This window comes from Ranitomeya imitator, chromosome 1 (genome assembly GCF_032444005.1).
Source record: "Ranitomeya imitator isolate aRanImi1 chromosome 1, aRanImi1.pri, whole genome shotgun sequence".
In the NCBI taxonomy this organism is placed as follows: domain Eukaryota; kingdom Metazoa; phylum Chordata; class Amphibia; order Anura; family Dendrobatidae; genus Ranitomeya; species Ranitomeya imitator.
In genome coordinates this window covers 1,067,822,448-1,067,894,536 of record NC_091282.1, presented here as the reverse complement: position 1 = coordinate 1,067,894,536, position 72,089 = coordinate 1,067,822,448, and the positions used below count along the sequence as shown (strand labels likewise).

Sequence of the window (72,089 nt, the reverse complement as noted above, 5' to 3'; positions counted from 1 at the left end):
TTGTGAATTCCGCTCTTTGGCTCCCTCCTGTGGTTTTGAGTGGTATGGCTGCTTCTTGGAGTTAGCTTCAGCAGCTGTTTTCACTGATCGTCTTTCTGGCTCAGCTATATTAGTCTGGCCTTATCCCTCATTCAATGCAAGTTGTCAATTGTTCCTGCCTGGAGTCATTGCTCTTAGGACTTTCCTGACACTCTACCAGTTCATCAAAGCTAAGTCCTTGCTTGTCCTTTTGCGGTTCTCTTGTTGTGGACTTTGTTGTTCAGCACTTTCTTTGTTTTTGTTCATTTGTCCAGCTTTTCAGTATGGATCTATTCAGCTAAGCTGGAAGCTCTGGGCAGCAGAGTTTGCCCTCCACACCTTTAGTCAGGTGTGGAGATTTTTGCATTTCTCTGCGGTGGACTTTTTCTAGTTTTTATCACTGACCGCACAGCGTTCTGTCCTGTACTATTTTCTATCTAGCTAGAAGTGGCCTCCTGTGCTAAATCTTGTTTCATACTACGTATGTCATTTCCTTCTCCTCTCACAGTCATTATTTGTGGGGGGCTAATCTATCCTTTGGGGATTTTCTCTGAGGCAAGATTGTTTTCCTGCTTCTATCTTTAGGGGTAGTTAGCTCTTAGGCTGTGACGAGATGCCTAGGCAGAGTTAGGAGCATTCCACGGCTACTTCTAGTGTTGTGTTGAGCTTAGGGACTGCGGTCAGTATAGTTGCCACCTGCTCAGAGCTAGACGCATGTCGCTCCTTAATCACCAGATCATAACAGTACAACTGGCCCCAAATGAGCTGAATGCCTCTCAAAAGAAGGAAGAGAAAAAGAGTTCTGAGCCATTTTTTTTCCTTTAGTTTGTTTTGTCTTTTTCCTTCCTCTTGATCTCTGGGTGATTCGGGATATGGATGCAGGCATGGATGTTCAGGGTTTGTTTTCTCGTGTGGATCAGCTTGCTGCAAGAGTGCAGAGTATTCAAGATTATGTGGTTCAGACTCCGGCCTTAGAGCCTAGAATTCCTACTCCGGATTTGTTTTACGGGGATAGATCTAAGTTTTTGAACTTTAAAAATAACTGCAAATTGTTTTTTGCTCTGAAACCCCGTTCCTCTGGTGACCCCATTCAGCAAGTAAAGATAGTTATTTCTCTGCTGCGTGGCGATCCTCAGGACTGGGCATTCTCACTTGAGTCAGGGAATCCGGCATTGCTTAATGTAGATGCATTTTTTCAATCGCTCGGATTATTGTATGATGAACCTATCTCTATAGAGCATGCTGAGAAAACACTGTTGGCCCTGTGTCAGGGTCAGGAAGCGGCAGAATTATACTGCCAGAAATTTAGAAAATGGTCTGTGCTCACTAAATGGAATGAGGACGCTCTGGCAGCAATTTTCAGAAAGGGTCTTTCTGAAGCCCTTAAAGATGTTATGGTGGGGTTTCCCACGCCTGTTGGTTTCAGCGAATCTATGTCTCTGGCCATTCAGATTGATCGGCGCCTGCGCGAACGCAAAGTGGTGCACGATATGGCAGTGTCCTCTGAGCAAAGTCCTGAGCCCATGCAATGTGATAGGATTTTGACTAGAGCGGAACAGAGGGGATACAGACGTCAGAATGGGCTGTGTTTTTACTGTGGTGATTCTGCTCATACTATTTCTGATTGCCCTAAGCGTATTAAGAGGGTCGCTAGATCTGTTACCATTAGTACTGTGCAGCCTAAGTTTCTCCTGTCTGTGACCCTGATTTACTCATTGTCATCTTTTTCTGTCATGGCATTTGTGGATTCAGGCGCTGCTCTGAACTTAATGGACTTAGAATTCGCTAGGCGCTGTGGTTTTTCTTTGCAGCCTTTGCAGAGTCCCATACCCTTGAGGGGTATTGATGCTACACCATTGGCCAAGAATAAACCTCAGTACTGGACGCAGATGACTATGTACACGGCTCCTGCACATCAGGAAGATTGCCGTTTTCTGGTGTTGCATAATTTACATGATGTTGTTGTACTGGGTTTTCCATGGTTACAAGTACATAATCCAGTGCTGGATTGGAAATCTATGTCTGTGACTAGTTGGGGTTGTCAAGGGGTACATAGTGACGTTCCTTTGATGTCAATTTCCTCTTCCCCCTCTTCTGATGTTCCTGAATTTTTGTTAGATTTCCAGGATGTATTCGATGAGCCCAAGTCCAGTTCCCTTCCTCCACATAGGGACTGTGATTGTGCTATTGACTTGTTTCCTGGCTGTAAGTTCCCTAAGGGCCGACTTTTCAACCTGTCTGTGCCAGAGCATGCCGCCATGCGGAGCTATGTTAAGGAGTCTTTAGAGAAGGGGCATATTCGGCCGTCTTCGTCACCATTGGGAGCGGGATTCTTTTTTGTTGCCAAGAAGGATGGCTCCTTAAGACCCTGTATTGATTATCGCCTTCTTAATAAGATCACGGTCAAATTCCAATACCCTTTACCTTTGCTCTCTGATTTGTTTGCTAGGATTAAGGGGGCTAGTTGGTTTACCAAGATTGACCTTCGAGGGGCATATAATCTTGTTCGTATTAAACAGGGTGACGAATGGAAGACTGCATTTAATACGCCCGAAGGCCATTTTGAATACCTTGTGATGCCATTTGGGTTCTCTAATGCTCCATCTGTGTTCCAGTCTTTCATGCATGATATTTTCCGCAATTATCTTGACAAATTCTTGATTGTGTATTTGGATGATATTTTGATTTTTTCCAATGATTGGGAGTCTCATGTGAAGCAGGTCAGGATGGTATTCCAGATCCTTCGTGATAATGCTCTATTTGTGAAGGGGTCTAAGTGCCTATTTGGAGTTCAGAAGGTCTCTTTTTTGGGGTTTATTTTTTCTCCTTCGTCTATAGAAATGGATCCTGTTAATGTCCAAGCCATTCATGACTGGATTCAACCCACATCTGTGAAGAGCCTTCAGAAATTTTTGGGCTTTGCTAATTTTTATCGCCGTTTCATTGCCAACTTCTCTAGTGTGGTTAAACCCCTGACCGATTTGACGAAGAAAGGCGCTGATGTGACTAATTGTTCCTCTGAGGCTGTTGAGGCCTTTCAGGAGCTTAAACGCCGATTTACTTCTGCCCCTGTGTTGCGTCAACCGGATGTTTCTCTTCCTTTTCAGGTTGAGGTTGACGCTTCTGAGATTGGGGCAGGGGCCGTTTTGTCACAGAGGAATTATGATGGTTCCTTGATGAAGCCATGTGCCTTCTTTTCCCGAAAGTTTTCTCCTGCAGAACGCAATTATGATGTCGGCAATCGGGAGTTGTTGGCTATGAAGTGGGCATTTGAGGAGTGGCGACATTGGCTTGAGGGAGCCAAGCACCGCATTGTGGTCTTGACCGATCATAAGAATTTGATTTACCTTGAGTCGGCCAAGCGGCTGAACCCTAGACAGGCTCGGTGGTCCCTGTTTTTCTCCCGTTTTGATTTTGTGGTCTCATATCTTCCAGGATCTAAGAATGTTAAGGCGGATGCCCTCTCTAGGAATTTTTTGCCAGATTCTCCTGGAGTCCTTGAGCCGGTTGGCATTCTTAAGGAAGGGGTGATTCTTTCTGCCATCTCCCCTGATTTGCGGCGGGTGCTTCAGGAATTTCAGGCTGATAGGCCTGACCGCTGTCCTGTGGGGAAGCTGTTTGTTCCTGATAGATGGACGAGTAAGGTGATTTCTGAGGTCCATTGTTCAGTGTTGGCTGGTCATCCTGGGATTTTTGGTACCAGAGATTTGGTTGCTAGGTCCTTTTGGTGGCCTTCCTTGTCGCGCGATGTCCGTGCTTTTGTGCAGTCCTGTGGGACTTGCGCCCAAGCCACGCCTTGCTGTTCCCGCGCTAGTGGGTTGCTTTTGCCTTTGCCCGTCCCGGAGAGGCCTTGGACGCATATTTCCATGGATTTTATTTCGGATCTTCCTGTGTCCCAGAGGATGTCTGTTATCTGGGTGGTTTGTGACCGGTTCTCTAAAATTGTCCATTTGGTACCTTTGCCTAAATTGCCTTCCTCCTCTGATTTGGTTCCATTGTTTTTTCAGCATGTGGTTCATTTGCATGGCATTCCGGAGAATATTGTGTCTGACAGAGGTTCCCAGTTTGTTTCCAGGTTTTGGCGGGCCTTTTGTGCTAGGATGGGTATTGATTTGTCTTTTTCTTCGGAGTTCCATCCTCAGACCAATGGCCAAACTGAGCGAACTAATCAGACCTTGGAAACCTATTTGAGATGCTTTATGTCTGCTGATCAGGATGATTGGGTGACTTTCTTGCCGTTGGCCGAGTTTGCCCTTAATAATCGGGCCAGTTCGGCTACTTTGGTTTCGCCTTTCTTTTATAATTTTGGTTTCCATCCTTGTTTTTCTTCAGGGCAGGTTGAGCCTTCTGATAGTCCTGGTGTTGATTCTGTGATGGACAGGTTACAGCAGATTTGGCCTCATGTGGTAGACAATTTGACGTTGTCCCAGGAAAAGGCTCAGCGTTTTGCTAACTGCCGTCGGTGTGTTGGTCCTCGGCTTCGTGTGGGGGATTTGGTTTGGTTGTCCTCTCATCATGTTCCTATGAAGGTTTCTTCCCCTAAGTTCAAGCCTCGGTTTATTGGTCCTTATAAGATTTCTGAGATTATCAATCCTGTGTCTTTTCGTTTGGCCCTTCCAGCCTCTTTTGCCATCCACAATGTTTTTCATAGATCTTTGTTGCGGAGATATGTGGTGCCCGTTGTTCCATCTGTTGATCCTCCTGCCCCGGTGTTGGTTGAGGGGGAGTTGGAATATGTGGTTGAGAAAATTTTGGATTCTCGTTTTTCGAGGCGGAAGCTTCAGTATCTTGTCAAGTGGAAGGGTTATGGCCAGGAGAATAATTCTTGGGTTGTTGCCTCCGATGTTCATGCCGCCGATTTGGTTCGTGCTTTTCATTTGGCTCATCCTGATTGGCCTGGGGGCTCTGGTGAGGGTTCGGTGACCCCTCCTTAAGGGGGGGGGGGGTACTGTTGTGAATTCCGCTCTTTGGCTCCCTCCTGTGGTTTTGAGTGGTATGGCTGCTTCTTGGATTTAGCTTCAGCAGTAGTTTTCACTGATCGTCTTTCTGGCTCGGCTATATTAGTCTGGCATTATCCCTCATTCAATGCCAGTTGTCAATTGTTCCTGCCTGGAGTCATTGCTCTTAGGACTTTCCTGACACTCTACCAGTTCATCAAAGCTAAGTCCTTGCTTGTCCTTTTGCGGTTCTCTTGTTGTGGACTTTGTTGTTCAGCACTTTCTTTGTTTTTGTTCATTTGTCCAGCTTTTCAGTATGGATCTATTCAGCTAAGCTGGAAGCTCTGGGCAGCAGAGTTTGCCCTCCACACCTTTAGTCAGGTGTGGAGATTTTTGCATTTCTCTGCAGTGGACTTTTTCTAGTTTTTATTACTGACCGCACAGCATTCTGTCCTGTACTATTTTCTACCTAGCTAGAAGTGGCCTCCTGTGCTAAATCTTGTTTCATACTACGTATGTCATTTCCTTCTCCTCTCACAGTCATTATTTGTGGGGGGCTAATCTATCCTTTGGGGATTTTCTCTGAGGCAAGATAGTTTTCCTGCTTCTATCTTTAGGGGTAGTTAGCTCTTAGGCTGTGACGAGATGCCTAGGCAGAGTTAGGAGCATTCCACGGCTACTTCTAGTGTTGTGTTGAGCTTAGGGACTGCGGTCAGTATAGTTGCCACCTGCTCAGAGCTAGACGCATGTCGCTCCTTAATCACCAGATCATAACACAAGGGCTAAAGGATCCTGCACACCTAAGTATCCCAGTCAGAATTGTAATTATCCGATACACCTGGCCAGGACTGCAAGTCAGAGACAACTGCATTTCCACCAACAACCACTGGAGGGAACCCAAGAGCAGAATTCACAACACAGTTAAGAGCAAGTACCCATTACCCCTTTTTGATAGGCTACGGGGAGCAAGGGTATTTACAAAATTAGATCTGCGGGGTGCCTACAACCTGATTCGCATCCGTGAGGGGGATGAATGGAAGACGGCTTTTAACACCAGGGATGGGCACTATGAATATCTGGTGATGCCCTTCGGGCTCTGTAATGCCCCAGCCGTTTTCCAAGACTTTGTGAACAACATCTTCTGGGATTTGCTCACCACCTCGGTCGTAGTCTATCTGGATGATATTCTCATCTACTCTCCAGATATTGACTCCTATTGGACAGATGTTCGCAAAGTCTTCGACCTCTTACGGGCAAACTCCCTCTACGCCAAGTTGGAGAAGTGTGTGTTTGAGCAGGAGTCCTTGCCTTTCCTTGGTTATATCATCTCTGCCCAGGGTTTGGCTATGGATCCTGCCAAGCTGCAGGCTGTGATGGACTGGCAGGAACCCCATTCTCTTAAAGCGGTGCAGCGCTTTATGGGGTTCATTAATTACTATCGCCAGTTCATTCCACACTTCTCAACTTTGGTGGCTCCTTTGGTTGCCCTCACCAAGAAGGGAGCAAATCCCAAGTTGTGGTCAGAGGAGGTCTCCAAAGCCTTTCTCTCGATTAAGTCACACTTCGCTAGCGATCCCATCCTACATCGCCCCGATGTAGATAAGCCATTTATTATGGAGGTGGATGCCTCATCCGTTGGTGCTGGAGCAGTCCTTTCCCAAAAGGATGCTGAAGGTCGGAAGTATCCTTGCTTCTTCTTCTCCAAGACCTTCACACCAGCGGAGAGGAATTATTCCATCGGGGACAGGGAGTTGCTAGCCATGAAGTCGGCTTTTTCTGAGTGGAGACATCTCTTGGAGGGAGCTCGCTTTCCCTTCCAAGTGTTCACTGACCAGAAGAACTTGGTATACATACAGACGGCCCAGCGGCTGAATTCTCGCCAGGCTAGATGGTCCCTGTTCTTCTCCCGATTCCATTTTACTCTCCATTTTCTCTCCGGGGAGAAGAACATTCGTGCCGACGCTCCTCATCTGAGGAGGAGGAAGAGGAGCCTTGGCTTATTGTCCCTTCAGAGAGCCTGAGAACTGTGGCTCCGGTTTCGCTAGAGTCCGTTCCTCCGGGCAAGACTTTCGTACCAGCGAATTTGCGACCAGAGGTTCTCTCTTGGGCCCACTCGTCCAGAGTGGGTGGACATTTTGGGACCAAGAGGACATCTGAGCTTTTGGCAAGGACGTACTGGTGGCCACATATGGCCCGTGACATCGGGGACTATATTCGGGCGTGTGTCTCCTGCACCCAGAATCGGTCTCCTCGGCAACGGCCTGCTGGGTTACTTTACCCCATGCCAGTGGCAGACAGGCCCTGGGAGATGGTCGGGATGGACTTCGTGGTGAGCTTACCCAAGTCTCGTAGCTGCACCAATTATCTGGGTAGTCACCGACCATTTCTCTAAGATGGTGCATTTGGTGCCGCTTCCACGGTTACCTTCTGCACGGGCCTTATCGGTGTTGTTCATAAAACATATTTTCTGCTTACATGGAATGCCTGATAAAATTGTCAGCGACCGGGGTCCCCAGTTTGCGTCTCGGTTTTGGAGAGAGCTCTGCCGTTTACTCAGCATAGAGCTGAATCTCTCCTCTGCATATCATCCCGAGACGAATGGGTTGGTAGAGAGAACCAACCAGACTATGGTGACATACTTGCGACATTTTGTCTCTGCTAGGCAGGATGACTGGGCATCTTTGCTACCTTGGGCGGAATTTGCATTGAACAACGCCGTAGCCGATTCCACTGGTCAGACTCCTTTTCTCCTTAATTACGGCCAGCATCCGCGTGTCCCTGTGCCCATGCCCGTGTCATCCACCGATTCTAGGGTGGCAGACTTGGCGGTGGAGGCACGCGACATCTGGGACCGCACTCAGGATGCCATCCGGGCCTCCAAGGAGAGAATGAGGGTTTCGGCTGATACACACAGGCGCCCCGTTCCGACCTTTGCTCCTGGCGACTTAGTGTGGCTCACCGCCCGTAACATCAGGCTGCGAGTTGAGTCCACTAGGTTTGCGCCTCGCTACATTGGCCCGTTCAAGGTTCTGGAACAGGTCAACCCTGTGGTCTACCGTTTGGCTATTCCTCCACGCCTTGGTATCACCGATACTTTTCACGTTTCCTTCTTAAAGCCCGTTCAGTTGTCCCAGTTTTCTGAGTCATCTGCCGGGACGTCGGGTTCTTCCACGGATGAGTTTGAGGTGAATGCTATCATGGGGTGCAAGGTGGTACGTGGCAAGAAATTTTATCTGGTGGACTGGAATGGTCACGGCCCAGAGGATAGAACCTGGGAGCCTGTGGAGCACATTCGGGCTCCGCTGCTCATTGCAGCTTTTGAGCATAGTGAGGCTCGAGGAGGGGGGGCCCTAGGAGGGGTAATGTTAGGAGTCAAGTTTCCTCTGCCGCACAGGGGGAATCTCGATCTGTGTCTGCTGCGGTCTCCCATTCTGCATCGGCCGCAGTGGATCCTGCTCAGCGAAGACGTCGCTCCCAGCGTCTCGCTGAGACTGGTACGGTGCAAAGGGTTACTACTGCCTCTCCAGGCTCAGCTATTGTACCCTGCACTGATCTGCAGCGAGCAGGCTTTTCTGGGTCTAAGTCCTGCTTTGCACACACTGAGCATGCCCAGGGCAAGGTCTCTCAGTGGAGATCTAGGGTCACATGCTCAGGAAGGTCCTGAAGGTGCTAGGACTAAATCCTGCTTTGCTCACACTGAGCATGCCCAGGGCAAGATCTCTCAATGGAGATCCGGGGTCACATGCTCAGGTGCTGCTGCAAATCCATTGGTCCTTCTTTGAAGGGTCCTGAACGTGCTGCAGCTATATAAGCTTCACATGACCGCACGGCCATGCGCTAGTATACAACTGTTATCGTGTGTGTGTTGATGAGTGCAAGTCGTTCCTTAAAAAACCCATCCCTTGTGTATGACTGTTCGCGTAAGGTGTATGGCTGAAATCTAGCGCCCGGCTGAACTCACAGCTTTAACACACGAAGCAGCGTCTACTGCTGTGACCGCCAGTGCAGCGCCGTGCGCTAATAGAGCGCTTACCTTTCCCAAGTCTGGGTGGTTAGTGGCGTCCGCTAGTGTTGCACAGCATGCACTTCTGTGCATAATAGTTACCGCTGATACCCCAATTGTGGTGTCGATCGCAAGAGGTCCACACTAACTCTAATCCTGTGTCCTGGGATAGAGTTCTGTGGTTCCTTGCTTGCGCTCTCTGTGCGGTACTGCGACCCTGTGACTTAACAGGGATCGCTTCCTTCACACAGAGTGAAGTTAACCCGTGTGTGAAATCTCATTGTACCACCATATAGTGCCACCATTCACTTAGCAGCAGGTTCTTTCCTGCACGGTGGATCCCGGGTGGCGAACGCACCAATCTTACCTAATAAATATATTCGGTGCGTTCCGCCAACCCTAACACACTGTGTGGCCATTATACAGTATTGAGCATCATGTGTGGCCATTATACAGTATTGAGCATCTTGTGTTGCCATTATACAGTATGGAGCATCATATGTGGCCATTATACAGTATGGAGCACTGTGTGGCCATATTTTTTTCTGTTTATAGGTATTGTTTATGAAACAGTGTGATCAGCAGTGCTAAATGGGCTACCTGTTCCTGTTTCCATTCTGCCATATGTTGCTCCCATCTCTCATCATCTCTCTCCGGCTGTACTGCCCGAGTGCGGCTGTGCTGAGTGCGGCTTTGCTGAGTGTGGCTGTGCCGAGTGCAGCTGTGCTGAGTGCGTGTGGCTGTACTGTGTGAGTGTGGCTGTACTGTGTGAGTGCGGGTGAGTGTGGCTGTACTGCGTGAGTGTGGCTGTACTTACTGCCTGAGTGCGGAGCTGGCTATAATGGATACATCACCCCTGCAGCCAGCACAGCGAGGGCTGACTCCGCCCACTCGTGCCACTGGTCACATGCTGGTGATATCATCAAAGGTCCTGGAGCTCTGCTGGGCTCTACCTCTACCCTGACCGGAGCTGCAGAGCACGGAGCCCCCATGGCCGCTATATTATGGGGGATACACGGGTGTGTGGAGCCCCCATGGCCGGTATATTGGGGGGGATAAGTAAGTTTGGCTGCGTCACTCTGGTCCAGACCTCGCAGGCGTGGTGCGTCACGCTTGCGCAGTCTATAAAGGATTTGGACAGAGTGACGCTCCCACCGTTATAGATATATTATATATACACTGCTCAAAAAAATAAAGGGAACACTAAAATCCCACATTCTAGATATCGCTAAATGAAATATTCCAGTTGTAAATCTTTATTCATTACATAGTGGAATGTGATGAGAATAATAAAACCTAAAAATTATCAACGTAAATCACAACTAATATCCCACGGAGGTCTGGAGTTGGAATGATGCTCAAAATCAAAGTGGAAAATGAAGTTACAGGCTGATCCAACTTCAGTGGAAATGCCTCAAGACATGGAAATGATGCTCAGTAGTGTGTGGCCTCCACATGCCTGTATGATCTCCCTACAACGCCTGGGCATGATCCTGATGAGGCAGCAGATGGTCTTCTAAGGGATCTCCTCCCAGACCTGGACTAAAGCATCCGCCAAATCCTGGACAGTCTGTGGTGCAACGTGACACTGGTGGACGGTGTGAGACATGATGTCCCAGATGTGTTCAATCGGATTCAGGTCTGGGGAATGGGCGGGCCAGTCCATGGATTCAATGCCTTCATCTTGCAGGAACTGCTGACACACTCCAGCCACATGAGGTCTGGCATTGTCCTGCATTAGGAGGAAGCCAGGGCCAACCGCACAAGCATATGGTCTCACAAGGGGTCTGAGGATCTCATCTCGGTACTTAATGGCAGTCAGGCTACCTCTGACAAGCACATGGAGAGCTGTGTGGCCCTCCAATCAAATGCCATCCCACACCATTACTGTCCAACTGCCAAACCGGTCATGCTGAAGGATGTTGCAGGCAGATCGCTCTCCACGGTGCCTCCAGACTCTGTCACGTCTGTTAAATGTGCTCAGTGTGAACCTGCTTTCATCTGTGAAGAGCACAGGGCACCAGTTGCGAATTTGCCAATCCTGGTGTTCGGTGGCAAATGCCAAGCATCCTGCAGGGTGTTGGGCTGTGAGCACACCCCCATCTGTGGATGTCTGGCACTCAGACCATCCTCATGGAGTCGGTTTCTAACCGTTTGTGCAGACACATGCACATTTGTGGCCTGCTGTAGGTCATTTTGCGGGGCGCTGGCAGTGTTCCTCCTGTTCCTCCTTGCACAAAGGCTGAGGTAGTGGTGCTGTTGCTGGGTTTTTGCCCTCCTACGGCCCCCTCCTCATCTTCTGGTGTACTGACCCATCTCTTGGTAGCGCCTCCAGCCTCTGGACACTACGCTGACAGACACAGCAAACCTTCTTGCCACAGTTCGCATTGATGTGCCTTCCTGGATGAGCTGCACTACCTGAGACACTTGTGTGGTTTGTAGAGTCCGTCTCATGCTACCACGAGTGTGAAAGCACAACCAACATTCAAAAGTGACTAAAACATCAGCCAGAAAGCATTGGTACTGAGATGTGGTCTGTGGTCCCCACCTGCAGAAACACTCCATTATTGAGTGTCTTGATAATTGACGACAATTTCCATCTGTTGTCTATTCCATTTGCACAACAGCATGTGAAATTGATTGTCAAACAGTGTTGCTTCCTAAGTGGACAGTTTGATTTCACAGAAGTTTGCTTTACTTGGAGTTATATTGTGTTGTTTAAGTGTTCACTTTATTTTTTTGAGCCGTGTACATATATAACAAATTACACCTGAGGACAGGTATTTCCTGAAAAAAAGACAACCGTGTTACGATTTTTTTCTAATTGTCATCAGGTTTTCATCCATGTGCCATCTGTGTCCATTTTTTGCAACCAAGTGCAATCTTTTTTTCATGCAACTGCATTAAACATGTACATGATCAAATAAAATCTATTGGTAAAAATTGACTGTGTTCGGGATTCGCTTTTTCTCTTTCACCTATAAACTTGAATAGATGAGTCTCATCCGAGTAGTAGTGTATGCTGCAATTATTTTCTCACAGACGGTCGGACTGAGAGAAAAATCAATCATCTGTACAGCCCTACTGAGTAACATGGGTCAGTGCAGTCTGATTAAAAATTAGATAGAAATGTCCGATTTATATTCATCTGCATGAACCCTTAGTCTGAATCCATACAATAATGGGAAAATTGAGCGATGTGCCAACCTTGTGGGCATGTTTTCTTGGCTCATCCTGGGTGCTCTAATACCTGTGGGTTGGCAATTAGACAGAAGCTCTGAGCTAAGCATTGTAGCGAAGTTTATGCCTTCAGGACAGCTGTTGACTTTAGGACAGTTTAAAGTAAATGTGTCATCAGAAAATGATCCAATGTTTAAATCAGGTTTTTGTGTTAGATGTATTTTAAAAAAAAATTGTCAATATTTTTTTTCACATGTCAAAACCTGTACTAAAAATGAAAAACAGAAACCTCGCAATTTTTACACTGGCCACTGAGGCTTTTTTAACTTTAAAGCGAACCTGTCATTAGGATTTTGCTAAGTAAACTACAGACAGTGTCAGATTGATGTTGTTATATTGATTAACCCTCTAAGCCCCAGAGCTTTTTTCGGTTTTACGTTTTAGTTTTTCGCTTCCCTCTTTCCCAGAGCCATAAGTTTTTTAATTTTTCCGTCAATATGGCCATGTGAGGGCTTATTTTTTGCGGGACAAGTTGTACTTTTGAACGACACCATTGGTTTTTCCATGTCGTGTACTAGAAAACAGGAAAAAATTCCAAGTGCGGTGAAATTGCAAAAATAAGTGCAATCCCACACTTGTTTGTTTGTTTGGCTTTTTTACTAGGTTTACTAAATGCTAAAACTGACCTACCATTATGATTCTCCAGGTCATTACGAGTTCATAGAACCAAACATGTCTAGGTTCTTTTTTATCTAAGTGGTGAAAAAAAATTCCAAACTTTGTTTAAAAAAAAATTGAGCTATTTTCTGATACCCGTAGCATCTCCATTTGTCATGATCTCTGGTTGGGTGAGGGCTTATTTTTCGTGTGGCGAGCTGACATTTTTAACGTAACTCTGGCCTGCATTTGACTTTTTTTCTCGCTTCGCAATTTAGCGATCAGGTTAATCCTTTTTTTATATTGATAGATCGGGCGATTCTGAATGCGGTGATACCAAATATGGGTATGTTTCATTTTTTGTATTGGTTTATTTTGAATGGGACGATAAGGGATGATTTGAACATATATATATATATAACCACGGGAAGGGCAGCATCCAAAAAGGAAAACCACCTATGCCAAAACATGGTATCCATCCACAGACAGCTGTTTCGGGGTATCGGATACCATGTTTTCCTTTTTGGATGCTGCCCTTCCCGTGGTTGTTCCTTCCCGGTGAAAGACCTGGCTATTTATTGCTTGCGTTGAGAAACACGTGATGGTGTCTCCGCGGCTTTTCTACATGCATTTGCATATTTCCCATAAGGGATGGGGGCAGTGTTCTGGATCACTGCCTTGAGAAACACGTGATGGTGTCTCCGTGGTGTTGGATGTTTTGATCTTCCCGAGGTCATTCATCCTCATGCTTACAATACTGTATAATGGCCCCACATGATGCTCCATACTGTATAATGGCCACACAGTGCTCCATACTGTATAATGGCCACACAGTGCTCCATACTGTATAATGGCCACACAGTGCCCCATACTGGATAATGGCCACACATGATACTCCATACTGTATAATGGCTACACAGTGCTCCATACTGTATAATGGGCACACATGATGCTCAATACTGTATAATGGCCACACAGTGCTCCATACTGTATAATGGCCACACAGTGCTCCATACTGTATAATGGCTACACAGTGCTCCATACTGTATAATGGGCACACATGATGCTCAATACTGTATAATGGCCACAGTGCTCCATACTGTTTAATGGCCACACATGATGTTCAATAATGTATAATGGCCCCACATGATGCTCCATACTGTATAATGGCTACACAGTGCTCCATACTGTAAAATGGCTACACAGTGCTCCATACTGTATAATGGTCACACACGATGCTCAATACTGTATAATGGCCACACAGTGCTCCATACTGTATAATGGCCACACAGTGCTCCATACTGGATAATGGCCACACAGTGCTCCATCCTGTATAATGGCCACACAGTGATCCTGTATAATGGCCCCACATGATGCTCCATAGTGTATAATGGCTACACAGTGCTCCATACTGTATAATAGGCACACATGATGCACAATACTGTATTATGGCCACACAGTGCTCCATACTGTATAATGGCCATAGAGAGCTCCATACTGTATAATAGCCACACAGTGCTCCATACTGTATAATAGCCACACATGATGTTCAATACTGTATAATGGCCCCACATGATGCTCCATATTGTATAATGGCCACACAGTGCTCCATACTGTATAATGGGCACACATGATGCTCAATACTGTATAATGGCCACACAGTGCTCCATACTGTAGAATGGCCACACATGATGCTCAATACTGTATAATGGCCACACAGTGCTCCATACTGTATAATGGTCACACAGTGCTCTATACTGTTTAATGGCCACACAGTGCTCCATACCGTATAATGGCCCCACATGATGTTCCATACTGTATAATGGGCACACATGATGCTTCATACTGTACAATGGCCACACAGTGCTCCATACTGTATAATGGCCACACAGTGCTCCATACTGGATAATGGCCACACAGTGCTCCATCCTGTATAATGGCCACACAGTGATCCTGTATAATGGACCCACATGATGCTCCATAGTGTATAATGGCTACACAGTGCTCCATACTATATAATGGGCACACATAATGCCCAATACTGTATTATGGCCACACAGTGCTCCATACTGTATAATGGCTCCACATTATGCTCAATACTATATAATGGCCACACAGTGCTCCATACTGTATAATGATCACACAGTGCTCCATATGGTATAATGGCCACACAGTGCTCCATACAGTATAATGGCCACATAGTGCTCCATACTGTATAATTGCCACACAGTGCTGCATACTGTATAATGGGCACATGATGTTCAATACTGTATAATGGCCCCACATGATGCTCCATACTGTATAATGGCCACACAGTGCTGCATACTGTATAATGGGCACATTTGATGCTCAATACTGTATAATGGCCACACAGTGCTCCATACTGTAGAATGGCCACACATGATGCTCAATACTGTATAATGGCCACACAGTGCTCCATACTGTTTATTGGCCACACAGTGCTAAAAACTGTATAATGGCCCCACATGATGTTCCAAACAGTGTAATGGCCACACAGTGCTCCATACTGTATAATGGCCACACATGATGCTCAACACTGGAGTCTGTGCGGGAATGCGGAGAACATCCTCAAAGTCAAGACAGTCCCACAGAATGAGGGACGGTTGGGAGCTATATACAGTGGGGCAAAAAAGTATTTAGTCAGTCAGCAATAGTGCAAGTTCCACCACTTAAAAAGATGAGAGGCGTCTGTAATTTACATCATAGGTAGACCTCAACTATGGGAGACAAACTGAGAAAAAAAAATCCAGAAAATCACATTGTCTGTTTTTTTAACATTTTATTTGCATATTATGGTGGAAAATAAGTATTTGGTCAGAAACAAAATTTCATCTCAATACTTTGTAATATATCCTTTGTTGGCAATGACAAAGGTCAAATGTTTTCTGTAAGTCTTCACAAGGTTGCCACACACTGTTGTTGGTATGTTGGCCCATTCCTCCATGCAGATCTCCTCTAGAGCAGTGATGTTTTTGGCTTTTCGCTTGGCAACACGGACTTTCAACTCCCTCCAAAGGTTTTCTATAGGGTTGAGATCTGGAGACTGGCTAGGCCACTCCAGGACCTTGAAATGCTTCTTACGAAGCCACTCCTTCGTTGCCCTGGCGGTGTGCTTTGGATCATTGTCATGTTGAAAGAACCAGCCACGTTTCATCTTCAATGCCCTTGCTGATGGAAGGAGGTTTGCACTCAAAATCTCACGATACATGGCCCCATTCATTCTTTCATGTACCCGGATCAGTCGTCCTGGCCCCTTTGCAGAGAAACAGCCCCAAAGCATGATGTTTCCACCACCATGCTTTACAGTAGGTATGGTGTTTGATGGATGCAACTCAGTATTCTTTTTCCTCCAAACACGACAAGTTGTTTCTACCAAACAGTTCCAGTTTGGTTTCATCAGACCATAGGACATTCTCCCAAAACTCCTCTGGATCATCCAAATGCTCTCTAGCAAACTTCAGACGGGCCCGGACATGTACTGGCTTAAGCAGTGGGACACGTCTGGCACTGCAGGATCTGAGTCCATGGTGGCGTAGTGTGTTACTTATGGTAGGCCTTGTTACATTGGTCCCAGCTCTCTGCAGTTCATTCACTAGGTTCCCCCGCGTGGTTCTGGGATTTTTGCTCACCGTTCTTGTGATCATTATGACCCCACGGGGTGGGATTTCGCGTGGAGCCCCAGATCGAGGGAGATTATCAGTGGTCTTGTATGTCTTCCATTTTCTAATTATTGCTCCCACTGTTGATTTCTTCACTCCAAGCTGGTTGGCTATTGCAGATTCAGTCTTCCCAGCCTGGTGCAGGGCTACAATTTTGTTTCTGGTGTCCTTTGACAGCTCTTTGGTCTTCACCATAGTGGAGTTTGGAGTCAGACTGTTTGAGGGTGTGCACAGGTGTCTTTTTATACTGATAACAAGTTTAAACAGGTGCCATTACTACAGGTAATGAGTGGAGGAAAGAGGAGACTCTTAAAGAAGAAGTTACAGGTCTGTGAGAGCCAGAAATCTTGATTGTTTGTTTCTGACCAAATACTTATTTTCCACCATATGCAAAAAAAATGATAAAAAAACAGACAATGTGATTTTCTGGATTTTTTTTTCTCAGTTTGTCTCCCATAGTTGAGGTCTACCTATGATGTAAATTACAGACGCCTCTCATCTTTTTAAGTGGTGGAACTTGCACTATTGCTGACTGACTAAATACTTTTTTGCCCCACTGTATATATATATATATATATATATATATATACAGTTGAAACTAGAAGTTTACATATATAAAAAGACACATCTGCAGGTTTTTCTCAATGTCTGACATGAAATCAGAATAAACCTATCCTGTTTTAGGTCAATTAGTATTACCATAATCTAATATATAAAGCTGAATGTGTGTGTGTATGTATGTATGTATGTATGTCCGGGATTGGCATCTGCACCGTCGCAGCTACAGCCACAAAATTTTGCAGACACACGTCTGGACCCCGAGAGCGTCATAGGCTATGTTGTGAGGTGAAATTTTAACCCCGCGCGTTCCAATTCACCAAACAATTTTGCCCCTATCTACATAATGGGGAAAAAAGTGAAAGGAAAAGTGTTGGAGGCGTCGCAGCTACAGCCACAAAATTTTGCACAGTCACACGTCTGGACCCTGAGAGCATCATAGGCTATGTTGTGAGGTGAAATTTTAACCCCGCGCTTTCCAATTCACCAAACAATTTTGCCCCTATCTACATAATGGGGAAAAAGTGAAAGGAAAAGTGTTGGAGGCGTTGCAGCTACAGCCACAAAATTTTGCACAGTCACACGTCTGGATCCCGAGAGCGTCATACGCTATGTTGTGAGGTGAAATTTTAACCCCGCGCTTTCCAATTCACCAAACAATTTTGCCCCTATCTACATAATGGGGAAAAGTGAAAGGAAAAGTGTTGGAGGCAAATTGACAGCTGCCAGATGTGAACAAGGGGGACTTAAAGAGTGAGCGATGGCGCCAAAGAGTATTTACCGTACAGTTACTAAGGTGGGGCCCTGACATGGGATACTCACCACACACGGGGATATGAACACATACACAAAATGCGCCACAAACTACCACGTGCTTGAACACATATACTGCCCTCAGGACACATTTCACCACACATACACCAACCTTGCCACATAAAAGTCGAAGCACAAAACTCGCCACGCGCAAAACTCGCCACGCGCAAAACTCGCCACATGCAAAAACTAGGCTCACGCAAAACTCGCCACAAGTGCAAAACTCACCTCATGGAAAACTCGCCACATGCAAAACTTGCACACGCAGAAAAATTGCCACATGCACAAAAGTTGCAACACATGCAAAAGTTGCCTCACACAAAACTTGCACATACTCAAAAGGCATCACACATAAAACTCGCCATGCGCAAAACTCACCATGCGCAAAACTTGCTGCACACAACTTGCTACACTAACCTGTCACATGCAACTTGACACACAAAAAGTTGCTACACGCATGTTGCCACACACAACTCATCTCACAAAAGTCGCTACATGCATGTCGCCACACGCAACTCAACACACACAACTTGACAAACAAAACTCGCCCTAAAACACACACAAGTCTGGTATTATCCTTCAAAAATAAAAATCTGATTAATAAGCAGACAAACTACAAGAGCAACAAATGTACCATATAGGAAATACGGCAGCTGTCAGACACACGACCTGTCTATTATATGTATGTGTGAGCTAATATATACTGCCAGGGGGAGGGCTTCCTGTTGGCTGGGGATTTTTCAGGCTGCCAATTTAGCTTACAAATACTGAGGTAAAAATACTGAGCAAATAACGTGTGAATGAGGTCTAATACAGGAGGAGATGACACACAGGTATATACTATATACAGGGGAGATGACACACAGATATATACTATATACAAGAGAGATGACACACAGGTATATACTATATAGAGGAGGAGATGACATACAGGTACATATTATATACAGGAGGAGATGACATACAGGTATATACTATATACAGGAGGAGATGACACACAGGTATATACTATATACAGGAGCAGATGACCTACAGGTATATACTATATACAGGAGGAGATGACATACAGGTATATACTATATACAGGAGGAGATGACACACAGATATATACTATATACAGGGGAGATGACACACAGGTATATACTATATATAGAAGGAGATGACATACAGGTATATACTATATACAGGGGAGATGACACACAGCAGATATATACTATATACAGGGGAGATGACATACAGGTATATACTATATACAGGAGATGACATACAGGTGTATACTATATATAAGGGAGATGACAAACATGTATATACTGAGGTGAAAATGAGTGGTGTGAGGTGAAAATGAAAAGGTGTGAGTGCAAAATGAGAGGAGTGAGGGAAAATAGTGGAGTGATCGGAAAATGACAGATGTGAGGTCGAAATGACAAGTGTGAGGAGTGAGGGAGAAAATGAGAGGTGTGAGGGAGAAAATGAGAGATGTGAGGGGGAAAATGAAAGATGTGATTGGGAAAATGAGAGGTGTGATGGGAAAATAAGAGAAGTGAGGTGCTATAACTAACCACAGATATTTATTATGCCCAGGCAACGCCGGGCTCTTCAGCTAGTTATTAATATTTGCCAAATGCCAGAATGAGAGACAATGTTTTAAAGCATTTTTATTACTTACTACAAAGTCAAACGTTTACATACATTTCATTAGTATTTGGCACCATTGCCCTTTAATGACTTAGGTGAAACATTTGGGATATCCTTCCACAAGCTTCTCACAATAGTTGGTCGGAATTTCGGCCCATTCGTCCTGACAAAACTGGTGTAACTGATCCAGGTTTGTATGCCGCAATGCTCGCACCTGCCTTTCCAGCTTTGACCATAAATTTTCAATTGGATTGAGATCAGGGCTTTGTGATGGCCACTCCAAACATTGACTTTGTTATCCTTAAGCCACTTTGCTACTATTTTGGCAGTATGCTTCGAGTCATTGTCCATTTGGAAGACCCATTTCTGCCCAACCTTTAACCTCCTGGCTGATGTCTTGAGATGTTGCTTCAGTATTGCCACATAATCTTCTTTTCTCATGATTCCATCTATTTTTTGAAGTGTACCAGTCCCTCCGCAGCAAAACAACCCCACAACATGATGCTGCCACCCCGTGTTTCACAGTTGGGATGGTGTTCTTGGCTTCCAAGCTTCTCACTTTTTCTTCAAACGTATCGACGATCATTATGCAAAAAATGTTCAGTTTTGGTTCCATCAGACCACAGGACATGTCTCCAAAAATTAAGGTCTTTGTTCCTGTGAGCATTTGCAAACATTAATCTGGCTTGTATATGTTTCTTTTGGAGTAACGGCTTCTTTCTGGCAGAGTGGCCAGGGTATGGTAGGGTGGTAGGGTATGTGGTAGGGTATGTGCACACGTCAGGATTTCTTGCAGAAATTTTCCTGACAAAAACTGGACATTTCTGCCAGAAATCCGCATGCGTTTTTACCGCGACTTTGACGAGTTTTTGGTGCGTTTTTTCCCAAATGCATAGATTTGCGGGAAAAACGCATAAAATCCGCAAAAATAATGAACATGCTCATTTTTTTACCGCGATGCGTTTTTTTCGCGGAAAAAAAACGCATCCATGTGCCCAAAACATGCAGAATGCATTCTAAATGATAGAATGCATAATGTATGCGTTTTTAATGAGTTTTTAGGGTATGTTCACACGTTCAGGATTTCCATCCTTTTTTTTTCAGGACTGTTTTTTTAAAAAACTGCAGCTCTTGGCAGAAAACGCAGGTCCTTTTTTTGGTCCTTTTTTGTCCTTTTTTGATGCGTTTTTTGATCCTTTTTTTTATGCAGTTTTCTAACCCTAACCCTACCCCTACCCCTAACCCTACCCCTAACCCTAACCCTACCCCTACCCTTATTCTAACCTTAGTGAAAAAAAAAAAAAAAAAATTCTTAATTTTTTTATTGTCCCTACCAATGGGGGTGACAAAGTGGGGGGGTGTCATTTACTATTTTTTATTTTGATCACTGAGATAGGTTATATCTCAGTGATCAAAATGCACTTTGGAGCGAATCGGCCTGGCTGATGTCTTGAGATGTTGCTTCAGTATTGCCACATAATCTTCTTTTCTCATGATTCCATCTATTTTTTGAAGTGTACCAGTCCCTCCGCAGCAAAACAATCCCACAACATGATGCTGCCACCCCGTGTTTCACAGTTGGGATGGTGTTCTTGGCTTCCAAGCTTCTCACTTTTTCTTCAAACGTATCGACGATCATTATGCAAAAAATGTTCAGTTTTGGTTCCATCAGACCACAGGACATGTCTCCAAAAATTAAGGTCTTTGTTCCTGTGAGCATTTGCAAACATTAATCTGGCTTGTATATGTTTCTTTTGGAGTAACGGCTTCTTTCTGGCAGAGTGGCCAGGGTATGGTAGGGTGGTAGGGTATGTGGTAGGGTATGTGCACACGTCAGGATTTCTTGCAGAAATTTTCCTGACAAAAACTGGACATTTCTGCCAGAAATCCGCATGCGTTTTTACCGCGACTTTGACGAGTTTTTGGTGCGTTTTTTCCCAAATGCATAGATTTGCGGGAAAAACGCATAAAATCCGCAAAAATAATGAACATGCTCATTTTTTTACCGCGATGCGTTTTTTTCGCGGAAAAAAAACGCATCCATGTGCCCAAAACATGCAGAATGCATTCTAAATGATAGAATGCATAATGTATGCGTTTTTAATGAGTTTTTAGGGTATGTTCACACGTTCAGGATTTCCATCCTTTTTTTTTCAGGACTGTTTTTTTAAAAAACTGCAGCTCTTGGCAGAAAACGCAGGTCCTTTTTTTGGTCCTTTTTTGATGCGTTTTTTGATGCGTTTTTTGATCCTTTTTTTTATGCAGTTTTCTAACCCTAACCCTAACCCTACCCCTACCCCGCCCCGTGGCAGCACGGTGGCGCAGTGGTTAGCACTACAGCCTTGCAGCGCTGGGGTCCTGGGTTCCAATCCCACCCAGGACAACATCTGCAAAGAGTTTGTATGTTCTCTCCGTGTTTGCGTGGGTTTCCTCCGGGCACTCCGGTTTCCTCCCACATTCCAAAGACATACTGATAGGAATTCTAGATTGTGAGCCCAATCGGGGACAGTGATGATAATGTGTGCAAAACTGTAAAGCGCTGCGGAATATGTTAGCGCTATATAAAAATAAAGATTATTAAAAATAAAGATTATTACCCCTAACCCTAACCCTAACCCTACCCCTATTCTAACCTTAGTGAAAAAAAAAAAAAAAAAATTCTTAATTTTTTTATTGTCCCTACCAATGGGGGTGACAAAGTGGGGGGGGTGTCATTTACTATTTTTTTATTTTGATCACTGAGATAGGTTATATCTCAGTGATCAAAATGCACTTTGGAGCGAATCTGCCGGCCGGCAGATTCGGCGGGCGCACTGCGCATGCGCCCGCCATTTTGCAAGATGGCGGCGCCCAGAGAGAAGACGGCCGGACGGACACCGGGACGCCGGGTAAGTATAAGGGGGGGAGATTAGGGCACGGGGGGGCATCGGAGCACTGGGGGGGGGCATCGGAGCACGGGGGGGGGCATCGGAGCACGGGGGGCGGGATCGGAGCACGGGGGGGCAGCCACACTCCGCCCACGCACTTCCGCCTGCTCCCCCGCACTTCCTGCTGCAGCGGTTCTGCACATCAAATCGCAGTAAAACCCGCAGATATATTTTTGATCTGCGGGTTTTACTGCGGTTTTGACCTCACAATGGAGGTCTATGGGTGCAGAACCGCTGCGGTTCAGGAAAAAGAAGTGACATGCTCCTTCTTTTTTGCCGCAGCTATTCTGCGCGGCTTTTTAAACGAAATTCCGGATCATGTGCACAGCAGTGACTGTTTTCCATAGGGTTACATTGTTATGTACCCTGCATGGAAAACAGCTGCGGAACCGCAGCGGCAAAACCGCTGCGGTTCCGCAGTAAAAAACGCACTGTGTGAACATGGCCTTATAGCGTTTTTAGCGCGAAAAAAATCGTGAAAAAACCTGTATGTGTGCACATAGCCTAAAGCCCATGCTGATACAGTACTTATTTCACTGTGGATATTGACACAATCTTATCTCTGGGACACAGAACCCGTCTCCTTCCTGAGCGGTATGATGGCTGGACATTCCCATCTTGTTTGTGCATGCGTATAATTGTTTGCACAGATGAACGAGGCACCTTCAGGTATCTTGAAACTGTACCCAAGGATGAGATAGACTTGTGCAAATCCACAATTCTCTTCCAGATATCTTGGCTGATTTGTTGGGACTTTCCCATCAATCTACACAAAGAAGCAGTGTTTCAGATGTGCATTAAAATACATCCACAGGTGTTTCTCTAATTAACGCAGATGTTGCCAAAAGAAGCTTGCCAACAAAGCTTGCCAACATTATTCTGGCATTTGGCAAATATTATTAATTATGGTAATCCTAATTTCCCTAAAACAAGAAAGGTTTATTCCGATTTCATGTCAGATATTGAGAAAACATCCATTGACATTATGTCAACTAAGCGACAGTCAATCACTGAGCTCTTCGCCTCTGAGTGCCGAGTTCCATCTGCACGGGCAGAGTTGCTGAGCTCAGGTATTGGCTGCCAAGCTGTTATTTTGATGTCAGGGCTATACACCAGGAGCAGCAGCAGAGACTCTGCGCTAGACCTGTGGAGGGCGAGTAAAGCACAGTTTGTTTTTTAGTTTCTTATAACAAACTGCACACACGGACTGGGGTTTTCTGAAAGGGGACAACTCTTTTAATTTTGTGCTGCCACTCCAGGATCACTTTTGTAATTTTCATACAGATCCAATCTCTACACTCCACAGGGCAGGTGTCTTTAATAAAGGCATAAATCAGTGTATGTCATCAATCAACTGTAAATTAAAGAGTTATTCCTCATAAACATTTATGACATTCTCAGAATATGCCATCAGGCCACAGTCACATGAGCGTAGATTCTTCCGAGAATACTGGATGGATTATGTAAATGACACTCAGATCAAACGCTGATTACAGTTTGTGGCTCTGTGTACACGATGCGGATTTTGCTGCGGATCCGCAGCAGTTCCCCATGAGTTTACAGTACAATGTAAACCTATGGGAAACCGAAAACGCTGTGCCCATGCTGCGGAAAAAACCACACGGAAAGGCAGCAGTTTACATTCCGCAGCATGTCAATTCTTTCTGTGGAATCCGCAGCGGTTTTACACCTGCTCCATAATAGAAAACCGCAGGTGTAAAAAACCGCAATGAAATCCGCACAAAAACCGCGGTAAATCCGCAATAAATCCGCAGGAAAAACACAGTGTTTTTGCCCTGCAGATTTATCAAATCCGCAGTGGACCATTCTACATGTGCACATACCCTGAGGAGAGTGTCAGCTTGGTGTGAGAAGATGGAGAACACAAATGTCTCTGTCTCCTCCATTGTGTGAATCCGATGCCATCCAACAGTAACATTTTTGTTCAATTTATAACACTTTTACACAACAAAACCACATTTTACTGAAATACTGAAAAAATTAGATATACTTTAATGAGCATTTTTTTAATCTAATTATGCTTTCTAATCCCACAAGTTGACTTCACAAAGTGATCTTCTGGGTGCCAATATAATGCGTTGGTGCACTCTGTGTACTACAGCATTACTGCCTGTCATGGGACGCCACAATGCTTATGTTCAAAATAAATAATAAGGTCCCATTTAGATTACCTGATACTCGGGAATGAGATTTCTACTAATTAATGTTTTTCCGGACTGTTGGGCCATCTAATCAGGCCGGCAAACACACGACTAATGAACCAAAATGTTCTCAGGATGTTCTATGCGCACAGGAAGACCATCTTGACGATTATTTGATGCGCGGAGGATTGTGGTTGTGTAAACAGGTCAGTAAATGTCTGCAATCAACTTACATGTAGCCGATCCGCAGTCGCTTAATAGCCTCGATGGTGCGGTTTGCACCCAGCATGTCTTCTCCGGCTGTGCCTTAAGCCTCCTCCAATACGTTATATTTTTTAACAAATATTCAATTTTATGACGTATCTGGTATGACAAACTAATATTCAGACAGTTGATGCAAGTGTTTAGGCCACAGGTGGCCCAGGATGGCTAGAAATGCGTCTCAACATAAAATTGTAAATTTCCTTAAAATATTGAGATTTTTTTGTGACTATATGTCGCAATGTCACATAAGCTAAACGTTCATGCGCTCTTGGCATTGGTACTCATGAGACGGCGTGCTGATTCTAGTGTGTTTCTACCCAATGCAGACAGTAGAATTGACACCATCAGATGTTATATGTGCTCATGGTGACTGCGTGCAGCGACTATCAATAATATTTCAGAATACCATTGCAATATTAAAAAAAAAAACACAAAACAGAAATTGCACTGATAATAGCAGTTTTGCATAATCATTCCAGTTCCCAAGGGAAGGAGCAGCTTTGGTGAAACCATGGTCATGTGACCAAATGGCCTTGTGTGGCCCAAGACGACTTTTCTTCCAATATGCTCCAGAGATGCTAAAAGGTTGGACACCCCTGGTTTAGACCCTTGTGTGGCCCAAGACGACTTTTCTTCCAATATGCTCCAGAGATGCTAAAAGGTTGGACACCCCTGGTTTAGACCCTAGTGTGGCCCAAGACGACTTTTCTTCCAATACGCTCCAGAGATGCTAAAAGGTTGGACACCCCTGGTTTAGACCCTTGTGTGGCCCAAGACGACTTTTCTTCCAATATGCTCCAGAGATGCTAAAAGGTTGGACACCCCTGGTTTAGACCCTTGGTAGGCTCACAGCTGCAATAGTGACACCCCAAGATCAGGTGTTTCAGAAAATGCTCCCTTCATCTAACCGCCTAAATACTATTGAGCACAGCATCTAGGAGGTTAAACATCTGGGGTCAGAGTTCCCTCTGACCCTCACATGTCAGCTGTAATGTACATGGGACTTCTGCTACTGAAGATGTTCCATATAAAGCACTGCCTCCAAAAGCAGAAAAGAAAAATAAATAAAAGAACATTAAATGGCTATGTGCGGAACGGTAGACCTGATGGAGATTGTGCGGTAGGAAGGCAGAGGAAGAGCTCTGGAATATTGGTATAGCAAAAATATAGCGTGCCGGTCTCTCCGCTGGGGCAGCGCGTACCATAGTCCTCAATATAACATATGGCCGACTAACATGGTTCAACTTACCAGAAAAAAATATATATATCGATCTCTTAAAGCTTCAGAGTGGTTCTTGTCCTGGACGTACAGACAAATAAACTAGTATAGGCTCAGGTGAATAATTCTGTACGGCAGACAACCATGGATCAGTGATTAACAATTTATTTCACCATTGAAAAAAATAAACTTGAGGTAAAAAAAAAATGCAATGTAAGTGCCAAGCCGTATCAATGCGAATCTAGATCCAAGGTTCTCATGTTACCCATGTGCAGACAGGCTTTAATGTACTGTAGAAAAAAGTCTCAATGTACTGATGTGCCCTTAACACAGAGAAGCAAAGGCCTAGATTAGGGTTTCCAGGACAGGTCAGTCCTTGAACACTGCATGTTCCGAGATCAATGTGTCCACAGCCAAACTAGATGGTGGCATCTCGCAACCCTGTGCTTGGTGTATGGGAAACCATAAGACATGACGGCTACACTGACCTGATCTGCTGGGTCAGATCTAACCATCAGGAAGGGGTTTATAGTCTTATGCAGTGAACGCTACATCATGGTAGAACAATTTTTATATACTAAGGTTTCTGCGTGAAAAACAGAATTTCTTGGACTCACAGCTGCTTGGAGAGTTACGATGTAAGAGTGGAAAGACAATCCTCTGTGAGCTATCCACATGAGCATGGCTAGATCCAGGAGAATTTTTTAACCTCCGGATGTAAGGCTATTTTGAAGTTTTTTTTTACAAATAAAGTAACCCATTTTACTTACTTTGCTGCAGATTTTCTGCACCTACAAAAACTCACTGTAGGAACGTAGCCTATAGAAAAGAAAGCGTCCACCCACACAAACGTAGATCTTAGGGTACCGTCACACAGTGGCACTTTGATCGCTAGGACGGCACGATCCGTGACGTTCCAGCGATATCGTTACGATCTCGCTGTGTCTGACACGCTACTGCGATCAGGGACCCCGCTGAGAATCGTACGTCGTAGCAGATCGTTTGAAACTTTATTTCGTCGCTGGATCTCCCGCTGACATCGCTGAATCGGCGTGTGTGACGCTGATTCAGCGATGTCTTCACTGGTAACCAGGATAAACATCGGGTTACTAAGCGCAGAGCCGCGCTTAGTAACCCGATGTTTACCCTGGTTACCAGCGTAAACGTAAAAAAACAAACACTACATACTTACCTTCCGTGTCTGTCCTCCGGCGCTGTGCTTCTCTGCACTGGCTGTGAGCGCCGGCCAGCCGGACAGCACAGCGGTGATGTCACCGCTCTGCTTTCCGGCTGGCCGGCGCAGAGGAAAGCACAGCGCCGGAGGACAGACACTGGAATGTAAGTATGTAGTGTTTGTTTTTTTATGTTTACGCTGGTAACCAAGGTAAACATCGGGATACTAAGCGCGGCCCTGCGCTTAGTAACCCGATGTTTACCCTGGCAGTGGCGTAGGAAGGGGGGTGCGGGCCGCCCCGGGCGGCACAATGTGGGGGCGGCTATCAGCACGGCTGCGCGCACTCATTCTCTGCTCCTTCCTCCCAGCATTATGAGGACTGGAGCAGAGCGCTGGCAGTGCGCGCGGCCGTGCAGAGTTGCTGGCTGCAGTGTAGCAGGGCACACAGTCACACACGCTGTGACTCACCCCCGCACCTGCAGTCAGCAGCAGAAGATCCGATCCTGCCCCTCCAGCAGCGTCACAGCTCTCACAATGTGAAGAGCCATGGAGGGGCGGGGCTAAATGTCGGGGGCGGAGCCATGGACAAGCAGGAAGAAGAGGCAGAAGGAAATATGAAAATCAGAGCGGGAGACAGAAAAGATGTGAGAACAGAGACAGAAAACAACAGAGAGGCAAGACACAGGTGAGAAGTATATATGTATATGTATATATATATATATATATATTACATCATTGTCTAAGGGTCACACTTCCGTCTTTCTGTCTGTCCTTCTGTCTTTCTTTCTTTCACGGATATTCATTGGTCGCGGCCTCTGTCTGTCGTCGCTGATTGGTCTCGGCAGCTGCCTGTCATGGCTGCCGCGACCAATCAGCGACGGGCACAGTCCAATTAGTCCCTCCGCTGCAGTCAGTGCCCGGCGCCTGCTCTATACTCCCCACAATCAGCGCCCGCTCCATAATCCCCTCCAGTCACCACTCACACAGGGTTAATAGCAGCGGTAACGGGCCGCGGTGTAACGCACTCCGTTACCGCTGCTATTAACCCTGTGTGTCCCCAACTATTTACTATTGATGCTGCCTATGCAGCATCAATAGTAAAAATATGTCATGTTAAAAATAATAAAAAAATGAAAAAACCTGCTATACTCACCCTCCATCGCCTTTCCCGCTCCTCGCAACGCTCCAGTCCCTGCTCCATGCAAGCGGCAGCTTCCGGTGCCAAGGATGGTATGTGAGAAGGACCTGCCATGACGTCACGGTCATGTGACCGCAACGTCATCACAGGTCCTGCGCTCATACCAACCCTGGGACTGGAAGCTGCCTCGTGCGATACAGGGCCAGAATTCATCGGAGGGTGAGTATATGTTTATTTTTTATTTTAAGTCTGTATACTACGTGGCTCTGTGCTGTATACTCCATCACTGGGCAATATACTACGTGGCTGGGCAATATACTACGTGACTGGGCAATATACTACGTGGCTGGGCAATATACTACGTGGCTGGGCAATATACTACGTGGCTGGGCAATATACTACGTGGCTGGGCAATATGCTACGTGGGCTGTGCAATATACTACATGGCTGTGTTATATACTACGTGGCTGGGCAATATGCTACGTGGGCTGTGCAATATACTACGTGGCTGTGTTATATACTACGTGGCTGTGTTATATACTACGTGGCTGTGCTATACGCTATGTGGGCTGTGCTATATACTGCGTGGGCTGTGTTATACACTACGTGGCTGTGCTATATGCTACGTGGGCTGTGTTATATGCTATGTGGCTATGCTATATTTCTCTGCTGTATCTGCATCATGAATCATGCTATGTGTTAAAGGGGGAGCCCACTGAGACTCTTTCGCCCGGGGCCCTCTAAAACCGCGGCCGGCGCTGCAGCTGTTTAACGCTATTGACGTGCGGGCCCGCGCCCGTACGTCAATAGTTAACAACAGCCACCAGCCATTTGGAGGCTGGCAGCTGAAGTCGGCCGCAGCGCACACGTCGACGGCTTCTGACGTCATTGTCAGTCGCCGGCGAGTGCACGCTTCAGCTGCGTGGAGAGAGCAGGAGCGCGGTCAGGTAAGCAGAACTTGTTTTTTTTTTTTGCAGACCCTATCATGTGTGTTGCCCTATTTTTGGTAACCTTTGTGTGTATTGAGGGGGAGGGAGGGGGGGCGCCAAACTCGGGAGCAGCCCCGGGCGGCAAAAGCTCTAGCTACGCCCCTGTACCCTGGTTACCAGGGGACTTCGGGATCGTTAGTCGCTGGAGAGCTGTCTGTGTGACAGCTCTCCAGCGACCAAACAGCGACGCTGCAGCGATCGACATCGTTGTTGTATCGGTGCAGCGTCGTTTCAGTGTGACGGTACCCTTACACATGTCATGCCAACCAAATATACCAGGAATCTGGGGAAGTTTTCACCATGCAATAGAGAAGCTTTGCTTGTAGAAGACTAGACAACTGCCATGAGGCACCACTTCAATGTCAGCGCTACTGACACATTTACATAGGATACATCCAGAAGATCTGTGGCGTATTACAGCACTACTGTTGTGGGTGAAGATTTATGGAATCCGCTGCAGATTTCCTTAACCTGACCACCGTAGTCTCCCATGGCAGTAGATACATGATTGAGTAGTAATTTTCCCAAACGTATTACTATATATCTGAATATGCACCACAATAAAGGAAAAGGTCTCAATTCATAAAGTGCAAAATGCAATAACTCTTTACACATTTATTCTTTGCAGTGTGATCTTTTCTGGACGCACAGACCTAGTCCTGCTGTGCCACACCGATCTGGCCAAGGTCTTACTCACAAGCCAATCTCTACTGTCCGGGTGCTATCCGTGTTTTTCACAGATTGTACCTATATGGCGAATGGGGGTCAGTCACATGTCTGTGATTTTTTCACAGAACAGTTGTTCCATGCAAAATGGCTGAGACATGTCCGAACTTGATCCAGAGGTAGGATCAAAATCTGCAATGCAAGTCTATGGGTCCATAAAAACAAAAAATCCTGAAGAACACTCAGAAACCATCCGAGTGCGGAAAGTGGTGAAACTTTTTCCTACTTGTGAGAAAAACCTGATAAAAATTGGATTAGTCGCTGATGAAATTCTGCCCTTTTTTCGCTTACGTAAAAAAACAAACAAACGGAGGTGTGAATGAGCCCTTACCATGAGAAACGCTGACCAGAATAATTGCGTACATGAATTAGTGGTGGCAATTGTACCTCGCCAACAGACATCACCACATTTTCGATACCACAACTGAAGATGCCGTCTTTAGTTGAGGTTGGGAATGAAAGAGTTAAATAATTAAAATATGCGCCATGTAGAAATATAAAAACGGAACATTTCACAAAGTGGAAAGTCAATCATGATGTGGATGAAGGTGACTAAAGCGGAATATTCTTGCAGTTCTTGTATCTTCCGACAGTCCGTGAGTGGCAGCCGGCTGAGCGGGTAGAGGGCTGCGTATTAAGGTTCTCAGTCTGACTGTAAGGCCCAGCGCGGCATTCGTACAATGGCGGCTGTAAGAGGATGTGTGGCCGATTCCCACTTGGTGCTTGTGTGTCCCGCACGCTCCATACAAATCAGTGTGGACTCCACCTGCGACACATTGTGGATTTCATTAAGAGCAATTCGCGATCCATATGATGGAGAATTAAGCAGTCATGTTAGGAAATGAATTATTTCATCTTCTTCCCGTCCTCTGTCTTCACTTTATGTCTATAGCTGATGTACTGAGAATCGGTGTTGAAGAGTTTGTCCCACCATGTAAAGGTCGATGCGTAGTTACCTACGAAGTTCATGTGATGGAAATCATGGAAGCGTGCCCCGGCATAGAAGGGGACGAGATGCAGAGGATTCAAGGGAATGTCGTACCCACTGGGAGAGAAAACAGAGCGGAATTACAACCCAATACATAGAACAAAAGCCTACACAATCATAAGACGGCTACAGGCACAACGATTTCATGGCCACTGCGATAATACTAACTGGCAAGGAGGATTTCTGGGGAACACATTGGGCCTCAGTTCTCAAAACTAGTCTACTACTAAGACTTAGAGCAACCAGAGGGAAGCTTATAGTTTTCCAAAGCATCTCAAGCAATAAAGCTGAGCTTTGATTGGTTCTATAGGTCACAAATGGTGATGAGAGAACCTGCTTGGATAAGGTGTTATCTGAGCATGCTCGGGTGCTAAACTAGTGTCTTCGGCGTGCTCAAAAAATATGCTCAATTCCCCGCGGCTGCATTTCTCGCAACTGTTTGAAGGCTACAACACATGCAGGGATTGTCTGTTTGTTAGATGTGAACAGCCATGAGACATGCAGACGCAGATGAGCACATGAGCATGCTGAGATAACACCTTATTCAAGGACATTCGCTCATCACTCGCTACATTAGTTACCATTAGCCAGTTTTGGAGTGGATTATTATGGCTTAATTTTAAAGGCCTTTTATGTGGGGTAATAAGTACTTAAATGAATGATTCAGTAAGAGAACAATCACTTAATTATTGCTAGTCTCATCTTTTATGGTGAACTAAAAGCCATCTGGGAGACTGTTTCAAAAACTTTTTGCAAACATGTTTATTCTCCTTTTTGGCACAATTGAGTCTGTTTGTCAACTTGACTACTGTCAAGAAAAAAAAAAATCTGATTTAAAAAAAAAAAAAAAGCCATAATTGGTGGTAGTGTAGCCACCCTGGTTACAGAGTATGTAATGCCTACAATAAACTAAAGGCTTTCTTATCAATGATCATTAGCACAAAACCCTTCCATTAAATGGTATTAACCCCTTCCCGACCTGTGACACAGCTTATGCGTCATGAAAGTCGGTGCCAATCCGACCTGTGACGCATATGCTGTGTCACAGAAAGATCGCGTCCCTGCAGATCGGGTGAAAGGGTTAACTCCCATTTCACCCGATCTGCAGGGACAGGGGGAGTGGTAGTTTAGCCCAGGGGGGGTGGCTTCACCCCCTCGTGGCTACGATCGCTCTGATTGGCTGTTGAAAGTGAAACTGCCAATCAGAGCGATTTGTAATATTTCACCTAAAAAAATGGTGAAATATTACAATCCAGCCATGGCCGATGCTGCAATATCATCGGCCATGGCTGGAAATACTAATGTGCCCCCACCCCACCCCACCGATCGCCCCCCCAGCCCCCCGATCTGTGGCCCGCTCCCCTCCGTCCTGTGCTCCGCTCCCCCGTCCTCCTGTCCGCTCCCCCCGTGCTCCAATCACACCCCCCCGTGCTCCAATCAAACCCCCCCGCACTCCGATCCCCCCCCGTGCTCCGAACCACCCCCCCTGCACACCGATCCACCCCCCCTGCACACCGATCCACCCGCCCGCACACCGATCACTCTCCCCCATGCTCCGATCCCTCCCCCCCCGTGCTCCGACGCCCCCCCGTGCCCTGATCTCCCCCCCCTGTGCCCTGATCTCCCCCCCTTATACTTACCGATCCTGGCGGGGTCCGTCCGTCTTCTTCCCCGAGCGCCGCCATGTTCCAAAATGGCGGGCGCATGCGCAGTGCGCCCGCCGAATCTGCCGGCCGGCAGATTCGTTCCAATGTGAATTTTGATCACTGTGATATAATCTATCACAGTGGTCAAAATAAAAAAACAGTAAATGACCCCCCCCATTTGTCCCCCATAGATAGGGACAATAATAAAATAAAGAATTTTTTTTTTTTTTCACTAAGGTTGGAGTTAGAACTAGGGGTAGGGTTAGGGATAGGGTTAGGGGTAGGGTTAGGGGTAGGGTTTCGGTATGTGCACACGTATTCTGGTCCTCTGCGGATTTTTCCGCAGCGGATTTGATAAATCCGCAGTGCTAAACCGCTGCGGATTTATGGCAGATTTACCGCGGTTTTTCTGCGCATTTCACTGCGGTTTTACAACTGCGATTTTCTATTGGAGCAGTTGTAAAACCGCTGTGGAATCCGCAGAAAGTGACATGCTGCGGAATGTAAACCGCTGCGTTTCCGTGCAGTTTTTCCGCAGCATGTGTACAGCGATTTTTGTTTCCCATAGGTTTACATTGAAATGTAAACTCATGGGAAACTGCTGCGGATCCGCAGCGTTTTCCGAAGCGTGTGCACATACCTTTAGAATTAGGCTATGTGCACACGGTGCGGATTTGGCTGCGGATCCGCAGCGGATTGGCCGCTGCGGATCCGCAGCAGTGTTCCATCAGGTTTACAGTACCATGTAAACCTATGGAAAACCAAATCCGCTGTGCCCATGGTGCGGAAAATACCGCACGGAAACGCTGCGTTGTATTTTCCGCAGCACGTCAATTCTTTGTGCGGATTCCGCAGCGTTTTACACCTATTCCTCAATAGGAATCCGCAGGTGAAATCCGCAGTAAATCCGCAGGTAAAACGCAGTGCCTTTTACCCGCGGATTTTTCAAAAATGGTGCGGAAAAATCTCACACGAATCCGCAACGTGTGTACATAGCCTTAGGGTTAGGGTTGGGTTGGAATTAGGGTTGTGGTTAGGGTTAGGGGTGTGTTGGGGTTAGGGTTGTGGTTAGGGGTGTGTTGCGGTTAGGGTTGTGGTTAGGGTTACGGCTACAGTTGGGATAAGGGTTAGGGGTGTGTTGGCGTTAGAATTGAGGGGTTTCCACTGTTTAGGCACATCAGGGGGTCTCCAAACGCAACATGGCGCCACCATTGATTCCAGCCAGTCTTTTATTCAAAAAGTCAAATGGTGCTCCTTCCCTTCCGAGCCCCGACGTGTGCCCAAACAGTGGTTTACCCCCACATATGGGGTATCAGTGTACTCAGGACAAACTGGGCAACAATTACTGGGGTCCAATTTCTCCTGTTACCCTTGAGAAAATAAAAAATTGCTTGCTAAAACATCATTTTTGAGGAAAGAAAAATGATTTTTTATTTTCACGGCTCTGCGTTGTAAACGTCTGTGAAGCACTTGGGGGTTCAAAGTGCTCACCACATATCTAGATAAGTTCCTTGGGGGGTCTAGTTTCCAAAATGGGGTCACTTGTGGGGGGTTTCTACTGTTTAGGCACACCAGGGGCTCTGCAAACGCAACGTGACGCCCGCAGACCATTCCATCAAAGTCTGCATTTCAAAACGTCACTACTTGACTTCCGAGCCCCGACATGTGCCCAAACAGTGGTTTACCCCCACATATGGGGTATCAGCGTACTCAGGACAAACTGGGCAACAATTACTGGGGTCCAATTTCTCCTGTTACCCTTGAGAAAATAAAAAATTGCTTGCTAAAACATCATTTTTGAGGAAAGAAAAATGATTTTTTATTTTCACGGCTCTGCGTTGTAAACTTCTGTGAAGCACTTGGGGGTTCAAAGTGCTCACCACATATCTAGATAAGTTCCTTGGGGGGTCTAGTTTCCAAAATGGGGTCACTTGTGGGGGGTTTCTACTGTTTAGGCACACCAGGGGCTCTGCAAACGCAACGTGACGCCCGCAGACCATTCCATCAAAGTCTGCATTTCAAAAGTCACTACTTCCCTTCTGAGCCCCGACGTGTGCCCAAACAGTGGTTTACCCCCACATATGGGGTATCAGCGTACTCAGGAGAAACTGGACAACAACTTTTGGGGTCCAATTTCTCCTGTAACCCTTGGGAAAATAAAAAATTCTGGGCTAAAAAATTATTTTTGAGGAAAGAAAACGTATTTATTATTTTCACTGCTCTGTGTTATAAACTTCTGTGAAGCACTTGGGGGTTCAAAGTGCTCACCTCACATCTAGATAAGTTCCTTTCGGGGTCTAGTTTCTAAAATGGGGTCACTTGTGGGGGGTTTCTACTGTTTAGCCACATCAGGGGCTCTGCAAACGCAACGTAACGCCCGCAGAGCATTCCATCAAAGTCTGCATTTCAAAATGTCACTACTTGACTTCCGAGCCCCGACGTGCCCAAACTGTGGTTTACCCCCACATATGGGGTATCAGCGTACTCAGGAGAAACTGTACAACAACTTTTGGGGTCAAATTTCTCCTTTTACCCTTGGGAAAATAATAAATTGCAGGCTAAAAAATCATTTTAGAGAAAATAAAATTTTTATTTTATTTTCATGGCTCTGCGTTATAAACTTCTGTGAAGCACTTGGAAGTTCAAAGTCCTCACCACACATCTAGATTAGTTCCTTTGGGGGTCTAGTTTCCAAAATGGGGTCATATGTGGGGGATCTCCAATGTTTAGGCACACAGGGGCTCTCCAAACGTGACATGGTGTCCGCTAATGATTGGAGCTAATTTTCCATTTAAAAAGCCAATTGGCGTGCCTTCCCTTCCGAGCCCTGCCGTGCGCCCAAACAGTGGTATACCCCCACATATGGGGTATCTGCGTACTCAGGACAAACTGGACAACAACATTTGCGGTCCAATTTCTCCTATTACCCTTGGCAAAATAGGAAATTCCAGGCTAAAAATCATTTTTGAGGAAAGAAAAATTATTTTTTATTTTCATGGCTCTGCATTATAAACTTCTGTGAAGCACCTGGGGGTTTAAAGTGCTCAATATGCATCTAGATAAGTTCCTTGGGGGGTCTAGTTTCCAAAATGGGGTCACTTGTGGGGGAGCTCCAATGCATAGGCACACAGGGGCTCTCTAAACGCGACATGGTGTCCGCTAACAATTGGAGCTAATTTTCCATTCAAAAAGTCAAATGGCGCGCCTTCCCTTCCGAGCCCTGCCGTGTGCCCAAACAGTGGTTTACCCCCACATATGAGGTATCGGCGTACTCGGGAGAAATTGCCCAACAAATTTTAGGATTCATTTTATCCTATTGCCCATGTGAAAATGAAAAATTGAGGCGAAAAGAATTTTTTTGTGAAAAAAAAAGTACTTTTTCATTTTTACAGATCAATTTGTGAAGCACCTGAGGGTTTAAAGTTCTCACTATGCATCTAGATAAGTTCCTTGGGGCGTCTAGTTTCCAAAATGGGGTCACGTGTGGGGGAGCTCCAATTTTTAGGCACACGGGGGCTCTCCAAACGTGACATGGTGTCCGCTAAAGAGTGGAGCCAATTTTTCATTCAAAAAGTCAAATGGCGCTCCTTCCCTTCCAAGCCCTGCCGTGCGCCCAAACAGTGGTTTACCCCCACATATGAGGTATCAGCGTACTCAGGACAAATTGGACAACAACTTTCGTGGTTCAGTTTCTCCTTGTACCATTGGGAAAATAAAAAAAATGTTGCTAAAAGATAATTTTTGTGACTAAAAAGTTAAATGTTCATTTTTTCCTTCCATGTTGCTTCTGCTGCTGTGAAGCACCTGAAGGGTTAAAAAACTTCTTGAATGTGGTTTTGAGCACCTTGAGGGGTGCATTTTTTAGAATGGTGTCACTTTTGGGTATTTTCAGCCATATAGACCCCTCAAACTGACTTCAAATGTGAGGTGGTCCCTAAAAAAAATGGTTTTGTAAATTTCGTTGTAAAAATGAGAAATCGCTGGTCAAATTTTAACTCTTATAACTTCCTAGCAAAAAAAAATTTTGTTTCCAAAATTGTGCTGGTGTAAAGTAGACATGTGGGAAATGTTATTTATTAACTATTTTGTGTCACATAACTCTCTGGTTTAACAGAATAAAAATTCAAAATGTGAAAATTGCGAAATTTTCAAAATTTTCGCCAAATTTCCGTTTTTATCACAAATAAACGCAGAATTTATTGACCTAAATTTACCACTAACATGAAGCCCAATATGTCACGAAAAAACAATCTCAGAACCGCTAGGATCCGTTGAAGCGTTCCTGAGTTATTACCTCATAAAGGGACACTGGTCAGAATTGCAAAAAACGGCCAGGTCATTAAGGTCAAAATAGGCTGGGTCATGAAGGGGTTAAATGAGCGGAAATCGACTTACACCTTGGTCAATGGTCAGATCGTTGTGGGACAAAAATTCTACCCATGTAAAAAGACTTAGAATTGGCCACGTGTGACTGGGGATCTAAAGGATCATTTACACTGCAAACTTATGGTGAACGAGGGTCCCTAGGAATGATTGTGTCAGTGATCTTGCAGTCTACAGCCTCATCCAGATGCCCAGGTAACAGGATCTGTGTACGGACCATGATCATCTGTGTACGGGCCACGATCATCTGTGTACGGGCCACGATCATCTGCGTACGGACCACGATCATCTGCGTACGGACCACGATCATCTGCGTACGGACCATGATGTGCGGACTGGCCACGGTTCTCATGACCTGAACTTGACACCTTCATAAGAAAATACTTGGCTGCCAAATTCAGGTTGGGAGACCATGGGAAGTCCATGTCTCACGGTTCATCTACAGAGCAGGTCACACTGACATCTGAATGAGGTTTAAAGTGGAACCAGTCATGTAAAATAACACTATTAACCTGCAGATATAGTGTTAATAGCATTCTGACACTGTGAGGCGTCAGCACTGAGCGCTCCGCTACTGGGAAGAAAGGAACACGGCAGCATTAGGGTTTCCGCCATAGGGGTGGCGTCAGCACACTGTCTGTCACCGCCTGTCTGTCAGTGCTGGGGGATCGGCTACAGCCACCGCTCAGTATACACCGAGAGGTGCAAATCTGCAGGTAAATAGAGTTATTAACAGACCGATCTTCTATACCATGGTGCCCAAAGACCGGAATTCATGTACAACGTGACAGGTTCCCTTTAACACATATTTTATTTTAGGTAGTAAGTTAAAATCCTGATGTCTGGCAGCTCATTAGAGGAATGGGTGATTCCAATGATATTGGAAGGGCAGGACACCCAATGAAAGTCTGAGAGGGAACATTATTAGCAATTACATGGACCACATAACTTGTACAGCAAGATGTTAGACAGCTACAAGAAAAAAAAAAAAAAAAAATTATATATATATATATATATATATATATATATATATATATATATATATATATATATATATATATATATACATACATACATACATACACACATAGGAAGAAGAACACAAGCTCACCAGCATCCATGACAAAGTGCAAATAAACGTTGTTCCCAGGCATCAGCCTACACACAGCACTGGAGAAAGGCCTCCTCTGTGGATATGGATGGCCACTGAACTTTGCACTTCTTATGGATGCTGGAACCTTCTTTTCTCTTCCTTGTTTGACACACTGGTTACACGTCACAAGATAAGTGGAAAGGCTGCTTACCTGTGAACATCTATGGTTTCCATCAGTCTGACAATAACCCAGGCCCACAGGAGAATGACGTGATTGCAGAAGACCAGAATGCCAATGAAGAATCCAGCTCCCAAAATGAGGGTTTCATAAGGGTGAGCATACTCCGCCTGCATGCCAAATGGGGACTGTGGGACACGGAGGAAGCGCGTCAGCAAACACAGAACTGGATCTACAGAGCTGTATGGAGGATTTTGTGGGCAAACACATTATCTTAATTCTGGCTTCACACACATTTTTTTGGACATGTACATTTCATGGGTTCAGATAGAACATTTCCCTTTGAGCAAAAAATACTCAATTTTTTCAGTGTATTCCCCTTTGCTGATGTGTCACTACTGCAGTGTTTATTTTCAGCTTTTTTAGTCCAAAAATAAAGCTAAATTTTTTACATGAATTTTTGAAGGCTCTCCATAAAAGCCCATAGGGAAAAAAACCTCACAGTTCACAGTAAATTCGCACGAGTTTTCATGAAATGGAAGGGGTATTCCCATCTCCAAGATCCTTCCCAATATGTAGTAGTAATAATAATAATATTAGCAAACAACTCCAATTAGAAATATAGTACAGTTTTTTGATTCGTTATGTCCCTTTCCTCATGTGCAGGCATTGCAGGACCTTTGGTATCCATGGTTATGTCCACTGATGAAGTGACAGTTAGTTAGCTAATTGCTACTGATAGTAACCATGGATACCTAAGGTCCTACAACACCTGCACATGAGGAAGGGGACATAGATAATAATAATAGAAAAACCCCTATACTACATTTCTAATTGGAAGTATCTGCTAATATTATTACATTGTGATAGGATCTTGGAGATCGGAAGAGCCCTTAAAATTTACTTTGCTTGAACTGTTATAAAAAATGAAGATTATAACTGTTAAACTCAGCAGATTTTAGGACGCCACATGGCATCACGGCCTAAAGTCAATAGTGAGATGTACACCACATTACAGACAAAGGACCGCGCTTCTGGTCACGTAGCGCGCTATGGGTTTGGCATTCTTCCATATAGGAATTGAAGAAAAAAAACAAAAAAAAAAACAAAAAAAAAACAAACACAAGTACAAATTATTGTGAATTAAAGGCTGCTCCCAGAAACGCTTGTAAAAATATATACTACTAACACAGAGTGCTGAAGAACAATGGCCTAAATGGGGTGAGATTAAATGGAATCTGTCAGCAGGCTTTTGCTATGGAATCTCAATACATCATGAGTTAGGGGTTAAAACACAGGTTTCAGCAATGCCTCTCTCCTTCTTTTGTTTGCAATTCTTTTAGCAGCAGAAGCGGATCATTGCTGGGACACAGCAGCACAGCTTATGCTAGTCCAACACGCCCCTTCTGTGATGGGCAGCCAACTGTCTATGGACATTGTATATACAGAGACTGGTGTGGGCGGGGTCAGCTGTGGTATGGGCGGGGTCAGCTGTGGTGTGGGCTGGGTCAGCTTCCTCAGCTCTGCTACAGTTCTAAATCGAAGTCTAAATCTTTACCCAGTAATCTGAGACCTTTTTGGATTCAGCTTTTCTTTGCCTACATCAGGCAGCTCTCAGATGAGGTAGCAAACACCTGCTGACAGATTCCCTTTAAGAGTTCAGTACAGCCCTGCGCTGTAGGCAGACTCTGAACTTACTGCAAACTCATGATGTACTTTGTGGATATGCTTGTAAATGCTCTTATGGTGCAGGAGACGATGCAGGAAATAATGCCAGGCGTCTTCAATGACTGCACAGCCAAAACACTGCGCACATAGTGTATACCTACAAGAAAAGACAACATTGGTAAGGAGGCGATACGGGTTTGTCTCAGCATAGGGATTCAGGAGCGCTCCGCACTTCAGCCTCCCGACTTCGTGTTTGCTGGGGGCAATGTGCCGCTCGTGACTGTAGGTTTGGCCAGTGGCTGGCTGAGCAGTGGGCTCTCCAATGCTGTAACAGACGAGCGCAGAAGTTGGCTGGTACAGTGACCCAGGCAGTTTCAGAGCAGGGCTTGCAAGCTACATAGCAAAGAGCTTGTGAGCACTGCGCTCCTTGTCTCGGAGAGCAGCCAGCTCTGATAGATTTGAGAGGTGGTCGGTAACCATTGGTAACGAGCAGTAAACTAGAGAATTTAAAAAAAAAAAAAAAAAAAACCTTCATTCATGAGAATGGTTAGGGTATGTTGCAAAGTTGCTTGGTTTGACATGGACTTTGCATTGTAGCCATCTATGACATACAAACTAGAATATTGAATATTTTAGATTTATTGTTTCTTAGTCCCGACACTTACCATCTAGGCATGTTATCCCAGTCATATGGAATGTTAAAAAATTCAGTGAAGTAGTATGTCCCACAGATCAATGGCAGCTGAATGCAGAAATGGTTGAAGAGGAGCATTTTAAAGCACCTCCATTGGCCTTCCCAGGTTTCCGGCCTATCCTGTAACACAAGCAGAGCAATATGGATCTCTATTAGGTTTTCTGACACTTTTAAATTGATGGTCTATATTAACCCATTCATGATCTTGCAATTTTTCAGTTTTTTTTTGCCCTTTTGTTTTTTCCTTCCCTTATTCCAAGAGTCAGAACTTTTTTTTAATTTTTCCGACCCCATAGCCATTTGAGGACTTTTTTGCGGGATGAGTTGTTCTTTTCAATAACACTATTCGTTATGTTATGTGAAGCGCTGGAAAGCGGGCAACAAAAATTCCAAGTGCGTTCAAATCGCAAAAAAAGTGCAATGTCACAATTGTTTTTTTCCCCCCCTTTTAATTTACCCCGTTCACTACACGGTAAAACAGACCTGGCAATAGGACTCCCCAGGTCAGTAAGGAGTACGTAGATGCCAAACATGTACAGGGTTATTTTTTATGGTGAAAGCAAAATTCGGAGATGTGAAAGAAGCAACATTTTGATTATGTCGCCATTTTCCAAGACCGGAAGAGTTTTAATTTTTTGGGATCTGGGGCTGGGTGAAGGCTAAGGCCACATGCACACATTGCGGAAAGTGGTGCGGATTTTTACAGACTGATTTTGGTAAATCCGCAGGTAAACCGCACTGCGGACTACCTGCGGAATTATCGCGTTTTTTTTGCGGATTCCTATTATGGAGCAGGTGTAAACCGCTGCGGAATCCACACAAAGAATTGACATGCTGCGGAATAAACAACGCAGCGTTTCCACTCAGTTTTTTTCCGGATCATGTGCACTGCGGATTCTGTTTCCATAGGTTTACATGGTGCTGTAAACGCAGGGAAAACTGCTGTGAATCCGCAGCGGCCAATCCGCAGCCAAATCCGCAACGTGTGCACATAGCCTTATTGTTTGCCCTGAGCTAATTTTTTTTTTTATATACCATTGTGAGGTAGATAATGTTTTGTTCGCCTCTTATTGCACCATCACAGCAGACAAAAAAACGGACCATGACCAGCGACACCCATCGGACCGGATCGGCCGCGGGCGAGTAGAATAAAACTTATTTCCTTCTCTTCCAGGTCAGATCGGGGCCTTATCTACAGCGTTATAGAATAATGTAGATAATCCCTGAAAGGCGGTGGCTGCAACTCGTCTCAGCCAAACCTGGTGAGAGGTTCCCTTTAAAGAAGCCCTCCTCCTCCTCCACCCATCAAAGTGTTTTATCCTCTTAATATATTACAGTCATCATATTATATGGCACTGTGTACTTACAATTGCTCATTTTTCCTTTCTACCCAGCTAAGGCTAGGTTTACATCACGTTAAAGCAGCCCGTTCAACACATGCGTTAACGCAAGTGCCGACATGCTAGCGCGCTAGCGCAGATACAGCTAGCACATGCTCTGTGCTAGCGGTGACAGACCCGTAAACGCTGCAGCCCGGTCCCAGGGTCCGTCACTCAATGACGGCACATCGCTAGTGCATGCACATTTTGGGCGTGCGCTAGCGATGCGCCCAAAATAGGGCTTAATGGCAGCGTTAATGGACTGCGTTACACCACGTTATGCTGCGGTGTAACGCAGTCCGTCTAACGGACTGCATATAACGTAATGTGAACCCCTTTCTTTGCTCTATGTAGAAACAGGAAGTCTCTTGTCCCTGCAGAAATCATTCCCCTCTTAAACTTCTGACTCAGCTGCCCCCCCCCCCCGGGACTTTTGCAGTGACTTATGACTCATACAAGGAAACTGACTTCCTATTTCTACATAGAGCTTAGAAGGATTCAGCTAGTCAGCTTTTAATCACGTGATGTCATAGACCTAATGGAAAAGAGAAGAATTAGCTGGGTAGAAAGGCAAAATGAGCAATTGTAAGTTCAGTTTCATATAATATGATGCCTGCAATGTATTAAGATAAAAATGTTCATGGGATGGGTGCTACTTTAATCTAGATGGAAAATTAATAGGTTATGGAAACAGTCAAGCAAGGGCAGCCACCTTGGTCGCATATAGTGGCCAGAAGAAACCTATTGCCGGTTTCAAATTCCAAAGGTGGGATCCACATATACCAGACACTTATGGCATATTTTGTGTCTAAATTGAGAATATCCCTTAAAAAAGCAAGTTTTTGCTACCTAATGTAATGCATAACGTAGGAGCAGACACCCTGATTCCAGCGATCTGTCACTTACTCGGCTGCTTGCTGTGGTTTTGATTAAATGACTTATGAGCAGGAGATTATCACTAAAGGACTAGTGAGCCTGCTGCCATGTAGTCCTTCTTATAACCCCGCCCCCACCACTGATTGGCAGCTTTCTGCCTATGCACAGTGAACACAAAAAAGCTGCCAATCAGTGGAGTGGGTGGGGTTATACCCAGCCCAGCATTCAGAAATAGATCTCCAGCAGATAAAACAAACTGCAGCAATCAACACTGGAATCAGGGTCTCTGTCCCTACGTTGGGCTGCTCGCTTCACATCGCCCTACATAACAGACAATACGCGCAGAGTACAAACCTGCTGGATTTTAAACCTCTGCATAAAAGGCATGAACTGAAAGAGAAAGGCGGGTAAACAGAAGAGGAAGTAGATCAGCTCGTGGACGATGAGGGACCCCCAGGTGGCAATCTGGAACTTGGTGTAGTGGTCCAGCATGTAGGTCCAGGCGTGCTTAAAGGGCTCCTGCAGAGGGTTGTCTGGGAGCAGAGAGTCGATGTATTCCACAGCCAGATACGCGGAGCTAAGGACACTGTCGTTAGAAGCCATGTCTGACCCCTGGTACATGGAGGATGGCAGGGAACCTGCAATAGAAGACTCTCCAGATGTCAGGACACAAACATGACTACATCGCCCGCTTACACCTGATGAGGCTGGAGTACTCACTTTACAAAACATTACTACATCGCCCACTTACACCTGATGAGGCTGGAGTACTCACTTTACAAAACATTACTACATCGCCCGCTTACACCTGATGAGGCTGGAGTACTCACTTTACAAAACATTACTACATCGCCCACTTACACCTGATGAGGCTGGAGTACTCACTTTACAAAACATTACTACATCGCCCGCTTACACCTGATGAGGCTGGAGTACTCACTTTACAAAACATTACTACATCGCCCGCTTACACCTGATGAGGCTGGAGTATTCACTTTACAAATCTATTTCAGAAAGGCTTCAATAGCGTCATTAACGCCAACCTTTATAAGACACATAACTGGACCCATAAACTGATTATTTAGTGTCAGGCGGCAAAACGTGTAAAATTAATTGTACAGCCATTATCACATGGATTTTCAAAATAAGTACACCGGTATCATCAGGTGTATGAGATTGACTGAAAGTATACAGCAGGTATAGGCAAATTAGTGGCCGTGATGGACAAGCAGCACAACCTGTACACACATGTAATGTACGGACAGTATTAGATGCCGTCTGCAGCACTATCTGTGCCGTCACACACAGCTCCATCTATCTCCATTAGTGATGCTTTCAGTCACCGCGGTCACCACACACGCAGGGCGCTCACCTCTCCCAGGTCACCGCCGTCTGACAGCGCACAGCACACCGGACTCTTTATATGTTCAAGTCTTCCTCTCCTCAGCACCGGGACAGAGAAGTCCCAGCTGTCACGCAAACACCGAGCGATCGTTTTCCTCAGCTCCGATTGGCTGCTCAATGCTACGCGCTACTACGTCACTGGAGCGGTAGAGGTTTTTATTGGACAGCGGCATGGAGTGAGCCTAGGCAGACTCTCGCTGTTAGCCAATCCGTGAGTGCGGTTAGTTGTGTTCATCACGCCGATGTCACGCCCTCTCTGTCACATGTAACGTCTTACCTGAGAAGGAGGGGCGCCACAGACACCGCACCACGTGCTACTATGGTCACCATGACGACAACTACGCCTGAGAAGGCGGGAAGACTAGTGCAGTCACGTACTTGGTGTATGAGGTATAGAACAGGTAGCGCTGTATTTATACAATGGCAGAAGGCAGGCAGCAGAGTGCTGTACAGGTAGCGCTGTGACCGGACTAGTAATATTATACAATGGCAGAAGGCAGGCAGCAGAGTGCTGTACAGGTAGAGCTGTGACCGGACTAGTAATATTATACAATGGCAGAAGGCAGGCAGCAGAGTGCTGTACAGGTAGTGCTGTGACCGGACTAGTAATATTATACAATGGCAGAAGGCAGGCAGCAGAGTGCTGTACAGGTAGTGCTGTGACCGGAATAGTAACATTATACAATGGCAGAAGGCAGGCAGCAGAGTGCTGTACAGGTAGAGCTGTGACCAGACTAGTAATATTATACAATGGCAGAAGGCAGGCAGCAGAGTGCTGTACAGTTAGCGCTGTGACCGGACTAGTAATATTATACAATGGCAGAAGGCAGGCAGCAGAGTGCTGTACAGGTAGTGCTGTGACCGGACTAGTAATATTATACAGTGGCAGAAGGCAGGCAGCAGAGTGCTGTACAGGTAGCGCTGTGACCGGACTAGTAATATTATACAGTGGCAGAAGGCGGGCAGCAGAGTGCTGTACAGGTAGTGCTGTGACCGGAATAGTAATATTATACAATGGCAGAAGGCAGGCAGCAGAGTGCTGTACAGGTAGTACTGTGACCAGACTAGTAATATAATACAATGGCAGAAGGCAGGCAGCAGAGTGCTGTACAGGTAGAGCTGTGACCAGACTAGTAATATTATACAATGGCAGAAGGCAGGCAGCAGAGTGCTGTACAGGTAGAGCTGTGACCGGACTAGTAATATTATACAGTGGCAGAAGGCAGGCAGCAGAGTGCTGTACAGGTAGAGCTGTGACCGGACTAGTAATATTATACAATGGCAGAAGGCAGGCAGCAGAGTGCTGTACAGGTAGTGCTGTGACCGGAATAGTAACATTATACAATGGCAGAAGGCAGGCAGCAGAGTGCTGTACAGGTAGAGCTGTGACCAGACTAGTAATATTATACAATGGCAGAAGGCAGGCAGCAGAGTGCTGTACAGGTAGTGCTGTGACCGGACTAGTAATATTATACAGTGGCAGAAGGCAGGCAGCAGAGTGCTGTACAGGTAGAGCTGTGACCAGACTAGTAATATTATACAATGGCAGAAGGCAGGCAGCAGAGTGCTGTACAGGTAGCGCTGTGACCGGACTAGTAATATTATACAGTGGCAGAAGGCAGGCAGCAGAGTGCTGTACAGGTAGCGCTGTGACCGGACTAGTAATATTATACAGTGGCAGAAGGCAGACAGCAGAGTGCTGTACAGGTAGTGCTGTGACCGGACTAGTAATATTATACAGTGGCAGAAGGCAGACAGCAGAGTGCTGTACAGGTAGCGCTGTGACCGGACTAGTAATATAATACAATGGCAGAAGGCAGGCAGCAGAGTGCTGTACAGGTAGTGCTGTACAGGTAGTGCTGTGACCGGACTAGTAATATTATACAATGGCAGAAGGCAGGCAGCAGAGTGCTGTACAGGTAGCGCTGTGACCGGACTAGTAATATTATACAATGGCAGAAGGCAGGCAGCAGAGTGCTGTACAGGTAGCGCTGTGACCGGACTAGTAATATTATACAATGGCAGAAGGCAGGCAGCAGAGTGCTGTACAGGTAGTGCTGTGACCGGACTAGTAATATTATACAATGGCAGAAGGCAGGCAGCAGAGTGCTGTACAGGTAGAGCTGTGACCAGACTAGTAATATTATACAATGGCAGAAGGCAGGCAGCAGAGTGCTGTACAGGTAGAGCTGTGACCGGACTAGTAATATTATACAATGGCAGAAGGCAGGCAGCAGAGTGCTGTACAGGTAGCGCTGTGACCGGACTAGTAATATTATACAATGGCAGAAGGCAGGCAGCAGAGTGCTGTACAGGTAGTGCTGTGACCGGACTAGTAATATTATACAATGGCAGAAGGCAGGCAGCAGAGTGCTGTACAGGTAGTGCTGTGACCGGACTAGTAATATTATACAGTGGCAGAAGGCAGGCAGCAGAGTGCTGTACAGGTAGCGCTGTGACCGGACTAGTAATATTATACAATGGCAGAAGGCAGGCAGCAGAGTGCTGTACAGGTAGCGCTGTGACCGGACTAGTAATATTATACAGTGGCAGAAGGCAGGCAGCAGAGTGCTGTACAGGTAGCGCTGTGACCGGACTAGTAATATTATACAATGGCAGAAGGCAGGCAGCAGAGTGCTGTACAGGTAGCGCTGTGACCGGACTAGTAATATTATACAGTGGCAGAAGGCAGGCAGCAGAGTGCTGTACAGGTAGCACTGTGACCGGACTAGTAATATTATACAATGGCAGAAGGCAGGCAGCAGAGTGCTGTACAGGTAGCGCTGTGACCGGACTAGTAACATACAATGGCAGAAGGCAGGCAGCAGAGTGCTGTACAGGTAGTGCTGTGACCGGACTAGTAATATTATACAATGGCAGAAGGCAGGCAGCAGAGTGCTGTACAGGTAGCACTGTGACCGGACTAGTAATATTATACAATGGCAGAAGGCAGGCAGCAGAGTGCTGTACAGGTAGAGCTGTGACCGGACTAGTAACATACAAGGGCAGAAGGCAGGCAGCAGAGTGCTGTACAGGTAGTGCTGTGACCGGACTAGTAATATTATACAATGGCAGAAGGCAGGCAGCAGAGTGCTGTACAGGTAGCACTGTGACCGGACTAGTAATATTATACAATGGCAGAAGGCAGGCAGCAGAGTGCTGTACAGGTAGAGCTGTGACCGGACTAGTAACATACAATGGCAGAAGGCAGGCAGCAGAGTGCTGTACAGGTAGTGCTGTGACCGGACTAGTAATGTTATACAATGGCAGAAGGCAGGCAGCAGAGTGCTGTACAGGTAGTGCTGTGACCGAATTAGTAATATTATACAATGGCAGAAGGCAGGCAGCAGAGTGCTGTACAGGTAGTGCTGTGACCGGACTAGTAATATTATACAATGGCAGAAGGCAGGCAGCAGAGTGCTGTACAGGTAGTGCTGTGACCGGACTAGTAATATTATACAATGGCAGAAGGCAGGCAGCAGAGTGCTGTACAGGTAGCGCTGTGACCGGACTAGTAACATTATACAATGGCAGAAGGCAGGCAGCAGAGTGCTGTACAGGTAGCGCTGTGACCGGACTAGTAATATTATACAGTGGCAGAAGGCAGGCAGCAGAGTGCTGTACAGGTAGTGCTGTGACCGGACTAGTAATATTATACAATGGCAGAAGGCAGGCAGCAGAGTGCTGTACAGGTAGTGCTGTGACCGGACTAGTAATATTATACAATGGCAGAAGGCAGGCAGCAGAGTGCTGTACAGGTAGTGCTGTGACCGGACTAGTAATATTATACAATGGCAGAAGGCAGGCAGCAGAGTGCTGTACAGGTAGTGCTGTGACCGGACTAGTAATATTATACAATGGCAGAAGGCAGGCAGCAGAGTGCTGTACAGGTAGTGCTGTGACCGGACTAGTAATATTATACAATGGCAGAAGGCAGGCAGCAGAGTGCTGTACAGGTAGTGCTGTGACCGGACTAGTAATATTATACAATGGCAGAAGGCAGGCGGCAGAGTGCTGTACAGGTAGTGCTGTGACCGGACTAGTAACATTATACAATGGCAGAAGGCAGGCAGCAGAGTGCTGTACAGGTAGTGCTGTGACCGGACTAGTAATATTATACAATGGCAGAAGACAGGCAGCAGAGTGCTGTACAGGTAGTGCTGTGACCGGACTAGTAATATTATACAGTGGCAGAAGGCAGGCAGCAGAGTGCTGTACAGGTAGTGCTGTGACTGGACTAGTAATATTATACAATGGCAGAAGGCAGGCAGCAGAGTGCTGTACAGGTAGCGCTGTGACCGGACTAGTAATGTTATACAATGGCAGAAGGCAGGCAGCAGAGTGCTGTACAGGTAGAGCTGTGACCGGACTAGTAATATTATACAATGGCAGAAGACAGGCAGCAGAGTGCTGTACAGGTAGTGCTGTGACCGTACTAGTAATATTATACAATGGCAGAAGGCAGGCAGCAGAGTGCTGTACAGGTAGTGCTGTGACCGAATTAGTAATATTATACAATGGCAGAAGGCAGGCAGCAGAGTGCTGTACAGGTAGTGCTGTGACCGGACTAGTAATATTATACAATGGCAGAAGGCAGGCAGCAGAGTGCTGTACAGGTAGTGCTGTGACCGGACTAGTAATATTATACAATGGCAGAAGGCAGGCAGCAGAGTGCTGTACAGGTAGCGCTGTGACCGGACTAGTAACATTATACAATGGCAGAAGGCAGGCAGCAGAGTGCTGTACAGGTAGCGCTGTGACCGGACTAGTAATATTATACAGTGGCAGAAGGCAGGCAGCAGAGTGCTGTACAGGTAGTGCTGTGACCGGACTAGTAATATTATACAATGGCAGAAGGCAGGCAGCAGAGTGCTGTACAGGTAGTGCTGTGACCGGACTAGTAATATTATACAATGGCAGAAGGCAGGCAGCAGAGTGCTGTACAGGTAGTGCTGTGACCGGACTAGTAATATTATACAATGGCAGAAGGCAGGCAGCAGAGTGCTGTACAGGTAGTGCTGTGACCGGACTAGTAATATTATACAATGGCAGAAGGCAGGCAGCAGAGTGCTGTACAGGTAGTGCTGTGACCGGACTAGTAATATTATACAATGGCAGAAGGCAGGCAGCAGAGTGCTGTACAGGTAGTGCTGTGACCGGACTAGTAATATTATACAATGGCAGAAGGCAGGCGGCAGAGTGCTGTACAGGTAGTGCTGTGACCGGACTAGTAACATTATACAATGGCAGAAGGCAGGCAGCAGAGTGCTGTACAGGTAGTGCTGTGACCGGACTAGTAATATTATACAATGGCAGAAGACAGGCAGCAGAGTGCTGTACAGGTAGTGCTGTGACCGGACTAGTAATATTATACAGTGGCAGAAGGCAGGCAGCAGAGTGCTGTACAGGTAGAGCTGTGACCGGACTAGTAATATTATACAATGGCAGAAGGCAGGCAGCAGAGTGCTGTACAGGTAGCACTGTGACCGGACTAGTAATATTATACAATGGCAGAAGGCAGGCAGCAGAGTGCTGTACAGGTAGAGCTGTGACCGGACTAGTAACATACAATGGCAGAAGGCAGGCAGCAGAGTGCTGTACAGGTAGTGCTGTGACCGGACTAGTAATGTTATACAATGGCAGAAGGCAGGCAGCAGAGTGCTGTACAGGTAGTGCTGTGACCAGACTAGTAATATTATACAATGGCAGAAGGCAGGCAGCAGAGTGCTGTACAGGTAGCTTTGTGACCGGACTAGTAATATTATACAATGGCAGAAGGCTGGCAGCAGAGTGCTGTAGAGGTAGTGCTGTGACCGGACTAGTAATATTATACAATGGCAGAAGGCAGGCAGCAGAGTGCTGTACAGGTAGCGCTGTGACCGGACTAGTAATATTATACAATGGCAGAAGGCAGGCAGCAGAGTGCTGTACAGGTAGTGCTGTGACCGGACTAGTAATATTATACAATGGCAGAAGGCAGGCAGCAGAGTGCTGTACAGGTAGTGCTGTGACCGGACTAGTAATATTATACAATGGCAGAAGGCAGGCAGCAGAGTGCTGTACAGGTAGTGCTGTGACTGGACTAGTAATATTATACAATGGCAGAAGGCAGGCAGCAGAGTGCTGTACAGGTAGCGCTGTGACCGGACTAGTAATGTTATACAATGGCAGAAGGCAGGCAGCAGAGTGCTGTACAGGTAGAGCTGTGACCGGACTAGTAATATTATACAATGGCAGAAGACAGGCAGCAGAGTGCTGTACAGGTAGTGCTGTGACCGGACTAGTAATATTATACAATGGCAGAAGGCAGGCAGCAGAGTGCTGTACAGGTAGTGCTGTGACCGAATTAGTAATATTATACAATGGCAGAAGGCAGGCAGCAGAGTGCTGTACAGGTAGTGCTGTGACCGGACTAGTAATATTATACAATGGCAGAAGGCAGGCAGCAGAGTGCTGTACAGGTAGTGCTGTGACCGGACTAGTAATATTATACAATGGCAGAAGGCAGGCAGCAGAGTGCTGTACAGGTAGCGCTGTGACCGGACTAGTAACATTATACAATGGCAGAAGGCAGGCAGCAGAGTGCTGTACAGGTAGCACTGTGACCGGACTAGTAATATTATACAATGGCAGAAGGCAGGCAGCAGAGTGCTGTACAGGTAGCGCTGTGACCGGACTAGTAACATTATACAATGGCAGAAGGCAGGCAGCAGAGTGCTGTACAGGTAGAGCTGTGACCGGACTAGTAATATTATACAATGGCAGAAGGCAGGCAGCAGAGTGCTGTACAGGTAGCGCTGTGACCGGACTAGTAACATTATACAATGGCAGAAGGCAGGCAGCAGAGTGCTGTACAGGTAGAGCTGTGACCGGACTAGTAATATTATACAGTGGCAGAAGGCAGGCAGCAGAGTGCTGTACAGGTAGTGCTGTGACCAGACTAGTAATATTATATAATGGCAGAAGGCAGGCAGCAGAGTGCTGTACAGTTAGCGCTGTGACCGGACTAGTAATATTATACAATGGCAGAAGGCAGGCAGCAGAGTGCTGTACAGGTAGCGCTGTGACCGGACTAGTAACATTATACAATGGCAGAAGGCAGGCAGCAGAGTGCTGTACAGGTAGCACTGTGACCGGACTAGTAATATTATACAATGGCAGAAGGCAGGCAGCAGAGTGCTGTACAGGTAGCGCTGTGACCGGACTAGTAACATTATACAATGGCAGAAGGCAGGCAGCAGAGTGCTGTACAGGTAGAGCTGTGACCGGACTAGTAATATTATACAATGGCAGAAGGCAGGCAGCAGAGTGCTGTACAGGTAGTGCTGTGACCAGACTAGTAATATTATACAATGGCAGAAGGCAGGCAGCAGAGTGCTGTACAGGTAGTGCTGTGACCGGACTAGTAATATTATACAATGGCAGAAGGCAGGCAGCAGAGTGCTGTACAGGTAGTGCTGTGACCGGACTAGTAATATTATACAATGGCAGAAGGCAGGCAGCAGAGTGCTGTACAGGTAGCACTGTGACCGGACTAGTAATATTATACAATGGCAGAAGGCAGGCAGCAGAGTGCTGTACAGGTAGCGCTGTGACCGGACTAGTAACATTATACAGTGGCAGAAGGCAGGCAGCAGAGTGCTGTACAGGTAGAGCTGTGACCGGACTAGTAATATTATACAGTGGCAGAAGGCAGGCAGCAGAGTGCTGTACAGGTAGTGCTGTGACCAGACTAGTAATATTATACAATGGCAGAAGGCAGGCAGCAGAGTGCTGTACAGGTAGTGCTGTGACCGGACTAGTAATATTATACAATGGCAGAAGGCAGGCAGCAGAGTGCTGTACAGGTAGTGCTGTGACCGGACTAGTAATATTATACAATGGCAGAAGGCAGGCAGCAGAGTGCTGTACAGGTAGCGCTGTGACCGGACTAGTAACATTATACAATGGCAGAAGGCAGGCAGCAGAGTGCTGTACAGGTAGCGCTGTGACCGGACTAGTAACATTATACAATGGCAGAAGGCAGGCAGCAGAGTGCTGTACAGGTAGCGCTGTGACCGGACTAGTAATATTATACAATGGCAGAAGGCAGGCAGCAGAGTGCTGTACAGGTAGCGCGGTGACCAGACTAGTAATATTATACAATGGCAGAAGGCAGGCAGCAGAGTGCTGTACAGGTAGTGCTGTGACCGGACTAGTAATAGTGTACAATGGCAGAAGGCAGGCAGCAGAGTGCTGTACAGGTAGTGCTGTGACCGGACTAGTAATAGTGTACAATGGCAGAAGGCAGGCAGCAGAGTGCTGTACAGGTAGTGCTGTGACCGGACTAGTAATATTATACAATGGCAGAAGGCAGGCAGCAGAGTGCTGTACAGGTAGTGCTGTGACCAGACTAGTAATATTATACAATGGCAGAACGCAGGCAGCAGAGTGCTGTACAGGTAGTGCTGTGACCGGACTAGTAATATAATACAATGGCAGAAGGCAGGCAGCAGAGTGCTGTACAGGTAGCGCTGTGACCGGACTAGTAATATAATACAATGGCAGAAGGCAGGCAGCAGAGTGCTGTACAGGTAGCGCTGTGACCGGACTAGTAATATTATACAATGGCAGAAGGCAGGCAGCAGAGTGCTGTACAGGTAGTGCTGTGACCGGACTAGTAATATTATACAATGGCAGAAGGCAGGCAGCAGAGTGCTGTACAGGTAGTGCTGTGACCGGACTAGTAATATTATACAATGGCAGAAGGCAGGCAGCAGAGTGCTGTACAGGTAGCGCTGTGACCGGACTAGTAATGTTATACAATGGCAGAAGGCAGGCAGCAGAGTGCTGTACAGGTAGCGCTGTGACCGGACTAGTAATATTATACAATGGCAGAAGGCAGGCAGCAGAGTGCTGTACAGGTAGCGCTGTGACCGGACTAGTAATATTATACAATGGCAGAAGGCAGGCAGCAGAGTGCTGTACAGGTAGGGCTGTGACCGGACTAGTAATATTATACAATGGCAGAAGGCAGGCAGCAGAGTGCTGTACAGGTAGCGCTGTGACCGGACTAGTAATGTTATACAATGGCAGAAGGCAGGCAGCAGAGTGCTGTACAGGTAGCGCTGTGACCGGACTAGTAATGTTATACAATGGCAGAAGGCAGGCAGCAGAGTGCTGCACAGGTAGTGCTGTGACCGGACTAGTAATATTATACAATGGCAGAAGGCAGGCAGCAGAGTGCTGTACAGGTAGTGCTGTGACCGGACTAGTAACATTATACAATGGCAGAAGGCAGGCAGCAGAGTGCTGTACAGGTAGTACTGTGACCGGACTAGTAATATTATACAATGGCAGAAGGCAGGCAGCAGAGTGCTGTACAGGTAGAGCTGTGACCGGACTAGTAATATAATACAATGGCAGAAGGCAGGCAGCAGAGTGTTGTACAGGTAGTGCTGTGACCGGACTAGTAATATACAATGGCAGAAGGCAGGCAGCAGAGTGCTGTACAGGTAGAGCTGTGACCGGACTAGTAATGTTATACAATGGCAGAAGGCAGGCAGCAGAGTGCTGTACAGGTAGAGCTGTGACCGGACTAGTAATGTTATACAATGGCAGAAGGCAGGCAGTAGAGTGCTGTACAGGTAGTGCTGTGACCGGACTAGTAATGTTATACAATGGCAGAAGGCAGGCAGCAGAGTGCTGTACAGGTAGTGCTGTGACCGGACTAGTAATGTTATACAATGGCAGAAGGCAGGCAGCAGAGTGCTGTACAGGTAGAGCTGTGACCGGACTAGTAATGTTATACAATGGCAGAAAGCAGGCAGCAGAGTGCTGTACAGGTAGTGCTGTGACCGGACTAGTAATGTTATACAATGGCAGAAGGCAGGCAGCAGAGTGCTGTACAGGTAGAGCTGTGACCGGACTAGTAATGTTATACAATGGCAGAAGGCAGGCAGCAGAGTGCTGTACAGGTAGAGCTGTGACCGGACTAGTAATATTATACAATGGCAGAAGACAGGCAGCAGAGTGCTGTACAGGTAGTGCTGTGACCGGACTAGTAATATTATACAATGGCAGAAGGCAGGCAGCAGAGTGCTGTACAGGTAGTGCTGTGACCGAATTAGTAATATTATACAATGGCAGAAGGCAGGCAGCAGAGTGCTGTACAGGTAGTGCTGTGACCGGACTAGTAATATTATACAATGGCAGAAGGCAGGCAGCAGAGTGCTGTACAGGTAGTGCTGTGACCGGACTAGTAATATTATACAATGGCAGAAGGCAGGCAGCAGAGTGCTGTACAGGTAGCGCTGTGACCGGACTAGTAACATTATACAATGGCAGAAGGCAGGCAGCAGAGTGCTGTACAGGTAGCACTGTGACCGGACTAGTAATATTATACAATGGCAGAAGGCAGGCAGCAGAGTGCTGTACAGGTAGCGCTGTGACCGGACTAGTAACATTATACAATGGCAGAAGGCAGGCAGCAGAGTGCTGTACAGGTAGAGCTGTGACCGGACTAGTAATATACAGTGGCAGAAGGCAGGCAGCAGAGTGCTGTACAGGTAGTGCTGTGACCAGACTAGTAATATTATATAATGGCAGAAGGCAGGCAGCAGAGTGCTGTACAGTTAGCGCTGTGACCGGACTAGTAATATTATACAGTGGCAGAAGGCAGACAGCAGAGTGCTGTACAGGTAGTGCTGTGACCGGACTAGTAATATTATACAATGGCAGAAGGCAGGCAGCAGAGTGCTGTACAGGTAGTGCTGTGACCGGACTAGTAATATTATACAATGGCAGAAGGCAGGCAGCAGAGTGCTGTACAGGTAGAGCTGTGACCGGACTAGTAATATTATACAATGGCAGAAGGCAGGCAGCAGAGTGCTGTACAGGTAGAGCTGTGACCGGACTAGTAATATTATACAATGGCAGAAGGCAGGCAGCAGAGTGCTGTACAGGTAGTGCTGTGACCGGACTAGTAATATTATACAATGGCAGAAGGCAGGCAGCAGAGTGCTGTACAGGTAGAGCTGTGACCGGACTAGTAATATTATACAATGGCAGAAGGCAGGCAGCAGAGTGCTGTACAGGTAGAGCTGTGACCGGACTAGTAATATTATACAATGGCAGAAGGCAGGCAGCAGAGTGCTGTACAGGTAGCGCTGTGACCGGACTAGTAACATTATACAATGGCAGAAGGCAGGCAGCAGAGTGCTGTACAGGTAGCGCTGTGACCGGACTAGTAATATTATACAGTGGCAGAAGGCAGGCAGCAGAGTGCTGTACAGGTAGTGCTGTGACCGGACTAGTAACATTATACAATGGCAGAAGGCAGGCAGCAGAGTGCTGTACAGGTAGCGCTGTGACCGGACTAGTAATATTATACAGTGGCAGAAGGCAGGCAGCAGAGTGCTGTACAGGTAGTGCTGTGACCGGACTAGTAATATTATACAATGGCAGAAGGCAGGCAGCAGAGTGCTGTACAGGTAGTGCTGTGACCGGACTAGTAATATTATACAATGGCAGAAGGCAGGCAGCAGAGTGCTGTACAGGTAGTGCTGTGACCGGACTAGTAATATTATACAATGGCAGAAGGCAGGCAGCAGAGTGCTGTACAGGTAGTGCTGTGACCGGACTAGTAATATTATACAATGGCAGAAGGCAGGCAGCAGAGTGCTGTACAGGTAGTGCTGTGACCGGACTAGTAATATTATACAATGGCAGAAGGCAGGCAGCAGAGTGCTGTACAGGTAGTGCTGTGACCGGACTAGTAATATTATACAATGGCAGAAGGCAGGCGGCAGAGTGCTGTACAGGTAGTGCTGTGACCGGACTAGTAACATTATACAATGGCAGAAGGCAGGCAGCAGAGTGCTGTACAGGTAGTGCTGTGACCGGACTAGTAATATTATACAATGGCAGAAGACAGGCAGCAGAGTGCTGTACAGGTAGTGCTGTGACCGGACTAGTAATATTATACAGTGGCAGAAGGCAGGCAGCAGAGTGCTGTACAGGTAGAGCTGTGACCGGACTAGTAATATTATACAATGGCAGAAGGCAGGCAGCAGAGTGCTGTACAGGTAGCACTGTGACCGGACTAGTAATATTATACAATGGCAGAAGGCAGGCAGCAGAGTGCTGTACAGGTAGAGCTGTGACCGGACTAGTAACATACAATGGCAGAAGGCAGGCAGCAGAGTGCTGTACAGGTAGTGCTGTGACCGGACTAGTAATGTTATACAATGGCAGAAGGCAGGCAGCAGAGTGCTGTACAGGTAGTGCTGTGACCAGACTAGTAATATTATACAATGGCAGAAGGCAGGCAGCAGAGTGCTGTACAGGTAGCTTTGTGACCGGACTAGTAATATTATACAATGGCAGAAGGCTGGCAGCAGAGTGCTGTAGAGGTAGTGCTGTGACCGGACTAGTAATATTATACAATGGCAGAAGGCAGGCAGCAGAGTGCTGTACAGGTAGCGCTGTGACCGGACTAGTAATATTATACAATGGCAGAAGGCAGGCAGCAGAGTGCTGTACAGGTAGTGCTGTGACCGGACTAGTAATATTATACAATGGCAGAAGGCAGGCAGCAGAGTGCTGTACAGGTAGTGCTGTGACCGGACTAGTAATATTATACAATGGCAGAAGGCAGGCAGCAGAGTGCTGTACAGGTAGTGCTGTGACTGGACTAGTAATATTATACAATGGCAGAAGGCAGGCAGCAGAGTGCTGTACAGGTAGCGCTGTGACCGGACTAGTAATGTTATACAATGGCAGAAGGCAGGCAGCAGAGTGCTGTACAGGTAGAGCTGTGACCGGACTAGTAATATTATACAATGGCAGAAGACAGGCAGCAGAGTGCTGTACAGGTAGTGCTGTGACCGGACTAGTAATATTATACAATGGCAGAAGGCAGGCAGCAGAGTGCTGTACAGGTAGTGCTGTGACCGAATTAGTAATATTATACAATGGCAGAAGGCAGGCAGCAGAGTGCTGTACAGGTAGTGCTGTGACCGGACTAGTAATATTATACAATGGCAGAAGGCAGGCAGCAGAGTGCTGTACAGGTAGTGCTGTGACCGGACTAGTAATATTATACAATGGCAGAAGGCAGGCAGCAGAGTGCTGTACAGGTAGCGCTGTGACCGGACTAGTAACATTATACAATGGCAGAAGGCAGGCAGCAGAGTGCTGTACAGGTAGCACTGTGACCGGACTAGTAATATTATACAATGGCAGAAGGCAGGCAGCAGAGTGCTGTACAGGTAGCGCTGTGACCGGACTAGTAACATTATACAATGGCAGAAGGCAGGCAGCAGAGTGCTGTACAGGTAGAGCTGTGACCGGACTAGTAATATTATACAATGGCAGAAGGCAGGCAGCAGAGTGCTGTACAGGTAGCGCTGTGACCGGACTAGTAACATTATACAATGGCAGAAGGCAGGCAGCAGAGTGCTGTACAGGTAGAGCTGTGACCGGACTAGTAATATTATACAGTGGCAGAAGGCAGGCAGCAGAGTGCTGTACAGGTAGTGCTGTGACCAGACTAGTAATATTATATAATGGCAGAAGGCAGGCAGCAGAGTGCTGTACAGTTAGCGCTGTGACCGGACTAGTAATATTATACAATGGCAGAAGGCAGGCAGCAGAGTGCTGTACAGGTAGCGCTGTGACCGGACTAGTAACATTATACAATGGCAGAAGGCAGGCAGCAGAGTGCTGTACAGGTAGCACTGTGACCGGACTAGTAATATTATACAATGGCAGAAGGCAGGCAGCAGAGTGCTGTACAGGTAGCGCTGTGACCGGACTAGTAACATTATACAATGGCAGAAGGCAGGCAGCAGAGTGCTGTACAGGTAGAGCTGTGACCGGACTAGTAATATTATACAATGGCAGAAGGCAGGCAGCAGAGTGCTGTACAGGTAGTGCTGTGACCAGACTAGTAATATTATACAATGGCAGAAGGCAGGCAGCAGAGTGCTGTACAGGTAGTGCTGTGACCGGACTAGTAATATTATACAATGGCAGAAGGCAGGCAGCAGAGTGCTGTACAGGTAGTGCTGTGACCGGACTAGTAATATTATACAATGGCAGAAGGCAGGCAGCAGAGTGCTGTACAGGTAGCACTGTGACCGGACTAGTAATATTATACAATGGCAGAAGGCAGGCAGCAGAGTGCTGTACAGGTAGCGCTGTGACCGGACTAGTAACATTATACAATGGCAGAAGGCAGGCAGCAGAGTGCTGTACAGGTAGCGCTGTGACCGGACTAGTAACATTATACAGTGGCAGAAGGCAGGCAGCAGAGTGCTGTACAGGTAGAGCTGTGACCGGACTAGTAATATTATACAGTGGCAGAAGGCAGGCAGCAGAGTGCTGTACAGGTAGTGCTGTGACCAGACTAGTAATATTATACAATGGCAGAAGGCAGGCAGCAGAGTGCTGTACAGGTAGTGCTGTGACCGGACTAGTAATATTATACAATGGCAGAAGGCAGGCAGCAGAGTGCTGTACAGGTAGTGCTGTGACCGGACTAGTAATATTATACAATGGCAGAAGGCAGGCAGCAGAGTGCTGTACAGGTAGCGCTGTGACCGGACTAGTAACATTATACAATGGCAGAAGGCAGGCAGCAGAGTGCTGTACAGGTAGCGCTGTGACCGGACTAGTAACATTATACAATGGCAGAAGGCAGGCAGCAGAGTGCTGTACAGGTAGCGCTGTGACCGGACTAGTAATATTATACAATGGCAGAAGGCAGGCAGCAGAGTGCTGTACAGGTAGCGCGGTGACCAGACTAGTAATATTATACAATGGCAGAAGGCAGGCAGCAGAGTGCTGTACAGGTAGTGCTGTGACCGGACTAGTAATAGTGTACAATGGCAGAAGGCAGGCAGCAGAGTGCTGTACAGGTAGTGCTGTGACCGGACTAGTAATAGTGTACAATGGCAGAAGGCAGGCAGCAGAGTGCTGTACAGGTAGTGCTGTGACCGGACTAGTAATATTATACAATGGCAGAAGGCAGGCAGCAGAGTGCTGTACAGGTAGTGCTGTGACCAGACTAGTAATATTATACAATGGCAGAACGCAGGCAGCAGAGTGCTGTACAGGTAGTGCTGTGACCGGACTAGTAATATAATACAATGGCAGAAGGCAGGCAGCAGAGTGCTGTACAGGTAGCGCTGTGACCGGACTAGTAATATAATACAATGGCAGAAGGCAGGCAGCAGAGTGCTGTACAGGTAGCGCTGTGACCGGACTAGTAATATTATACAATGGCAGAAGGCAGGCAGCAGAGTGCTGTACAGGTAGTGCTGTGACCGGACTAGTAATATTATACAATGGCAGAAGGCAGGCAGCAGAGTGCTGTACAGGTAGTGCTGTGACCGGACTAGTAATATTATACAATGGCAGAAGGCAGGCAGCAGAGTGCTGTACAGGTAGCGCTGTGACCGGACTAGTAATGTTATACAATGGCAGAAGGCAGGCAGCAGAGTGCTGTACAGGTAGCGCTGTGACCGGACTAGTAATATTATACAATGGCAGAAGGCAGGCAGCAGAGTGCTGTACAGGTAGCGCTGTGACCGGACTAGTAATATTATACAATGGCAGAAGGCAGGCAGCAGAGTGCTGTACAGGTAGTGCTGTGACCGGACTAGTAATATTATACAATGGCAGAAGGCAGGCAGCAGAGTGCTGTACAGGTAGCGCTGTGACCGGACTAGTAATGTTATACAATGGCAGAAGGCAGGCAGCAGAGTGCTGTACAGGTAGCGCTGTGACCGGACTAGTAATGTTATACAATGGCAGAAGGCAGGCAGCAGAGTGCTGCACAGGTAGTGCTGTGACCGGACTAGTAATATTATACAATGGCAGAAGGCAGGCAGCAGAGTGCTGTACAGGTAGTGCTGTGACCGGACTAGTAACATTATACAATGGCAGAAGGCAGGCAGCAGAGTGCTGTACAGGTAGTACTGTGACCGGACTAGTAATATTATACAATGGCAGAAGGCAGGCAGCAGAGTGCTGTACAGGTAGAGCTGTGACCGGACTAGTAATATAATACAATGGCAGAAGGCAGGCAGCAGAGTGTTGTACAGGTAGTGCTGTGACCGGACTAGTAATATACAATGGCAGAAGGCAGGCAGCAGAGTGCTGTACAGGTAGAGCTGTGACCGGACTAGTAATGTTATACAATGGCAGAAGGCAGGCAGCAGAGTGCTGTACAGGTAGAGCTGTGACCGGACTAGTAATGTTATACAATGGCAGAAGGCAGGCAGTAGAGTGCTGTACAGGTAGTGCTGTGACCGGACTAGTAATGTTATACAATGGCAGAAGGCAGGCAGCAGAGTGCTGTACAGGTAGTGCTGTGACCGGACTAGTAATGTTATACAATGGCAGAAGGCAGGCAGCAGAGTGCTGTACAGGTAGAGCTGTGACCGGACTAGTAATGTTATACAATGGCAGAAAGCAGGCAGCAGAGTGCTGTACAGGTAGTGCTGTGACCGGACTAGTAATGTTATACAATGGCAGAAGGCAGGCAGCAGAGTGCTGTACAGGTAGAGCTGTGACCGGACTAGTAATGTTATACAATGGCAGAAGGCAGGCAGCAGAGTGCTGTACAGGTAGAGCTGTGACCGGACTAGTAATATTATACAATGGCAGAAGACAGGCAGCAGAGTGCTGTACAGGTAGTGCTGTGACCGGACTAGTAATATTATACAATGGCAGAAGGCAGGCAGCAGAGTGCTGTACAGGTAGTGCTGTGACCGAATTAGTAATATTATACAATGGCAGAAGGCAGGCAGCAGAGTGCTGTACAGGTAGTGCTGTGACCGGACTAGTAATATTATACAATGGCAGAAGGCAGGCAGCAGAGTGCTGTACAGGTAGTGCTGTGACCGGACTAGTAATATTATACAATGGCAGAAGGCAGGCAGCAGAGTGCTGTACAGGTAGCGCTGTGACCGGACTAGTAACATTATACAATGGCAGAAGGCAGGCAGCAGAGTGCTGTACAGGTAGCACTGTGACCGGACTAGTAATATTATACAATGGCAGAAGGCAGGCAGCAGAGTGCTGTACAGGTAGCGCTGTGACCGGACTAGTAACATTATACAATGGCAGAAGGCAGGCAGCAGAGTGCTGTACAGGTAGAGCTGTGACCGGACTAGTAATATACAGTGGCAGAAGGCAGGCAGCAGAGTGCTGTACAGGTAGTGCTGTGACCAGACTAGTAATATTATATAATGGCAGAAGGCAGGCAGCAGAGTGCTGTACAGTTAGCGCTGTGACCGGACTAGTAATATTATACAATGGCAGAAGGCAGGCAGCAGAGTGCTGTACAGGTAGCGCTGTGACCGGACTAGTAACATTATACAATGGCAGAAGGCAGGCAGCAGAGTGCTGTACAGGTAGCACTGTGACCGGACTAGTAATATTATACAATGGCAGAAGGCAGGCAGCAGAGTGCTGTACAGGTAGCGCTGTGACCGGACTAGTAACATTATACAATGGCAGAAGGCAGGCAGCAGAGTGCTGTACAGGTAGAGCTGTGACCGGACTAGTAATATTATACAGTGGCAGAAGGCAGGCAGCAGAGTGCTGTACAGGTAGTGCTGTGACCAGACTAGTAATATTATACAATGGCAGAAGGCAGGCAGCAGAGTGCTGTACAGGTAGTGCTGTGACCGGACTAGTAATATTATACAATGGCAGAAGGCAGGCAGCAGAGTGCTGTACAGGTAGTGCTGTGACCGGACTAGTAATATTATACAATGGCAGAAGGCAGGCAGCAGAGTGCTGTACAGGTAGCACTGTGACCGGACTAGTAATATTATACAATGGCAGAAGGCAGGCAGCAGAGTGCTGTACAGGTAGCGCTGTGACCGGACTAGTAACATTATATAATGGCAGAAGGCAGGCAGCAGAGTGCTGTACAGGTAGAGCTGTGACCGGACTAGTAATATTATACAGTGGCAGAAGGCAGGCAGCAGAGTGCTGTACAGGTAGTGCTGTGACCAGACTAGTAATATTATACAATGGCAGAAGGCAGGCAGCAGAGTGCTGTACAGGTAGTGCTGTGACCGGACTAGTAATATTATACAATGGCAGAAGGCAGGCAGCAGAGTGCTGTACAGGTAGTGCTGTGACCGGACTAGTAATATTATACAATGGCAGAAGGCAGGCAGCAGAGTGCTGTACAGGTAGCGCTGTGACCGGACTAGTAACATTATACAATGGCAGAAGGCAGGCAGCAGAGTGCTGTACAGGTAGCACTGTGACCGGACTAGTAACATTATACAATGGCAGAAGGCAGGCAGCAGAGTGCTGTACAGGTAGCGCTGTGACCGGACTAGTAATATTATACAATGGCAGAAGGCAGGCAGCAGAGTGCTGTACAGGTAGCGCGGTGACCAGACTAGTAATATTATACAATGGCAGAAGGCAGGCAGCAGAGTGCTGTACAGGTAGTGCTGTGACCAGACTAGTAATATTATACAATGGCAGAAGGCAGGCAGCAGAGTGCTGTACAGGTAGTGCTGTGACCGGACTAGTAATAGTGTACAATGGCAGAAGGCAGGCAGCAGAGTGCTGTACAGGTAGTGCTGTGACCGGACTAGTAATAGTGTACAATGGCAGAAGGCAGGCAGCAGAGTGCTGTACAGGTAGTGCTGTGACCGGACTAGTAATATTATACAATGGCAAAAGGCAGGCAGCAGAGTGCTGTACAGGTAGTGCTGTGACCAGACTAGTAATATTATACAATGGCAGAACGCAGGCAGCAGAGTGCTGTACAGGTAGTGCTGTGACCGGACTAGTAATATAATACAATGGCAGAAGGCAGGCAGCAGAGTGCTGTACAGGTAGCGCTGTGACCGGACTAGTAATATTATACAATGGCAGAAGGCAGGCAGCAGAGTGCTGTACAGGTAGTGCTGTGACCAGACTAGTAATATTATACAATGGCAGAAGGCAGGCAGCAGAGTGCTGTACAGGTAGTGCTGTGACCGGACTAGTAATATAATACAATGGCAGAAGGCAGGCAGCAGAGTGCTGTACAGGTAGCGCTGTGACCGGACTAGTAACATACAATGGCAGAAGGCAGGCAGCAGAGTGCTGTACAGGTAGCACTGTGACCGGACTAGTAATATTATACAATGGCAGAAGGCAGGCAGCAGAGTGCTGTACAGGTAGCACTGTGACCGGACTAGTAACATTATACAATGGCAGAAGGCAGGCAGCAGAGTGCTGTACAGGTAGCGCTGTGACCGGACTAGTAATATTATACAATGGCAGAAGGCAGGCAGCAGAGTGCTGTACAGGTAGTGCTGTGACCAGACTAGTAATATTATACAATGGCAGAAGGCAGGCAGCAGAGTGCTGTACAGGTAGTGCTGTGACCGGACTAGTAATATTATACAATGGCAGAAGGCAGGCAGCAGAGTGCTGTACAGGTAGTGCTGTGACCGGACTAGTAATATTATACAATGGCAGAAGGCAGGCAGCAGAGTGCTGTACAGTTAGTGCTGTGACCGGACTAGTAATATAATACAATGGCAGAAGGCAGACAGAAGAGTGCTGTACAGGTAGCGCTGTGACCGGACTAGTAATATTATACAGTGGCAGAAGGCAGGCTGCAGAGTGCTGTACAGGTAGCGCTGTGACCGGACTAGTAATATAATACAATGGCAGAAGGCAGGCAGCAGAGTGCTGTACAGGTAGTGCTGTGACCGGACTAGTAATATTATACAATGGCAGAAGGCAGGCAGCAGAGTGCTGTACAGGTAGTGCTGTGACCGGACTAGTAATATTATACAATGGCAGAAGGCAGGCAGCAGAGTGCTGTACAGTTAGTGCTGTGACCGGACTAGTAATATTATACAATGGCAGAAGGCAGGCAGCAGAGTGCTGTACAGGTAGCGCTGTGACCGGACTAGTAACATTATACAATGGCGGAAGGCAGGCAGCAGAGTGCTGTACAGGTAGCACTGTGACCGGACTAGTAATATTATACAATGGCAGAAGGCAGGCAGCAGAGTGCTGTACAGGTAGCGCTGTGACCGGACTAGTAACATTATACAATGGCAGAAGGCAGGCAGCAGAGTGCTGTACAGGTAGAGCTGTGACCGGACTAGTAATATTATACAGTGGCAGAAGGCAGGCAGCAGAGTGCTGTACAGGTAGTGCTGTGACCAGACTAGTAATATTATTCAATGGCAGAAGGCAGGCAGCAGAGTGCTGTACAGGTAGTGCTGTGACCGGACTAGTAATATTATACAATGGCAGAAGGCAGGCAGCAGAGTGCTGTACAGTTAGAGCTGTGACCGGACTAGTAATATTATACAATGGCAGAAGGCAGGCAGCAGAGTGCTGTACAGGTAGCGCTGTGACCGGACTAGTAACATTATACAATGGCGGAAGGCAGGCAGCAGAGTGCTGTACAGGTAGCACTGTGACCGGACTAGTAATATTATACAATGGCAGAAGGCAGGCAGCAGAGTGCTGTACAGGTAGCGCTGTGACCGGACTAGTAACATTATACAATGGCAGAAGGCAGGCAGCAGAGTGCTGTACAGGTAGAGCTGTGACCGGACTAGTAATATTATACAGTGGCAGAAGGCAGGCAGCAGAGTGCTGTACAGGTAGTGCTGTGACCAGACTAGTAATATTATACAATGGCAGAAGGCAGGCAGCAGAGTGCTGTACAGGTAGTGCTGTGACCAGACTAGTAATATTATACAATGGCAGAAGGCAGGCAGCAGAGTGCTGTACAGGTAGTGCTGTGACCGGACTAGTAATATTATACAATGGCAGAAGGCAGGCAGCAGAGTGCTGTACAGGTAGTGCTGTGACCGGACTAGTAATATTATACAATGGCAGAAGGCAGGCAGCAGAGTGCTGTACAGGTAGTGCTGTGACCGGACTAGTAATATAATACAATGGCAGAAGGCAGACAGAAGAGTGCTGTACAGGTAGCGCTGTGACCGGACTAGTAATATTATACAGTGGCAGAAGGCAGGCTGCAGAGTGCTGTACAGGTAGCGCTGTGACCGGACTAGTAATATAATACAATGGCAGAAGGCAGGCAGCAGAGTGCTGTACAGGTAGTGCTGTGACCGGACTAGTAATATTATACAATGGCAGAAGGCAGGCAGCAGAGTGCTGTACAGGTAGTGCTGTGACCGGACTAGTAATATTATACAATGGCAGAAGGCAGGCAGCAGAGTGCTGTACAGTTAGTGCTGTGACCGGACTAGTAATATTATACAATGGCAGAAGGCAGGCAGCAGAGTGCTGTACAGGTAGCGCTGTGACCGGACTAGTAACATTATACAATGGCAGAAGGCAGGCAGCAGAGTGCTGTACAGGTAGCACTGTGACCGGACTAGTAATATTATACAATGGCAGAAGGCAGGCAGCAGAGTGCTGTACAGGTAGCGCTGTGACCGGACTAGTAACATTATACAATGGCAGAAGGCAGGCAGCAGAGTGCTGTACAGGTAGAGCTGTGACCGGACTAGTAATATTATACAGTGGCAGAAGGCAGGCAGCAGAGTGCTGTACAGGTAGTGCTGTGACCAGACTAGTAATATTATACAATGGCAGAAGGCAGGCAGCAGAGTGCTGTACAGTTAGTGCTGTGACCAGACTAGTAATATTATACAATGGCAGAAGGCAGGCAGCAGAGTGCTGTACAGGTAGTGCTGTGACCGGACTAGTAATATTATACAATGGCAGAAGGCAGGCAGCAGAGTGCTGTACAGGTAGTGCTGTGACCGGACTAGTAATAGTGTACAAAGGCAGAAGGCAGGCAGCAGAGTGCTGTACAGGTAGTGCTGTGACCGGACTAGTAATAGTGTACAATGGCAGAAGGCAGGCAGCAGAGTGCTGTACAGGTAGTGCTGTGACCGGACTAGTAATATTATACAATGGCAGAAGGCAGGCAGCAGAGTGCTGTACAGGTAGCACTGTGACCGGACTAGTAATATAATACAATGGCAGAAGGCAGGCAGCAGAGTGCTGTACAGGTAGCGCTGTGACCGGACTAGTAACATTATACAATGGCAGAAGGCAGGCAGCAGAGTGCTGTACAGGTAGTGCTGTGACCGGACTAGTAATATTATACAATGGCAGAAGGCAGGCAGCAGAGTGCTGTACAGTTAGCGCTGTGACCGGACTAGTAATATTATACAATGGCAGAAGGCAGGCAGCAGAGTGCTGTACAGGTAGCGCTGTGACCGGACTAGTAACATTATACAATGGCAGAAGGCAGGCAGCAGAGTGCTGTACAGGTAGAGCTGTGACCGGACTAGTAATATTATACAGTGGCAGAAGGCAGGCAGCAGAGTGCTGTACAGTTAGTGCTGTGACCAGACTAGTAATATTATACAATGGCAGAAGGCAGGCAGCAGAGTGCTGTACAGGTAGTGCTGTGACCAGACTAGTAATATTATACAATGGCAGAAGGCAGGCAGCAGAGTGCTGTACAGGTAGTGCTGTGACCGGACTAGTAATATTATACAATGGCAGAAGGCAGGCAGCAGAGTGCTGTACAGGTAGTGCTGTGACCGGACTAGTAATATTATACAATGGCAGAAGGCAGGCAGCAGAGTGCTGTACAGGTAGTGCTGTGACCGGACTAGTAATATAATACAATGGCAGAAGGCAGACAGAAGAGTACTGTACAGGTAGCGCTGTGACCGGACTAGTAATATTATACAGTGGCAGAAGGCAGGCTGCAGAGTGCTGTACAGGTAGCGCTGTGACCGGACTAGTAATATAATACAATGGCAGAAGGCAGGCAGCAGAGTGCTGTACAGGTAGTGCTGTGACCGGACTAGTAATATTATACAATGGCAGAAGGCAGGCAGCAGAGTGCTGTACAGGTAGTGCTGTGACCGGACTAGTAATATTATACAATGGCAGAAGGCAGGCAGCAGAGTGCTGTACAGCTAGCGCTGTGACCGGACTAGTAATATTATACAATGGCAGAAGGCAGGCAGCAGAGTGCTGTACAGGTAGCGCTGTGACCGGACTAGTAACATTATACAATGGCAGAAGGCAGGCAGCAGAGTGCTGTACAGGTAGCGCTGTGACCGGACTAGTAACATTATACAATGGCAGAAGGCAGGCAGCAGAGTGCTGTACAGGTAGCACTGTGACCGGACTAGTAATATTATACAGTGGCAGAAGGCAGGCTGCAGAGTGCTGTACAGGTAGCGCTGTGACCGGACTAGTAATATAATACAATGGCAGAAGGCAGGCAGCAGAGTACTGTACAGGTAGTGCTGTGACCGGACTAGTAATATTATACAATGGCAGAAGGCAGGCAGCAGAGTGCTGTACAGGTAGCGCTGTGACCGGACTAGTAACATTATACAATGGCAGAAGGCAGGCAGCAGAGTGCTGTACAGGTAGCACTGTGACCGGACTAGTAACATTATACAATGGCAGAAGGCAGGCAGCAGAGTGCTGTACAGGTAGTGCTGTGACCGGACTAGTAATATTATACAATGGCAGAAGGCAGGCAGCAGAGTGCTGTACAGTTAGCGCTGTGACCGGACTAGTAATATTATACAATGGCAGAAGGCAGGCAGCAGAGTGCTGTACAGGTAGCGCTGTGACCGGACTAGTAACATTATACCATGGCAGAAGGCAGGCAGCAGAGTGCTGTACAGGTAGAGCTGTGACCGGACTAGTAATATTATACAGTGGCAATTGGCAGGCAGCAGAGTGCTGTACAGTTAGTGCTGTGACCAGACTAGTAATATTATACAATGGCAGAAGGCAGGCAGCAGAGTGCTGTACAGGTAGTGCTGTGACCAGACTAGTAATATTATACAATGGCAGAAGGCAGGCAGCAGAGTGCTGTACAGGTAGTGCTGTGACCGGACTAGTAATATTATACAATGGCAGAAGGCAGGCAGCAGAGTGCTGTACAGGTAGTGCTGTGACCGGACTAGTAATATTATACAATGGCAGAAGGCAGGCAGCAGAGTGCTGTACAGGTAGTGCTGTGACCGGACTAGTAATATAATACAATGGCAGAAGGCAGACAGAAGAGTGCTGTACAGGTAGCGCTGTGACCGGACTAGTAATATTATACAGTGGCAGAAGGCAGGCTGCAGAGTGCTGTACAGGTAGCGCTGTGACCGGACTAGTAATATAATACAATGGCAGAAGGCAGGCAGCAGAGTGCTGTACAGGTAGTGCTGTACAGGTAGTGCTGTGACCGGACTAGTAATATTATACAATGGCAGAAGGCAGGCAGCAGAGTGCTGTACAGGTAGTGCTGTGTGACCGGACTAGTAATATTATACAATGGCAGAAGGCAGGCAGCAGAGTGCTGTACAGTTAGCGCTGTGACCAGACTAGTAATATTATACAATGGCAGAAGGCAGGCAGCAGAGTGCTGTACAGGTAGCGCTGTGACCGGACTAGTAACATTATACAATGGCAGAAGGCAGGCAGCAGAGTGCTGTACAGGTAGCACTGTGACCGGACTAGTAATATTATACAATGGCAGAAGGCAGGCAGCAGAGTGCTGTACAGGTAGCACTGTGACCGGACTAGTAATATAATACAATGGCAGAGGGCAGGCAGCAGAGTGCTGTACAGGTAGCGCTGTGACCGGACTAGTAACATTATACAATGGCAGAAGGCAGGCAGCAGAGTGCTGTACAGGTAGCACTGTGACCGGACTAGTAACATTATACAATGGCAGAAGGCAGGCAGCAGAGTGCTGTACAGGTAGCGCTGTGACCGGACTAGTAACATTATACAATGGCAGAAGGCAGGCAGCAGAGTGCTGTACAGGTAGCACTGTGACCGGACTAGTAATATAATACAATGGCAGAAGGCAGGCAGCAGAGTGCTGTACAGGTAGCGCTGTGACCGGACTAGTAACATTATACAATGGCAGAAGGCAGGCAGCAGAGTGCTGTACAGGTAGCGCTGTGACCGGACTAGTAATATTATACAATGGCAGAAGGCAGGCAGCAGAGTGCTGTACAGGTAGCGCTGTGACCAGACTAGTAATATTATACAATGGCAGAAGGCAGGCAGCAGAGTGCTGTACAGGTAGTGCTGTGACCAGACTAGTAATATTATACAATGGCAGAAGGCAGGCAGCAGAGTGCTGTACAGGTAGTGCTGTGACCGGACTAGTAATAGTGTACAATGGCAGAAGGCAGGCAGTAGAGTGCTGTACAGGTAGTGCTGTGACCGGACTAGTAATAGTGTACAATGGCAGAAGGCAGGCAGCAGAGTGCTGTACAGGTAGTGCTGTGACCGGACTAGTAATATTATACAATGGCAGAAGGCAGGCAGCAGAGTGCTGTACAGGTAGCACTGTGACCGGACTAGTAACATTATACAATGGCAGGCGGCAGAGTGGTGTACAGGTAGCACTGTGACCGGACTAGTAACATTATACAATGGCAGAAGGCAGGCAGCAGAGTGCTGTACAGGTAGCGCTGTGACCGGACTAGTAACATTATACAATGGCAGAAGGCAGGCAGCAGAGTGCTGTACAGGTAGCACTGTGACCGGACTAGTAATATAATACAATGGCAGAAGGCAGGCAGCAGAGTGCTTGTCACGATTCCCCTGACCGCTGTCACCAATGGGTCAGGATTCACACCGTGACCGTCACCCCTACGTCATGGATTGAGGTGACTTTAGGCCAACAGACGGCTATCACATGTGCAGGGGGGCTTATCTTAGTTATCCCTCCACTCCACGATGTGATGAAAAACCACACACAAGGCTATTGACCTCTTAGCTTACAGCAGGGGCTTATTCTAGGTATCCCACTGCTTTTCTATATACCACGAACTGCAGGGATTTATGTATATCCCGCTTGCAGTTCCCCTTAACACTTGCAGTTCTCTGGCGCCCCCTTACTCTCAGGTCAGACTAGGTACTGCACCCTGGATAATTAGTCGCCAGAAAGGCTGCCTGCTATGTACTGGCTATTGGGCACGCTGCAGCGACGCGATAACTACTCCCACTCAGGCAGGAACAATAATTATTAACCCCGCAGCCGCTTCAGCATCACCCAAAAGTCTGCACACTATCGGTATCACTGCCACCAGCTTCGATTAAACGGGTCCGAAGCTAACCCAACACAACAGTAACAGTAGCGTATTTCACTTCAGAAGACTGGGTAAGTTTAGAGCATGGATGAACGAACTAATATATAATAGTATATTCCATTGAAATTAATTAGGCAGTGCTTTATCAAAAATATTTTATAAAGAAGTTACAAATGAGACAATTGCAAATATGTACAAGGGTAATTATAACATAAAGGGAATAAATGAGAAAAAGCAACACTTACATGTTCAAAGCATGACAGGCAACCAGGCTAGGGCAGTTTTTCCCATACGTCCCAGCTCATTTGGACGTGAGCAGGGCTCTTCCAGGACAAGACAAGAAATCAAGCAGCAAGTCCTCCTCAGAGCCTGCCAGACACTTAAAACATTAAGGCTGTGACATCACAGAAAGGCTGGCTTATCCAGACCCTCCTCTCTCTACATTCTGCCTAAACTTTAAACTATTCTCTCTAATTTCTATAACTTCACTACAAAACGTGTCAGAGTCAGACCAAACCTATCATTCATCTCGGATTAACGTGAGCATTCTAATGAGATCAAATATGTCCTATCTGGGATACATATTTACAGAGAAAACCCTACTTCTTTTCCAGACGGAGTTAGAAACCCGAGTTTCATGGGAGGTGTAGATACACCGAGTGAGACTACGAATATATATTTTCATGTTCCTAGCTTAAATCGTTTGCCTAATATCTAACAAAAACTAAACAAAGAATCTTTCCTGAATCTTGGAGCCACTTTTCCAGTTTGAACTAGAGAATGTGGGAGGGGTCAGGGACTTTCCTCTGAGCCTGGAATTTACGACCCCAGAGCAATAAAACCCCCTTCTAGCATACAGTCCGTAGCCCAGAGAGAAACAAGTAGAGTCAGCTAGTGAAGGGGGGGGTTTAGCCCACCTCATGGGCTGACGAGCAACTAAACATATGTGATATTTCATACCATATCGTGACACCTCCCCCTTTTGGTGTGCGCTAGGGAGGCAGTACCCCACGGTATGCCTCCATGGGCACCTCAGTAGGTTCACCCTGGCGGGAGAGTCCATCTGCATTCCCATACTCTTTGCCCGTTTTATGTTCAATGGTGAAGTCAAACTGCTGAAGGGCAAGGCTCCAGCGTAGCAACCTGCCGTTGGTTCCACACATGGCATTTAGCCAGCGCAGAGGGTTGTGGTCGGTCACCACAGTGAAGGTGTGACCGTACAAGTAGGGCTGCAAGCGCTGCAGGGCCCAGACTATGGCCAGGCACTCCTTCTCGATGGTGGAGTAGGCCACTTCCCTCGGCAAAAGTTTCCGGCTCAGGTATAACACGGGGTGCTCTTGGTCCTCCGAGTCAACCTGGCTGAGTACAGCACCAAGGCCAAACTCGCTGGCGTCGGTCTGCACCAAGAACGGTCGACTGCTGTCGACTGCTTTCAACACAGGGGCGTTGCACAGTGCAGTTTTCAACGCCTGGAAGGCCCCCTCACAGCCATCTGTCCAGTTGACAATGTGAGGTAGCTTCTTCCTGGTGAGGTCCGTCAAAGGTTTTGCCAGGCTACTATAGTGCTTTACGAAGCGCCTATAGTACCCTGCAGTGCCCAAGAAGGACATCAC

The 72,089-nt window shown here is 46.8% G+C and overlaps 1 protein-coding gene across 1 annotated transcript; it reads right to left on the bottom strand.

Moving 5' to 3' along the window:
• Positions 1-29,937: 29,937 nt before the first annotated feature.
• On the bottom strand, positions 29,938-44,485 carry MSMO1 (methylsterol monooxygenase 1). The gene is made up of 6 exons (XM_069744184.1): positions 44,358-44,485; positions 43,340-43,623; positions 40,702-40,850; positions 40,067-40,193; positions 38,402-38,556; positions 29,938-31,125 (listed from the first exon to the last, which is right to left on the bottom strand). The coding sequence occupies exons 2-6, from the start codon at positions 43,604-43,606 to the stop codon at positions 30,927-30,929; spliced, it is 897 nt and encodes a 298-aa protein (XP_069600285.1). The 5' UTR covers positions 43,607-43,623; positions 44,358-44,485; the 3' UTR covers positions 29,938-30,926.
• Positions 44,486-72,089: the final 27,604 nt, after the last annotated feature.

Bases quoted from the DNA above. Each gene is read 5' to 3' on its own strand.
- MSMO1 (XM_069744184.1), bottom strand. From the start codon at position 43,606: ATGTACCAGGGGTCAGACATGGCTTCTAACGACAGTGTCCTTAGCTCC. The intron at 40,194-40,701 runs GTAAGTGTCGGG...CTTTTCTTGTAG, and splicing joins TGGGATAACATGCCTAGATG to GTATACACTATGTGCGCAGT. The intron at 31,126-38,401 runs GTAAGCAGCCTT...TTTCTCTCCCAG, and splicing joins GAAACCATAGATGTTCACAG to TGGGTACGACATTCCCTTGA.